Genomic DNA, 72,089 nt, shown 5'->3' on the forward strand with positions numbered 1-72,089 from the left:
CTCTTTGCCTGGTCTGTCTCTTTGCCCGGTCTGTCTCTTTGCCTGTCTGTCTCTTTGCTGGGCTGTCTCTTTCCAGGTCTGTCTTTTTGCCCAGCTGTCTCTTCGCCCGGTCTGTCTCTTTGCCCGGTCTGTCTCTTTGCCCGGGCTGTCTCTTTGCCCGGGCTGTCTCTTTGCCCGGGCTGTCTCTTTCCAGGGCTGTCTCTTTGCTGGGCTGTCTCTTTCCAGGGCTGTATCTTTCCAGGTCTGTCTTTTTGCCCAGCTGTCTCTTTCCAGGGCTGTCCCTTTGCCCTTTCTATCTCGTTGCCCGGTCTGTCTCTTTGCCCGTCTGTCTCTTTGCCGGGCTGTCTCTTTGCCGGGCTGTCTCTTTCCAGGGCTGTGTCTTTCCAGGGCCTTCTCTGTCTGTCTGTCTCTGTCTTTCTCTATCCGTCTCAACACTGACATCATATTACTTCACACATAAGCTTCTTATACTAACAGTTTATTTTGTTCCTATAGCAACCACTCACAGTTGCTATTAATGAGCTTTAGCTCCCACCTCCATTCAGTTAAATGAAGCCTTGTTTTTTTGAGTGTAACTGTAAAGCACAGGGTTAAATTTTCCTGTCAAAACATAGTCTATGACGTTCCCTGAGTCACATGGAGCATCTGTGCAAAATTTCGTGATTGTAAATGCGACGGTGCGAATTCCTTTAGCGGACATACATACATACACTGAGCTTTATATATTAGATATGTAAACACTAGTGATGAGCGAGCACTAAAATGCTTGAATACTCGGTGCTGAAATCGAGCAGGTCAGATGGTCGAGCTTGGATGGGCTTGATTTGAGTAACATGTATAATGGAAGTCTGTGGGGATCAGCAGACCCCACTACGGGGTCTAAGGGGGGCAGAAAATAGATGAAATGGATGGAAACAGCACTCAAAAGGAATGGTAACACTATGGGGAAGATGCCTGCATGCATCAGGTCACTGCTGAGAAGTTAAAAATGAAATAGTTAATAAAAGAAAAATATGGGGTTTCCCCATTTTTTTTTAAATTAATTTATTAAGTAACGGAAATATTCCAGGTATATAGTAAAGACAAATACAGTATAATGCACATTTACAGAGTTGTGATAGGATTTAATGTTGATGAAGCCCATGATCCACATACCTGGGGTGTAGAGACAGCTAAACAAAATACAAATAACAAAGGAACAAACATAACATAAGTACCACAGTGCCTGTTTTCACCTAGGACTCTAATCTACAAGTATTTAATAGAATTGAGTACCAGTCCCTAATATCCTTATTATAACAGTAGAAGATAAACTGCTCATAAAGCAATCACATTGAAGCTGGTAATGTCAAGAGGGAGGAATTCCACATTTCTCAGACCTTGTTATATTTCTCAGGACATCCCCTATGTTGATAGACCATCAGTTCATAGAGAAGCATTGCATTTACATGCACGTATGGTTGGGGGTAAGCTGCCCATCCACCGCAGAGCAATAAGCTTCCTGGCCATAAAGAGGGAGTCTGGCAGAAAATATTTTTGGTAATGAGACCAAGTTCCTTCATCCAGGACTCCAAACAGAGTAATGGATCAAAAGGCATAGGGAAAGAGGCCAGAGAGGATAGAAGCGCAACCACCTCATGCCTAAATGCAGCGATTACTAGGTACTCCCAAATGATGTGAACAAAGTCTGCGCCTTCCTTATAACACCGCATGTACGCTGATGTCTCCGCTGTCGCATATTGAATATCTCAGTGGGGTAACATACGCTTGGTGCACTTTGTAAATTTGGATCATTTTGTTGTTAATTGACGGGGAGACCTAAAGCCTGCTTTACATGCTGCAATTATTCGTGCGATCGCATTTGCAATCGCACCCGCCCCCATCGTTTTTGCGATATGGGCAATTTGTTGCCCCTATCGCACAATGTTGTAACCCCCCGTCACACATACTTACCTCCCGAACGACCTTGCTGTGCGCGGCGAACATCCACTTCCTGACGTCGGAGGGACATTCGGCATCACAGCGACGTCCCACAGCGGCCGGCCAATAGAAGTAGAGGGGCGGAGATGAGTGGAACATAAACAACATCCCGCCCATCTAGTTCCTTCCTCATTGCCGGCGGGACGCAGGTAAGCTGCAGTTCATCGTTACCGGGGTGTCACACGGAGTGATGTGTGCTGCCTCGGGAATGGTGAACAACCGGCGCACAGAAGGACGTTTGATATTTAGAAAATGAGCGACGTGTCAACGAGCAACGATAAGGTGAGTATTTTTGCTCGTTCACAGTCGCTTGTAGCTGTCACATGCTACGATATGTCAAATGATGCCGGATGTGCATCACTTACGACGTGACCCCGACGACATATCGTATGATATATCATGGTGTGTAAAGCCCGCTTTAGTAGATGATTCCAAAACCTCCCAATCCTGCCCTTGGAGATTCAGAATCAGCAGCTCCCACTTCTCTTTAACTGCCAAAGGTTGTGATTCGTTCCCCACAGACACCAGATATGTATAAAGAGAGGAAATCAGCCTTTTCGGGAAGTATTCATATTAGAGGAAAGGAGAATATTAGAATGGTTATGTCTCATGTGATGATGGAGCGCCATTATGAGCTGCAGATGTGTGCAAAAAGTGACATCTAGCATCATTAAACTGTGACTTGACCTGATCAAAGGATAACAAAACATTTTGTTAATAAATGTCACTGAGAGAGAAGACACCATGCGAACTGCAGAAGGTGGAAGATGGGTGGACCAACAGTGCGGAAAAATATACATTTTGCCATAGGGGCATTTTGCTATAATATCGGAAAAATGCATGACTCTTTTCGTATGTCTCACCACCTGCCGTGCTAGTCTGTGGATAGGTAGCAATTTCCACGATCCCAGCTCCTCTGTTTCAAGGAGGCCAAATAGACAGCTCGTCCCTACTGCATGAACTAGGTGACTCTCGGACTTAGGCAAGGGAGAGCCAGGCATCCATGAGGATATCGCCTTTAACTGACCTGTTTGATAATAATAGAAAAAATCTGGTAATGCTGCCCCTCCCATTTGTTTGGACCTATGCAGGGTAGTCAGTTTTAATGTTGGTCTTGCATTGCCCCACACAATCTCAATTATTAGCATATTTAGGGATGAAAAAAAAAAACCATTTAGGAACTATTACCGGACTATGTTGAAGAAAATAGCTACATTTAAAAAGTACTATCATCTCTATTAAATTAATTCGCTCCGGGACTGATAGGGGAAGCTTGCTCCATAGTCGAAATTTTTGTTTAGTCAGTTCTAAAAGAGGGTATATATTTTACGGGAGGTCTTGTCTGCTATCCCTTTCTATGATACCTCCCAAATATTTAAAGTTAGAGACTAGACGCAGAGGTGACAGAGTTTTCAAATGGGGATGGGGCCATGGGAGAGGGACATCAGATTAGATTTATCCAAATGTATACCTAATCCAGAGTATTTTGTAAAGTCTTCTATGAAATCAACAACCCGAGACAGTGACCACTCCACATCATCCATAAATATAATCATGTCTGCGTATAGGCCAATTGTGTCCACCCAGTCAGCAATCTGGTTGCCTTTAATCAGCCTGTCAGAACCTATTTTAATTGCTGAAGCTTCAAGGCTATGGAAAGAGAACCTGGGACAGGGGACACCCCTGGTGGGTCCCCCTTTCTAGTAAGAAAGGTTCAGAGGAGATCCGTTAATCACCATTCTGGCCTTGGGGGCCCATTATAGCATTCGGATCCAGGCACAAAATCGGGGACCAAATCTGAAGTTCTGAAGGAACTGAAGTTCATCAGGAAGTTCCACTCCAGAGAAAAGAATGCATTGGCCGTGTCCAGCAAGGCCAAGATCCATTCATTGTCTGTCACAGTAGTACTATATTGGACAACAGACTAAACCCTTCTAATACTAATGGAAGTATTCTTCCCCGGCATAAAGCCCATTTGATCTGGGTTAATAATTAGTGATGGGCGAACCCCCCCTGATGTTTAGGATCGGGAGCCTCTCCCGAACTTTTTGTAAAGTACGAGTTTGGGGCAGAAGATAACGCGAACTTGCGTCCGAACTCCGAGCTTGGACTTTACAGTTATGGGATGGAGGGGGGGGGCTGTAAAACAAAGAATATAGTTAATAATAAACATTGTCTTTATACTTACCAGTCCCGCAATGCGTCCCGCAGACCTGCAGTCCGGAAGACAGCGGCTGAGTGGGTCTGCAGGACACATCGCGGGACCAGTAAATGTAATCATACTGTTTTTAAATAATGTGCTTCTTTTACAGCTCAAGGATCTGATCTGGAGCCGAACTGTAACATGGGTTTACCAGGAAAACTCATGTTCAGAGCTGTGTGCACAAACACTATGTGTTCGGTACGGACCCCAAACTTTACAGTTCGGTTTCGCTCATCACTATTAATAATATCTACCAAATTCAGTCTAGATGCCAGTATCTTGGTAAAAGTTTTCTAGTTCACATTAACTAATGAGATGGGATAATAAGATCCACACTCTAGGGGATCCTTCATCTCTTTTACAAGAACTATAATATTGGCATCATAAAAGGATTCTGGGAGGGAAGTTCCCTGGGGGGTCTGGATGAGAACCTCTAGCAGGGGTGGTAACAGAAATTCCTGTGACCTCGCATATAATTCCTCGGGAAGTCCACATTGGCCAAATATGTCAAGCAGTTATCCATTGACGCCCCGCTCCTAGATTTTTACAAAGAGCCATAGAAATCATGAAAACATTAGAGAATATCCTCTGGGGAGATGACAAAACTACCGTTGAGCCTTCGAATCTGAAGTATGGTATTAGAAGAATTATTTTGTTGGACCATAAAAGCTAGGAGCTTACTCTTAATGGATTGGTTCCCCATGTAAAAATAAAGTAAGTAAATAATAATTTGAGCTTAGACTTTGCATTCAAGTGTTGCACATAGTGCCTATGCGATTGTACCCACCTCAGTCTGTTATCATTCGAGGGGTGGATAAACAGTTGTGCACAAAAGTATACATACCCCGGCAGATTTTTTGCTTTTTTGGCCTTTTTTCTGCGAATATGAGTGATAACACAAAATCTTTTTTTCCATTCATGGTTAGTGGTTGGGTGAAGCCGTTTATTGTCAAATTACTGTGTTTTTGTTTTATTTTTATTTATTTTTTTTAAATCATAATGACAACCAAAAACATCCAAATGACCCTGATCAAAAGTTCACATACCCCAGTTCTTACTACTGTGTGTTGCCCCCTCTAGCATCAAAGACAGCTTGAAGTCTTTTGAGGTAGCTATGGATATGGCTCTTTATTTTTTCAGATGATAAAGCTACCCATTCTTCTTGGCTAAAAAGCCTCCAGTTCCTGTAAATTCCTGGGTTTTCTTGCATGAACTACGCACATGAGTTCTCCCTAGAGTGGCTCAATGATAATGAGGACAGGAGACAGAGATGGCCACTCCAGAACCTTCACTTTGTTCTACTGTAGCCCATGACAGGTCATGTCAGGTTGTCATGTTGGAATGTCCAAGTACGTCCCATGCAAAGCTTCTAGGCTGATGTAAAAACATTAAAATTAATACATCTAGTTATCAAATATTTTATAGAAGGACATATAAGTTCACAGTTCTGTTTATGTTGGAGGGCATAGTTTATTAATTAAGTTTTTATAAGGGATAAGTATTAAAATATCTATATTGAGTATACTTGAGTACTGGCATGGAAGGATATTTATATATTCTTCCCGAAGCTTCCCGAAGCTTCCAGAAGGTTACGTAATATGGAACTATATTCAACTATGTTCCACTAGAACACCCTATATGGACTAAACAGCTGGTATATAATACACGATGGAGGGGGCTATTGGCTCGCTCCTCCACATTGCCTGCTGTCAGAAGACTCCTGTGCAAGATGAAGACACGTTGTCCGGCCTAAGAGATGACATTCCCTGCATTGCCATTCAGGACCCAAAGAAAGATGGGTAAAGACTTCCCATTGATCATTATGGACTAAATGAACTCTTTGTGTAAGCTATCAAAGTATATTATTTTTCCTTCCTGTAACTGAACCCTGGCAACCATTTTTAAATAGATAAAATACATTTATTTTTACATTTTTGAGGTCTTTTCATTCATGCGCCTTTACGTATTTGAAGAAAAATATATTTAAGAGTATATTTTTTAACATTTTGGCGAGCCAGGTCATTCGTGTTTTTTCTACATTTTTTGTGCTTCTTCCTTCACTTTGCATACGGGGGGAGAGACAGAGACATATATCTCCTGCAAAAGATCAGGAATCGACAATTTATAAAAATCACGCAGAACCTAGGAAATACGTATAAGTCAAGTTGCATGAATGTTTTTCTTTTAAATGAACTTTAAAGACTTTTTAAAGCCACAGAAGTTAACTTTTGACGTATTTTTGAGCAAGAAAGATAGAGTCAGTCCATAAGAAGTATTGGACGGGTTGAACAAGGTGAATCAAGTCTTACAGGATCATCCATCAGATCATCTGATCATTTCAGGTAAGAAAATGGATTTTATCTCTTCATATGTTAAGCAAAGTAAACTTCAGTTCACTTATTCAGATATTTCTAATGTGGAAGAGATTTGGTTACGCTTTTATGAGGAGTGTGACCTTGAGAATTCACGTGTAGAATGTGCAAGGTCTTTTAATAGAGAGAAACAGAAAATCAGAAATGTCTGTCATTTAGTCTATGATTTTCACAAGTTGATCGTAGAAAAATGTAAAAATGGTGGAAATAGACAACCTGAATTGTCAGGAGAGTCAGTGACAGAGAAATCCAAAGACTGCTTAGACCCTGGAATGTCAGTCAGTGATATTGTGAATTCTGACTTTAATGTTGGAAGTGATAAATCAGGTTTAGACTGTGATTTTTCAAATCAGAATTTTGATAATGGCGGCAGACATGTGCTACGTAATCAAGGTCATTTTCAGCATACTGGGAAAGAAGCAGGAAATGACGTAGAGAAGCCAGGAGGGGGAGGAGCCAGAGTGGGAGACGTGCAGAAAGGACACGTGGAGAGAGAAAATGGCGACGATCAGTTTCTAAAAATAGAACAGACAAATTTAGGAATTAGACTTAGAAAGAGTCTATTGGACATATGCAAATTAATTCCCGCATATAATCCTAAAATACATGTTTGCAGAAATTCAGAGATATTTGAAAGTTCCATTGAGAAGTTAAATTTAACCAATAGTGAGACGAATCAGTTATTCCGTATGTGGTTACCTCAGCATTTCTTTAGACAATTGGCATTAAAAAAGTCTTCTGACAATGAGACATTCGATTGTTCAAATGATAACGATATCATTCATAAGGCTGAAATATCTCATCTTCTGTGCAAGGAATGAATCTGATCCAAACTATGAGATGTTGAAGGAATTACAAATTGAACAGAATGAGAGTACGTTCTCATTTATGTCCGTTTTTGAACGTTTGTATAGGGCGGTCATTCCAAATGTCAGATTGGATGGAATGATACGTTTATTCATCAAGAAATTTAATTTCCTTGATAATGCAGCTTGTGCGGTGGCATTAAATAAAAAGTCCCTATTCGAATGTACGACATTTATCAATTTTGTTAGAAGTCGCCAAAGTCAATCAAGACAGAAATTAATTAATTCTGAAAAACCAACACGAAAAAGGGAGAGTTTCCGTGAAAAACCAACAGTGTCTCCCAGATCCAGATATTTCTGTGACAGGGTGTATGCAATTCGGAGGAAGATGCATACGTGTTATAAACCATACAATCCACCCCAATTTTTATCATCTAAAAGTCTTTTTTCACAGGAAAAACCCCTGTCACCAGTGAAGGGATTGGTCACTGGGATTGAAAATCCCAGACAAATGATGAGTAATAGCTTTGAAAGACAGAAACAGGTGTCTTGTGCAGACTCTTTCCCTGGGTTAGGGTTTGATAGTCCGCGACAGCTGGGTGGTTTTTCAGAGAGAGACATTCTCTCTCAAATAAGAGAAAACCTTGAATTACATAAGTTCAGAGATTCCTATAAGTTCAAAGGGAATCTAATAAATCGAATCTTTGAAGAAAAAATTAGGTATGGTCTTCAGTTAAATAAAGTGGATTTCTGGGTAAATTAATTGTATTGTTTGATAAATATGCTTATTCATATACAGTGAATCTATGCACATATATATATATATATATATATATATATATATATATATATATATATATATATATATATATATATATATTAAAGGTAGTGATAGTAAATCAAGGTCATATTTTCATTTAGTAAAATGATAGTTTAATGTTATAAATTAATAATTTGATCTCTGTATATGAATAATAATATTTAAAATAAAACAATAAGAGAAAGTAACAGATTTTAAGTGTTTCATTTTTATCATAAATATGATAATAATTTTATTCTTTTATTTCCCTCAGAATTTATCAGTAAAGCAGATTGATGAAGTATTAACTTTTCATTTATACATTTGTTCTTGTCCTCAATCAGGTAACATATATTTTATTGGGTAAGATTAATCGCGAAAGCACGAATAATAATAATAATTATTTTCTCAGGTACCAATTGCCAGAGAACTATTATTTTAATGTTTCTTTTATGAATATACATACATCTTCTTTAGAGTTATTAGAAATGTAATCTGAACTTTGGAGTGTAGTAAAACTGCTTGCTGTTTTGGAATGGTGTTCTTTGCACGTAACCAGACCATGTGTGGCTTGAATTACTAAAGCTAATAATAAATGTTTGTTCCATGGTCATATGTACAGCATGTAATACATTGGAATTTGTGTTTTTTTCGAGAAGTACTTCAAATTAGTAACATAATTTTTTTAAATGCGCATAGAATAATTGGAAAAAAAGGGATATGTGTTTGTCAGTTTCTATGTAGAAGTGTATGTTGGAAAAAACATGACAGTCTTGTGTGCATAGATGTGTCTTTGAATGATTGATTGTTTGAGCAGCTGCTAAAGTCAGAGTACTTGGATCCAGAAAAAAAAAAAAAGGGAATTTTTGTTTTAACTTCGAGGTTATAATATATGTATGTATACTATTAGATAATAAGTTATAGTACATAAGTATAAATGAAGGAATTTATACCGAATATATATATATATATTATTCTTAGACATATTTCTTTAGTATAGAGATATTAGGATTTTTTATTAAGGGTTTATTCTGAAGAGTTACATTCTAGAATAAGGTTATAACGTTTTGATTTTTTTTTATATCTTTTGTGTTAGTCACTTCTTTTATTGGTACATAGATTGGAAATCATTTTTCTTTTCAAATATGGAAGTGATATTTATAAATGGTCTTGAAGATTTACAACACAAATTTGAATTTAATTTAATCTAAACATATTCATTTTTATAATATCATATTTCATGATATTGAAAGGGAGAGGTTTGGTCTCAATCACACACATTTATATTTGATAATATATGATATGTGTTTACAGGATACTTTAATAATTAATATTTCAAGTACAAAGGAAGAATTGGGAATAAAAAAAATATATTTGAAGTATATCATAATGCATTTATATACTAAGAGAAGTGTATTATTTGCAAGGTTACATGACTTAATTATTTTTATTGGTTACTGATAGGTTTGGTAATCTTATAAGATACTGGTAATATTAAGGTTATCTGGTAACATTAAGGTTATGTATTATTAAAGACATAGGTGTTATATACATAGAAGGCTTTATTTTCATTTCAATTTTTTATTTTTATTCCGATTTTCATTTTTCCTTTTATTCCTATTTTTTTATATTAATTATTTTAATATTCACATTTTTAATCAAAATCTAAATTCTACAATTTTTATTTTTTCTTCAGATTTTAAATATCTCAATTGAGAAAACACTTCAATATTTAGTTCAGTAATATCTAATATAAGAATATTACTTTATTAAATATGAATCATATTAAAAGGGAAAAGTTCCACTTTTTTGGAAGAAAAGATACTTCCTTCATCATATATACAATTGTTTACTTTCTGGTAATACATTATTTTTATATTAGTATGTTAACACAATAAGGATGAAGTATTACTTATAGTTACACATTTCCTTATAGTAGGTTATTTAATAAATAATAGACAAATCAAATAAATTAAATTAGAGTAATAAAGATGGAAGATTAAGGTACATCTAGGTTTACCTTCCTATATTTACAAATAATATATATTATATTTTTAATCAATAATAATTTATAATGGGTATTATTGTGTTTTGATGATATCATCCAGTCTTTTTCAAAAGGTTATTTGCTTTGGTTTATAATTTTACAAATGATCTAACTAAAAAGCCACATTGTTGCCTTTCATATTTATAATATGATACATGTTATAGGTACACATTATATTGTTTCATATCTTATATTATATTTTGGTTACATTCAACACATTGCCACCTATGGGTTTGGAAGGGTAATACACCAATGAAAAAAAAAGGTCATTACAAGAGAATACTATTGTCTATACCATTATGCAGTATTTTATCATTCTGAGTATCAATTATATCAATACTTCTACGATAATAATAATGACATGGTATTATAGTATTAGAGTTATGGTACGCTGTGACATTTATTAGGGATAGTTATTGCCATATTTGGTATTTAGATTAGGGAATGAATCAGTCTTCAATCAAGATTATAGAAGATAAAAAGACTTTATAATTATCCTAAAGTTAAAAGGGATTCTGCAAAAAGGTCCAGAAGGTAACGTCTCAAATAAGACTGTGAAACATACAAAATACACTTACCGCGTTTGCACTTCAGAAACACAATAGTCCTATGATTCCAGGATGGACAATGACACATGGTCTGTGCATTAAGACCTCCCTAAAGTTACTAAGAAGAGCAATGACGTGTTAAAGTTAACCCCTGTCGTGCTGACCAAGAACGTCTTAACATCTGTTCCAGGATCTGACACCAGGCAGCATGAAGGAAATTACACTGCACAGACATCAAAGACTTTTGCTATTCTTCTACACTCATGAACTGTGGTTTATCAACATTGGCTATGGACTTTGTAATAAAGAATAAAGTTTATGGACTTTGATCTAACAATGATAAACGCAATATGGGACTGTATTAAATTGGTAACCATCCATTTTTATCAAAGGATTGATTTCTAAGAGACTGTGTTTATGCCGGATTACATCGGAGATAAGAAGACATCAACTCAGAGGACATCATATGGTGACCGGATTTATTTTTGCATTTCTTTTTAGGTCTAGCGAAGTATAGTTATATATTTTTATATGATTGATCAGTCATGGCCTATCATAACATGAATCCACATTATTATATTATTGAACTTACAACATGAATAATGCAAATTAATTATTATTCATCATTATTATTGATATTAATCAGTTATTGCCAAATAAGGAAAGAAGATTTGTTATTTTATTGATGTATTAATTAATTTTCGGGGTTATTCTACCCGCTTCAAGGGGGAATTGTAAAAACATTAAAATTAATACATCTAGTTATCAAATATTTTATAGAAGGACATATAAGTTCACAGTTCTGTTTATGTTGGAGGGCATAGTTTATTAATTAAGTTTTTATAAGGGATAAGTATTAAAATATCTATATTGAGTATACTTGAGTACTGGCATGGAAGGATATTTATATATTCTTCCCGAAGCTTCCCGAAGCTTCCAGAAGGTTACGTAATATGGAACTATATTCAACTATGTTCCACTAGAACACCCTATATGGACTAAACAGCTGGTATATAATACACGATGGAGGGGGCTATTGGCTCGCTCCTCCACATTGCCTGCTGTCAGAAGACTCCTGTGCAAGATGAAGACACGTTGTCCGGCCTAAGAGATGACATTTCCTGCATTGCCATTCAGGACCCAAAGAAAGATGGGTAAAGACTTCCCATTGATCATTATGGACTAAATGAACTCTTTGTGTAAGCTATCAAAGTATATTATTTTTCCTTCCTGTAACTGAACCCTGGCAACCATTTTTAAATAGATAAAATACATTTATTTTTACATTTTTGAGGTCTTTTCATTCATGCGCTTTTTTGTATTTGAAGAAAAATATATTTAAGAGTATATTTTTTAACAGCTGATAAGAGCAATTTTGCCTCCAGTATTTTCTAATAATGTGCTGCATTCATCTTTCCTTTAACTTTGACCAAGTTTCCTTGCCTGTGCCTTTGTAGTTCACACATCCCCACATCATTAGCAATCCATCTCCATGCTTTACAGTAGGAATTGTGTTCCTTTCATCATAGGCCTTGTTGACACCTCTCCAAATGTAATGATTATGGTTGTTGCCAAAAAGTTTGATTTTGGTTTCATCACTCTAAATGTTTGGAAGCTTGTCTCTGTGCTGTTTGGCATATTGTAGGTGAGATTCTTTGTGACATTTGTGCAGTAATGGATTTCTTCTGGCTACTCAACCATGCAGCCCAATTTTCTTCAAGTGCCTCCTTATTGTGCATCTTGAATAAAGCCACACCTCTAGTTTTCAGTGAGTCCTGTATTTCAGCTAATGTTATTTTTGGGTTTTTCTTTTCATCCCAAACAATTTTCCTGGCAGTTGTTGCCAAAATATTTGTTGGTTTACCTGATTGTGGTTTTGTTGTTACAGAGCCCCTGATTTTCCATTTGTTAATCACAGTTTGAACCCTGCTTACTGGCATTTTCAATTCCTTGGATATCTTTTTGTATCCCTTTCCTGTTTTATACAGTTCAACTATCTTTTCCTGTATATCCATTCACAATTCTTTTGCTTTCCCTATGATTCACAATCCAGAAATGTCAGTGGCTGGATGGAAGATGCAAGAGTCTGTCTGGATCCTAGAAACTCATTCAGCTTTTATGAACACACACTGATTACAAGCAAACAGGTTTAAAGGAATACTAACCTAGAAATAACTGTTTAAAGGGAATCTGTCTTGCCCGATGTTAGTATTACCCTGCAAATATTGGGTTAATCTGCAGATTAATAGCCTTCTAAAGCTTTCTGGCCAATGTACTGAAGTAGCAGCAGCTGGGAAAAAAAATAACATTTTTCTTCTTTCAGTTACACAGTGACTGCTGCATCTTCAGTCACTGCTTACAGCACTAAGAACAATGACTGTACATACATCCTAGCACTTTGATTGTCAGTCAGCTCAGTAGTGCATCAATGAAAAGCTAACTATAAGTTTGGTGTAACAAATAGATTTTTACGAACATCGTAATATAGTGGTAAAAGGTTCTGTGAAGACTACAGATTCTGGCTTTCTGCCTGCTAACTTCTCTGATGTCTGTAATCATAGCAGGTAGAATTAGGAGTCAACCAACAGACTTGTAATTTAAAGGCAGGCTAGCAGGAGTTAATCTCTGTTGGGCTGCTTGTTAGTCTTCTTTGATCATATGCTGTGGGTTAGCCAGTCACATTTGTTTCCCTCCTATATTTGTCAGCTGCACAATTTCATTAATTAGAGCTATAGATTCTCTGTATTGGTCTGGTGAGGTGTTCTGATCATAACTTACTAGTGGTTGTAGTACCTCATTGCTTTGAGCAGTTGTGATGTTAACACTTGTTATCATTTTGTTGCTGCCTTACTTCTCTTGCTTTTCTCCTTAGTTTTTTAATATTTGTTCCTTTTGAGTTTGCAGTGTTATGAGTTTTGTTTTTTCCTGTCTGTCTTTAATTGTGTTGCCATCATACTCCTGTCCCTTCCTTCCCTAAGGGGAAGAGAACAGATTAGTTTTGGTTAGGTGAATAATAAGGCATGGAACTCTAGTATCAGGGATAATCCAGAGGTTAGGAGTAGCCTAGGCACAGTATAGGAGCCCCCTATCCCTCGCTATCCTGCAGTCACATTGTGACGCATGCTTACAGCCTTTACTTACTGTACATTAAGTAGCGACTGAAGTCACACCGGTATTCCTGTAAAGTTGTTGGCTCTTAGGAGAAATAAAGTTAATTTTCTTCTGGGTGCCACACTATCAGCACAGCAGTCAGGCACACTCACAATGCTATTAACCTGCAGATTAGCCCTATATCTGCATTTTAGTAGCATTATCACACATGACAGATTCCCAGTGACAGCGCTATTATAATGGCATCAGCGGTAAACATTTACTTACCAGCCGATACCAGAAGTCACGTGACGTGATCACGTGACTTCCGGTGGTTGTCATGGTAGCACAGGGTCATGTGATGACTCCTGTAGCTCACATGACTCATTTTCAGTTTCACCTGGCCGAGAGCTGGGTGAGAAATGAAATGAGCATATCTGCTATTCACAGCTGTTAGCTGTGATCAGCAGATATGGCAGAGCGATAAGATTGCTGATCCATATAGTCCCCTAGGGGGACTAGTAGAATAAAAAAAAAAGTAAAAATAAAAGTTTTAAAACTATAAAAAAAAAAACAACTAAAAGTTCAAATCACCCCCCTTTTGCCCCATTGAAAATTAAAGGGTTAAAAAAATAAAAAATATACACATATTTGGTATCGCCGCATTCAGAAATTCCCGATCTATCAAAATATAAAATCAAGTAATGTTATTGGTAAACAGTGTAGCGGTAAAAAAAAATCCAAATGCCAAAATTATGTTTTTTGGTCGCAACAAATTGTGCGTTAAATGCAATAACAGGTGATCAAAACGTAGCATCTGTGCAAAAAATGGTATCACTAAAGATGTCAGCCTGAGATGCAAAAAATAAGTTCTCACTGAGCCATAAATAACGAAAAATGAGACCACTATGAGTCATAGAATATGGCGTAAAATGTGCGCCACTTTTTTCGGACAAACGTCTGATTTTTTTAACCCCTTAGATAAAAGTAAACCTATACATGTTTGGTGTCTACGAACTTGCACCAACCTCAGGCATCACACCCAAACATCAGTTTTACCATATATTGAACACAGTGAATAAAATATCTCAAAAACAATAGTGCAATTGCATTTTTTTTGCAATTATTCCGCATTTGGATTTTTTTCCCTTTTCCAGTACACTATATGGTAAAACTTATGGTTTAATTTAGACATACAGCTTGTTCCGCAACAAATAAGCCCTCACATGACCATATTGAAGGAAAAATAAAAAAGTTAAATGTCTCGGAAGAAGAATGGCGAAAAAAATACCCGGAAAGCGAAAAATCGGCCGTCATGAAGGGGTTAAAGTTTTGCTGATACATTATCGGACAGAATGTGACCAGCCACTTTCGCCAAGAGGGTGTAGCAAAGGATAATTTATTTTATTGTCACTCCTACTCCATCCCATTGTTTTACAGCCACAATGCAGTGAGGAGATAAAGGGGAGACATGGCTAAGCTCTTGAGACAAAATGAGAAAAGTGCACATATTTTCCAGTATTAATGGCAATGTAAATCAAAAATAGAATCAAAGAAAATCAATAGATTGAGGGATGAAATGCAGGGATATTTTGTAATTTTGTATTCCTTTTCTGGTTTTATAGTAAGTACTTACAAAAGATTTCTATCTTTTTATCTTGCGCTAAAACAGCCTTAAAAGCATACTTGTGGTAACATGATTTAGACTTTATTTAGTTTAATTTCTTTTACCCCAGCCACAGATTGCAGCTCGATATAATACAGAGTATGAAAAATCTACAGCAGTTTTAAGATTCTGTTGTCTTCATTCTGATTAAATTACCAAAGCGGGCTTTGAGTTATATATCTTTCATACTGTGATATGAATTGGCTGTAAAAATAAAACTAAAACAAACAGAGCAAAAACATATGGAACTTTACTTTCCAACACCAATCTAAATGTCAGGCTTTGTACTTTAGAAATATAAATGGGAAGCTTTACGAGGTGACATCTGTGGAATGGGCGCTATTAAACCGTGAATGAAGATTTTCAGGTAATATATGCAAATTTTGTACAACAATAAATTTTACAATAACACTTTGTAACCATAGGTACTTACTACTCAAGATCACAAATCCAGCTTACATAACAATAAATTAAATTTTTACTGTAATACCAATATGTGTATTCACGAACAGCAGTTGTCATTTATTTTAACCACATTGTACAATATAGATGTCAACCTGCACAGAATGTCATACCACATAATTATGGTTTACCCAGGATGATTATAGAAAAGACAAATTGGCCTCGCATCCAAAAATTATTCAATTATCTCCTGATAAGCAAACTTATTAGCAACATCCCATCCCCCTCACTGCCAAACAAAAACCCTTTGTTCTGAGCTAAGCTATTTCAATGCCTCACATCAAACTAAAGGCCCAGTCACACACAACAACTTACCAGCGATCCCGAAAACGATGCGACCTGATAGGGATTGCTGGTAAGTCGCTGGGAGGTCGCTGGTGAGATGTCACACAGTAAGATCTTACCAACGACGCAGTAAGGATACAGGTAGCAGTAGCGACCTGTATAAAGATCTCAGCAGTCACGGTGACCCTGTCACACTGTCAAACACAGCGATGTGTCCTGCCCAGCAGGACATTGCCTTTGAAGAAAATGGCCTGGACCATTCTGCAATGACTAGAGATCTCACAGCAGGGGCCTGATCGCTGGTAGATGTCACACATAACAAGATCGCTAACAGGATCGCAACTGCGTCACGGAAACCATGACTCAGCTGCGCTCTCGCTAGCGATCTCGTTATGTGTGACGGTACCTTAACCTTTCAATGTTGTCTCCATCAACAATTTGAGAGCAAATGAATGGGAAACTTTTTGCAGTCTCCTTCTCAACTAAAAATTGACTTGGTGTTGGGCTTGTTAGGAGGCTAACCTAGCTGTGGTGCTATACCTATGGAATAGTCCAGCCAAGAGCCCAGAGGAATTTAATTGGCTGTGCTTGGTACCTATGATATATCATGTATATGTACATTATATGTTGTGTTGACATAAATTATATAAGTTCAGGAGCTAAGCTACTGTTTTAGAAAGCTAAATTACCACAAATTGCTGCTGATAATCCACTTAAAGGGGACCAACCACCAGGATTGTATATATAAACTAAAGCCAGTGATATACTGGTGCTATCATGCTGATTCTAAAATACCTTTAGTTGTGAGATCATATGTATAGTTTCTGAAATATAGGCAAGTAAAGTTTGTGAAATACACGGCTACTTGATTGATAGGTGCTGTCTGCTTGTCCTTCGTGCACCTGTCCTTCCTCCCTCCTTTTTCCCCCTGTAATATTTGATACACTGATGATTTTGCAAGTTTTCCCATCTACAAAGAATGGAGAGGTCTGTAATTTTTATCGTAGATACTCTTCAACTGTGACAGAGAGAATACCCCCCCAAAAAAACAGAAAATAACATTGTATGTTTTCTAAATAATTAATTTGCATTTTATTTCATGAAATAAGTATGTGATAGAATAGAAAAACAGAACTTAATATTTGGTACAGAAACATTTGTTTGCAATTACAGAGGTCAGACGTTTCCTCTAGTTCTTGACCAAGTTTGCACACAGTGCAGCAGGCATGTTGGCCCACTCATCCATACAGATCTTCTCCAGATCTTTCAGGTTTTGTGGCTGTCACTGGGCAGCATTGAGTTTCAGCTCCCTCCAAAGATTTTCTATTTGGTTCAGGTCTGAAGGCTGGATTGGCCTCCAGGACATTGAATGCTTCTTACGGAGCCACTCCTTAGTTGCCCTAGTTGTGTGTTTTGGGTTACTGTCATGCTGGAAGAGCCAACCAAGAATCATCGTAAGTGCTCTTACTGATGGAAGGAGGTTGTTGGTCAAAATCTCATAATACATGACCCTATCCATCCTACCTTCAATACAGTGCAGTAGCCTTGTCTCCTTTTAGAAAAGTACCATCAAAGTATGTTTCCACCCTTATTCCACCCCTATGCTTTACGGTTTGGATGGTGTTCTTGAGGTTGTACTCATCCTTCTTTCTCCAAACACGGTGAGTGAAGTTGATACCAAAAAGTTCTATTTTAGTCTAATTTGACCACATGCCTCCTCTTGATCATCCAAATGATCATGGGCAAACTTGAAACAGACCTGGACAATTGCTGGCATGAGCACGGGTACCCTGTGTGCCCTGCAGGATTTTAATCCATGACCGTGTAGTGTGTAACTAATGGTAATCTTTGAGACTGTGGTCCCAGCTCTCTTCAGGTCATGGACCATGTCCTCTCATGCAGTTCTGGGCTAATTTCTGATTTTTCTCTGAGTCATCCTCACCCTACGAGGTAAGATCTTCTATAAAATCCGAGACCAAGTAAGATTGACAGTCCTCTTGTGTTTCTTTCATTTTCTAATAATGTTGCCAACAGTTATTGTCTTCTCACCAAGCTCCTTGTCTATTGTCCTGTAGCTCATCCAAGCTTGTGCAGGTCTACAATTTTGTCCTCAGTGTCATTACATAGCTCCTTGGTCTTGACCATGTTGGAGAGGTTTCAGTCTGATTGATTGAATGTGTGGAAAAGTGTCTTTTATAAAGGTAAAAGGTCAAACAGGTGCAAATCATACAGGTAATGAATAGAGATGAGCGAACCAGTCCTGGTTCGGCTCGAATTCGGTTCGCCGAACGGAGGTCTCGTTCGAGTTCGGTTCGTCGAACGTTCGACGAACCGAACTCGAACCGCATAGAAAACAATGGCAGGCAATCACAAACACAGAAAAACACCTAGAAAACACCCTCAAAGGTGTCTAAAAGGTGACAAACAACTCACAACACAACACAAACACATGGGAAAGTGACAAGGACATATACTCATGCGAAAACAAAAGAACAGGACAAGGAAAAAGAGGAGGAGACACAGATATAGGCATGGCACGCCCTTCTAAAATCATGTAAAACACCGCAAGGTGACTCCAAGCGGAGTCTCCCTTTTTTCCAAAAAGTGGGCCACACACACACCCACCACTTCAGTGGCAGCACTTGTGCCCATGTTGTACACTTCACAGCTAGATTTGCATCAAGCACATTCAAAAATACGCCATACTTAACCGTCCCCAGGATGACCCCGGGGTAGGTAGCAAAGTCTTTTCTAATCCCAGCTCTGTTCATCTTGGATCATTTTTAAAAACAATGTAAGCAAGGGTTACTCCAAGCAGAGTCTCCCTTTTTTCCAAAAATTGGGCCACACAGACACTAACCCCTTCAGTGGCAGCACTTGTGCCCTAGTTGTACACTTCACAGCTAGATTTGCATCAAGCACATTCAAAAATACGCCATACTAAACCGTCCCCAGGATGACCCCGGGTTAGGTAGCAAAGTCTTTGCTGAACCATGACTTGTTCATCTTGGCTCCTTTTAAAAAACACAGCAAGCAAGGGTTACTCCAAGCGGAGTCTCCCTTTTTTTCCAAAAACTGGGCCCCACACACACCCACCCACCCATTCAGTGGCAGCACTTGTGCCCCAGTTGTACACTTCACAGCTAGATTTGCATCAAGCACATTCAAAAATACGCCATACTTAACTGTCCCCAGAATGACCCCGGGGTAGGTAGCAAAGTCTTTCCTGATCCCAGCTCTGTTCATCTTGGATCATTTTTAAAAACAATGTAAGCAAGGGTTACTCCAAGCGTAGTCTCCCTTTTTTCCAAAAATTGGGCCACACAGACACTAACCCCTTCAGTGGCAGCACTTGTGCCCTAGTTGCAAACAGGATGTTTTGATTTGCATCAAGCACATTCCAAATCTACAAGCATTTACTCTCCCCAGGATGACACAGGGGTAGTAAATTCCTTGTGAATCCATGACTTGTTCATTTTGATGAACGTTAGTCTGTCCACATTGTCACTGGACAGACGCGTGCGCTTATCTGTCAGCACACACCCAGCAGCACTGAAGACACGTTCAGAGACAACGCTGGCAGCTGGACACGACAAAATCTCCAAGGCGTAACTGGAGAGCTCTGGCCATTTTTCAAGATTTGAAGCCCAAAATGAGCAAGGCTCCATTTGCAAAGTAATGGCATCGATGTTCATTTGGAGATACTCCTGTATCATCCTCTCCAGCCGTTGACTATGTGTCAGACTTGTTGTCTCTGGTGGCCTTGCAAAGGAAGGTCTAAAAAATTATGAAAAGATTCAATAAAATTGCTGTTACCAGCACCAGATACGGTGCTACTGGTACGGGTAGACTGTTGGAGATGACGAGACCGTCCCATGTTTGTCAAGTTACAACTGGGAGATTCACTCCCTGCACCTGCACGGTTGTTTGGTGGAAAAGCCAAGCTAAGATCGAGTAACAGCTTCTGCTGATACTCCTGCATACGTGCGTCCCTTTCTATGGCTGGAATTATGTCACAAAATTTGGACTTGTACCGGGGATCTGATAGTGTGGCAAGCCAGTAGTCATCATCACTGTTAATTTTGACAATACGAGGGTCATGTTGGAGGTAGTGCAGCAAGAAGGCGCTCATGTGTCTTGCGCAGCCATGCGGACCAAGTCCACGCTGTGTTTGTGGCATAGAGGTGCTAACCGTTCTTTCTTCCTCTGACATCTCCCCCCAACCTCTTTCAACTGAAATTTGACCGAGGTCTCCCTCATCCGCTGAGTCTTCCATGTCCATGGACAGTTTGTCCTCCATTTCTTCATGTTCTCCTGCACCTTCCTCAACATGCGCCCTTGTTGATCCCTGTCCCCCATGCTCCCATGCCTGCCGCGTTGGTGATGATGAACGTCTGGACCTTGGTGATGTTGTTGTGTCTTGCGCATATGAATCCTCCTGTAGTTCCTCCCCTTCCTGTTGTCCCACCCCCTGACTCCGAATAGTGTTTAGCGTGTGCTCAAGCATGTAAATGACTGGAATTTTCATGCTGATAATGGCATTGTCAGCGCTAAACATATTCGTTGCCATGTCAAAACTGTGCAGAAGGGTGCATAGGTCCTTGATCTGAGACCACTCCATCAGGGTGATCTTCCCCACCTCTGCATCTAGTTGGCCCAGGCTATACGTCATGACGTATTGCACCAGGGGTCGGCGGTGCTGCCACAGTCGCTGTAACATGTGGAGAATCGAATTCCAGCATGTCGCCACATCGCATTTCAGGCGATGAACCGGCAGGCTGAAAGACTTTTGGAGCGATGCAAGTTGCTCAGCTGCGGCGGTTGAACGGCGGAAGTGAGCAGACAGTTTTCGTGCCCTGGTCAGAAGGCCATCTAGGCCGGGATAGTGTGTTAAAAATTGCTGGACAACAAGGTTCAACACGTGAGCCATACAAGGCACGTGTGTTACCTTGCCCAGGCGAAGGGCCGCACCCAGGTTTGCAGCATTGTCGCACACGGCCTTACCAGGCTGCAGGTTGAGTGGAGACAACCATTTATTAAACTCAGTCCCCAGAGCTGCCCACAACTCAGTCGCTGTGTGACTCTTATTTCCAAGACATGTCAAGCTAAACACCGCCTGATGCCATTGCGCTCTGCTGCCAGCATAGAAATGAGGGGTGCATGGTTCCTTCTTCGCAGTGAGAACGCTGGTGGCCTGACCAGACAGGCTTGGGGCGGAGGTGGAGGACACAGATGAGGTGGAGGAGGCAGAAGCAGTGGCGGAACTTGGACAGATAGAGGATTGACACACAAGTCGTGGGGACGGCAAGACTTGTGCAGCAGACCCTTCACCATCTATCACCATAGTTACCCAGTGCCCAGTCAGCGACATGTAACGTCCCTGTCCATGCTTACTGGTTCAAGTATCGGTGGTGAAATGCACCCGTTCACACACAGAGTTTCTTAAGGAAGCGGTGATGTTGTGCGCGACATGCTGGTGTAGCACAGGCACACCTTTCTTAGAGAAGTAGTGGCGACTGGGCATCTGGTACTGGGGCACAGCGACAGACATAAGGTCTCTAAAATCCTGTGTGTCCACCAGGCGGAAAGGCAGCATTTCGGTAGCCAAGAGCTTACAGAGGGATAAAGTCAACCTCTTAAGGCCCCGTCACACTAAGCAACATCGCTAGCAACATCGCTGCTAACTAACAACTTTTGTGACGTTGCTAGCGATGTTGCTGTGTGTGACATCCAGCAACAACCTGGCCCCTGCTGTGAGGTCGTTGGTTGTTGCTGAATGTCCTGGGCCATTTTTTAGTTGTTGCTGTCCCGCTGTGAAGCACACATCGCTGTGTGTGACAGCGAGACAGCAACAACTAAATGTGCAGGCAGCAGGAGCCGGCTTCTGCGGAGGCTGGTAACCACAGTAAACATCGGGTAACCAAGAAGCCCTGTCCTTGGTTACCCGATATTTACCTTTGTTAACAGCCTCCGCCGCTCTCACTAATTACTAATCACTCTCAGTTAATTAACCCGATGTGTGCTGTAGCTAGGAGAGCAGGGAGCCAGCGCTAAGCATTGTGCGCTGCTCCCTGCTCTGTGCACATTTAGCTGCAGCACACATCGGGTAATTAACCCGATGTGTGCTGTAACTGGGAGAGCAAGGAGCCAGCGCTAAGCAGTGTGCTCTGGCTCCCTGCTCTGTGCACATGTAGCTGCAGCACACATCGGGTAATTAACCCGATGTGTGCTGTAACTAGGAGAGCAGGGAGCCATCGCTCAGTGTGCGCTGCTCCCTGTTCTCTGCACGTGTAGCTCCGTGCGCTGGTAACCAAGGTAAATATCGGGTTGGTTACCCGATATTTACCTTAGTTACCAAGCGCAGCATCTTCCACGCGGCGCTGGGGGCTGGTCACTGGTTGCTGGTGAGCTCACCAGCAACTCGTGTAGCCACGCTCCAGCGATCCCTGCCAGGTCAGGTTGCTGGTGGGATCGCTGGAGCGTTGCAGTGTGACATCTCACCAGCAACCTCCTAGCAACTTACCAGCGATCCCTATCGTTGTTGGGATCGCTGGTAAGTTGCTTAGTGTGACTGGACCTTTAGCTTTGCAATGGGTCGCAGGAAATGGCCTTTTATTTGTCCACATCTGAGGGACAGGGATCTGGCTGCTGTGTGTAGACGGTGTTGAGTAGGGTGTCCCTGGAAAAATGCAGGTTTGTGAGGAAAGTGCAGGCAGAGACATGATGTTGCCTTCATCCAACGTTGGTGCTATCGATGTCTGAGAGAGCTGTACACATACAATTGTTTCCCCTTCCAAACCAACTGACGACCTACCAAGCAAACTGCCTGTTGCGGTTACAGTGGTGGAAGTTGTGCGTTGAAAACCAGGTGTGACAGCTGTCCCCACAGTCCTAGAAGATGAAAAGCGCGCGGATGCACTGGAAGGGGCAGGCGGTGGATGGTTCGCTCCGCTAGGCCGCATTGCAGCATGGTGAGCTTCCCACTGGGACATATGATATTTATTCATGTGACGATTCATGGAAGAAGTTGTCAAACTGCTGAGATTTTGCCTTCTACTAACAGAATCAAGTCAAATTTTACAGATCACATAATTTGGCCGATCTTTTGCTATGTCAAAAAAGGACCAGGCTAGGCAAGGCTTAGAGGGTATGCGACCTGTTGAGCCCCCCCGACTAGTGCTCAGAGGCAGAGTGGTGGCTGAGGATGCAGTTGGAGATGTACTAACAGTGCTCCGACTCTGTCCAGGAAGGCGCAAGGTAACTTCGTCGTCGGTTGCATCCTCCTCCACCGCCTCTGTTGACCTCCTCGAGTGCCTGACTGTGGGTTGACAGTAAGTGTGATCTAGAACTTCCTCATCAATTGTTGTGTTTGCACTCCCCTCACCCTCAGACCGAGCCTCTTCTTGCCCTGACCGAATATTTAAGTTGTCATCCCAATCTGGTATCTGCGTCTCATCGTCATCAGTATGTTCCTCATTGTCTATAACAACAGGTGTTAAAGTTTGTAAAAAAGGGTCAACATTATGCTCCGAAACTTGGTCCTCACGGCCTGAATCAGAGTCACAAAGGTTCTGGGCATCACTGCAGACCATTTCCTGGTCTGTACTCACTGTAGCTTGGGAGCAGACCTCTGATTCCCAGGCTATAGTGTGACTGAACAGCTCTGCAGACTCACCCATCTCAGTTCCACCATACTGTGCAGGGCGGATGGAGACTTCAGAGCTGGGAGAAAGCAAGTTTGATTGGGATGACAACTCAGAGGACTGGTGTTTTTTGGATGCGGTAGTTGAGGTGGCGGAGAGGGCGCTTGTTGGACCACTTGAGATCCATTCAAGCATTTTCCTTTTTTGGCCATCATCTACCTTTGTTCCAGTTGTTCGTGTCCGTAAAAAAAGGAGCACATCGGATTGTCCACGGTAAGTAGTAGACATCTTACTTTTGCTGGAAGATGGTCTATCTTCAGCAGATGTTAATGGAGCTTTGCCACCTTCCCCACGGACAAACCCTTTTTTTCCTTTTCCAACACGCCTCTTCCCCTTTCCACCAGCATCATTTTGCCACTCATGTTGATTGCGACAAGATTGTGCACTTAAAATGAGGTAGTAAAAATTGAGAGGTGGTGTAGATTGCAGCGGTGGTCTAGCCTTATTAACAGCAGAATAATAAAGAATAAATATCCCTGACAATGCAACTACGGCCCTTAAACTGGCAGCATAAATTGCTAGTATAATGGCATAGTAACAATAAGTTTGAGTGTGCAATGCAGGCAGACGTGCTGCAAATATCTTTGCACTAGTGGGACAATACAGAAGTCCAACAGCCACGTTTAGGATGCCACTAAGTTCACTCAGTGTTTGCTAGTATAATGGCTGAGTAACAATGATTTTGAGTGTGCAAAGCAGGCAGAGGTGCTGCAAATATCTTTGCACTAGTGGGACAATACAGAAGTCCAACAGCCACGTTTAGGATGCCACTAAGTTCACTCAGTGTTTGCTAGTATAATGGCTTAGTAACAATGAGTTTGAGTGTGCAAAGCAGGCAGACATGCTGCAAATATCTTTGCACTAGTGGGACAATACAGAAGTCCAACAGCCACGTTTAGGATGCCACTAAGTTCACTCAGTGCTTGCTAGTATAATGGCTTAGTAACAATGAGTTTGAGTGTGCAATGCAGGCAGACGTGCTGCAAATATCTTTGCACTAGTGGGACAATACAGAAGTCCAACAGCCACATTTAGGATGCCACTAAGTTCACTCAGTGTTTGCTAGTATAATGGCTTAGTAACAATGAGTTCGAGTGTGCAATGCAAGCAGTTGTGCTGCAAATATCTTTGCACTAGTGGGACAATACAGAAGTCCAACAGCCACGTTTAGGATGCCACTAAGTTCACTCAGTGTTTGCTAGTATAATGGCTTAGTAACAATGAGTTTGAGTGTGCAATGCAGGCAGACGTGCTGCAAATGTCTTTGCACTAATGGGACAATACAGAAGTCCAACAGCCACGTTTAGGATGCCACTAAGTTCACTCAGTGTTTGCTAGTATAATGGCTTAGTAACAATGAGTTTGAGTGTGCAATGCAGGCAGACGTGCTGCAAATATCTTTGCACTAGTGGGACAATACAGAAGCCTAACAGCCACGTTTAGGATGCCACTAAGTTCACTCAGTGTTTGCTAGTATAATGGCTTAGTAACAATGAGTTTGAGTGTGCAATGCAGGAAGACATGCTGCAAATATCTTTGCACTAGTGGGACAATACAGAAGTCCAACAGCCACGTTTAGGATGCCACTAAGTTCACTCAGTTTTTGCTAGTATAATGGCTTAGTAACAATGAGTTTGAGTGTGCAATGCAGGCAGACGTGCTGCAAATATCTTTGCACTAGTGGGACAATACAGAAGTCCAACAGCCACGTTTAGGATGCCACTAAGTTCACTCAGTGTTTGCTAGTATAATGGCTTAGTAACAATGAGTTTGAGTGTGCAATGCAGGCAGACGTGCTGCAAATATCTTTGCACTAGTGGGACAATACAGAAGTCCAACAGCCACGTTTAGGATGCCACTAAGTTCAATCAGTGTTTGCTAGTATAATGGCTTAGTAACAATGAGTTTGAGTGTGCAATGCAGGCAGACGTGCTGCAAATATCTTTGCACTAGTGGGACAATACAGAAGTCCAACAGCCACGTTTAGGATGCCACTAAGTTCACTCAGTGTTTGCTAGTATAATGGCTTAGTAACAATGAGTTTGAGTGTGCAATGCAGGCAGACATGCTGCAAATATCTTTGCACTAGTGGGACAATACAGAAGTCCAACAGCCACGTTTAGGATGCCACTAAGTTCACTCAGTGTTTGCTAGTATAATGGCTTAGTAACAATGAGTTTGAGTGTGCAATGCAGGCAGACGTGCTGCAAATATATTTGCACTAGTGGGACAATACAGAAGTCCAACAGCCACGTTTAGGATGCCTCTAAGTTCACTCAGTGTTTGCTAGTATAATGGCTTAGTAACAATGAGTTTGAGTGTGCAATGCAGGCAGACGTGCTGCAAATATCTTTGCACTAGTGGGACAATACAGAAGTCCAACAGACACTTTTAGGATGCCACTAAGTTCACTCAGTGTTTGCTAGTATATTGGCTTAGTAACAATGATTTTGAGTGTGCAATGCAGGCAGACGTGCTGCAAATATCTTTGCACTAGTGGGACAATACAGAAGTCCAACAGCCACGTTTAGGATGCCACTAAGTTCACTCAGTGTTTGCTAGTATAATGGCTTAGTAACAATGAGTTTGAGTGTGCAATGCAGGCAGACGTGCTGCAAATATCTTTGCACTAGTGGGACAATACAGAAGTCCAACAGCCACGTTTAGAATGCCACTAAGTTCACTCAGTGTTTGCTAGTATAATGGCTTAGTAACAATGAGTTTGAGTGTGCAATGCAGGCAGACGTGCTGCAAATATATTTGCACTAGTGGGACAATACAGAAGTCCAACAGCCACGTTTAGGATGCCTCTAAGTTCACTCAGTGTTTGCTAGTATAATGGCTTAGTAACAATGAGTTTGAGTGTGCAATGCAGGCAGACGTGCTGCAAATATCTTTGCACTAGTGGGACAATACAGAAGTCTAACAGCCACGTTTAGGATGCCACTAAGTTCACTCAGTGTTTGCTAGTATAATGGCTTAGTAACAATGAGTTTGAGTGTGCAATGCAGGCAGACGTGCTGCAAATATCTTTGCACTAGTGGGACAATACAGAAGTCTAACAGCCACGTTTAGGATGCCACTAAGTTCACTCAGTGTTTGCTAGTATAATGGCTTAGTAACAATGAGTTTGAGTATGCAATGCAGGCAGACATGCTGCAAATATCTTTGCACTAGTGGGACAATACAGAAGTCCAACAGCCACGTTTAGGATGCCACTAAGTTCACTCAGTGTTTGCTAGTATAATGGCTTAGTAACAATGAGTTTGAGTGTGCAATGCAGGCAGACGTGCTGCAAATATATTTGCACTAGTGGGACAATACAGAAGTCCAACAGCCACGTTTAGGATGCCACTAAGTTCACTCAGTGTTTGCTAGTATAATGGCTTAGTAACAATGAGTTTGAGTGTGCAATGCAGGCAGATGTGCTGCAAATATCTTTGCACTAGTGGGACAATACAGAAGTCCAACAGCCACTTTTAGTATGCCACTAAGTTCACTCAGTGTTTGCTGGTATAATGGCTTAGTAACAATGAGCTTGAGTGTGCAAAGAGCAGGAGGGTACAGTGGCAGGGTTGTGTGTCTTGGTAGAGGAAAGGAAGCCTGCCTTTCTATCCCTCCTAATGGGGAAATGCAGTGAGGAAATCCCTGACCTTAGCTACACAGACGCTGACATCTTGTGTAGCTGTTAAACTCTGTTTTCACAGCCCTGACTGTCACCTATGGATCTGACCTTGCCGGTATTAGCCCTTAAAAGGACTAATAGAAACTTCTATCCCTATTCTGTACAGCGCTGTGTATAGAGCGTACACAGCAGTATCGGAGATAGGAGCTGCGCCAGCGGTGACTGACACCAAGGACGCAGAAGGCAGATAATGGCGTGCTGGAGGAAAATGTCCGTTTTTATAATGCAGGGAAATGTGACATGGACATCCTATCACACATGCCGTTGCTTCTCTGGCTAAAAGTCCACTTAGCTGTGTGTGTGTCTGGGATTGGCTGACATGCTGGCCCACCCCATTACACGCGCGCGCTTAGGGAAGGAAGACAAGGAAAAAAAAAAATGGCGATCGCCATTATCCATACAGCAGTGATCTGAATGCGCTGTTCCCGCACACTATACACTGAAATTTCATAATAGTGTGAGTCACAGAGTGACTTACACTATTACAGCGGAAAGCCAGCTAGTAATTATCTGGTCTTTTTGCTGCTAGAACCATTCTCGAACGTATCTAGAACTATCGAGCTTTAGCAAAAAGCTCGAGCTCGATCTAGAACAGACCCCAAAATCACTCGAGCCGCGAACTGGAGAACCTCGAACCGCGAACCGCGCTCAACTCTAGTAATGAATGCAAAGTAGGAGGGCATCTTACAGAAAACAAAAAAAAAAAAAAACAGGGCCCTGAGAGCTGGTTGGTAGGTGATCAAATACTTATTTTATGCAATAAAATACAAATTAATTATTTAAAAACCATAGAATGTGAATTTTTAGATTTTGAGGGGGTAGGCGGATTTTGTCTGTCACAGTTAAAATGTACCTACGATAAAAATTACAGACCTCTCCATTCTTTGTAGTTGTAGAAGCTTGCAAAATTGTCAGTGTATCAAATACTTAGGCCTGCGTCACACGGTACGATCTATCGTGCGATCGCACGAGCGACCGTACCCGCCCACGTCGTTTGTGCATCACGGGCAATTAGTTGTCCGTGGCACACAAAGTCGTTAACCTCCTGTCACACGCACTTACCTCCCGGACGACGTCTCTGGGACATTAAAACAGGAGTAAAAATGAAAATGGGCTGTGAATAGAATGGATGAAAGATATCACTGTAACAAGGCAATAGGCTTATACAGTCCAATTGAAATATTAAAGGGGTTGTCCACAATTAGGAAAACCGCTTCTGGCTTTCTAGGTAAAATATTAGACTAAACTCACCTCCATATCGGCGCCATTCTAGTGGTGCTGAAACTCGCAGTGCCGGGGCTCACGTGGGGTTGTGATGTCATGCACGCCCCATGTCTTGAACGTTATGAGGAATCAAAAGGGGTTGTCCTAGCAGTGGAAAACCCCTTTAAGAATTTCAGTATTGTTAGATCATTGCCTTTACGCAGAATGATGCGCAGAGCAGCTTGACCTGGAGGAATCTCCAATGTGACTTAATTCAGAAGAGGAGAAAAATGGCGCTGGACACCGGAGAGTGCTTACACACTCACACTACATTACATGTACATACACACACATTTAACCAACAGAAACGTTAGTGGGGGTGCTACTTTTAACACCAAACTCCGCTTTTCTACTCCTGAGGGAACATTTGTTTCTCAAAGGCTAGGAAAACAAAGTAAAAATCTCTATACTACCAGAAAAAGATTGTTACAGCTAAATTGTTTAGTTTTATATGGATACTTAACCTGTTTTTTTATTTTTATTTTTTTTATTAATTCAGAACAAGAACAAAGTAATTTACTTACAAACGTTTAGATCATATTTTATTTGTAAGTCTGTTGAGCGTTAAAGTAGAATAAATTATCACTTTAAAATGTGATAATGATAATATCCAGAAGAGTATCGTTACTTCATCATGGTGACCAAAAATATATAAAAGAAAGAAAAACATCAATTTATTTGTCTCCTTTGAATTGTGTCTGTTTCCGTAGGGTGCATTCCAGAAAAAAACAATTATAGGGGTGTTTCCAGCAAAATTATTCTTAATTGCTAAGAGCAAATTATAAATGATTGCCTGCTGCCTGCAAATGTACTTGTACAGCAAAAACATGTCATTCTATTCTCCTCGTACAGTGACAAACAGAACATATAGCATTAAATTCCTTATAAATGATTTTCCAACGTTTGTACAAAAGAATTCCTCTAATCTGAGAGGCGTAGCTAAGGGTTCAGCTCAGAGGGGGAAAAAGCATCTGAGTGGCCCCTAACCAGGAAACCTTTATTACACCTTTATTGTGGGTAAAGGGGATCGCAGCAGATCACCATTACGTTACTGAAAATAGATCTCTATACAAAGACCAACACCAATATTACCGCCATTCGGTGACTGCACAATGGTAGAAACCAGTCCTTCAGAACATGTATAGATAGGGACTTAAGGAGATGTTCTTTTTGATAAAGTCATTCATTGTTATTTTCTTTCCCATCTGACCCAGACCACCATGACAACTACTTTCAGCCACAATTCGTAAATAGAGTTGACAACAAAGACTTAATTGAATTCTCACATTTCCAGCACAGTTCCCACCTATTCTTATCCTGCACAAACTCTGCATCCCACTGTCACTCCAATGCTGAGCATTCTGCTCCCATACTTGTTGCTATTTCTGCACTTAAGTGACACAGAACATTACTCCTCTTGGTGCCCTGCATAATAATGCCCACTACTATCCACTTTATAAAGTAAAAGCTTCATTTGTCATCTTTAGATGGTGAAATTGTCCCGTAGAAAGTTAATGCCCTATGCAAATGCTGTAAAAAACAATATCCATATTTTGCCTTCTAGGTATTACTAATGATTGCGGAAGTTACTAGGGTATCATATTATGTATAAGAGAGCAGTGGGATCATCATACAATGTATAGGGAGGTGTGAGCCTATCATATTGTCTACAGGAGAGTCATGGGCACATCATAATTTCTACTTTGTACAAGGGAACTGTTGAGGTATCCCCTGATGTGCCGAAATAGCAGAGATCCCCACAAGTGACCCCATTTTGGAAACTAGACTACTCAAGAAATTTATCTAGATGTTTAGTGACCCTTTTAACCCTCAGATACTTTGCAGAATTTTATAATATTGAAAATATGAAAATATACATTTTTAACCTCAAAAAATTTGCTTTAACCCCAAATTTTTCAAATTCACAAAGATAGCAGGAGATAATGGACCATACAATTTGTTGTGCAATTTCTCCTGAGTTTGCCAATACCCCATATGTGGCCACTTTTAGGCACAGTGCAATGCAAAGTGAAAAAGGGAGGGAGCGCTATAATTGAATTCTGATTTAGTTGCAATAGTGTGGTGGTGCCATATCACATTAGTAGAGACACTAAGGCGGGCTTTGCATGTTGCGACATCGCAGGCCGATGCTGCGATGTCGCACGCGCTAGTCCCCGCCCCCGTTGCAGGTACGATATCGTGTGATAGCTGGCGTAGCGAAAATTATCGCTACGCCAGCTACACATGCACTCACCTGCCCTGCGACCGTCGCTCTGGCCAGCGACCCGCCTCCTTCCTAAGGGGGCGGGTCGTGCGGCATCATAGTGACGTCACACGGCAGGCGGCCAATAGCGGCGGAGGGGCGGAGATGAGCAGGATGTAAACATCCCGCCCACTTCCTTCCTTCCGCATATCCTACGGAAGCCGCGGTGACGCCGGTAGGAGATGTTCCTCGCTCCTGCGACTTCACACACAGCGATGTGTGCTGCCGCAGGAGCGAGGAACAACATCGGACCGTCGCGTCAGCGTAATTATGGATTATGCCGACGCTGCACCGATGATACGATTGCGATGATTTTGCGCTCGTTAATCGTATCATCTAGGCTTTACACACTACGATCTCGCATGCGATGCCGGATGTGCGTCACTTTCAATTTGACCCCACCGACATCGCACCTGCGATGTCGTAGTGTGCAAAGCCCGCCTAAGATGCCAGAACAACAGAAAAAAACCCGTTTTAAAAAAAACTGCACCCCTCAATGAATTGATCCAGGGGTGCTGTGAAAATTTTGACACCACAGGTTACATAAAATGTTATACTATTGGGCGGAGAAAAACAAATAATTACATTTTTTACCACTAAAATGTTGTTTTAACCCTAGATTTCCAATTTTCACAAGAGGAATAGGTAAAAAGGCCTCATAATGGGTTAAATCATTTCTCCTAAATGTGGCAATATACCACAAGTGTCAATACACTCAGTACTGTTGGTCACACCACAGGGCTCGGGAGGAAGGAACGCCATTTGATTTTTAGGGCACAGATTTTCCTAGAATAGTTTGTGGGCTCAATTTGCAGAGCCTCTAAGTGACAGAATAGAAAGCCCCTCAACTGACCACATTTTGGAAATTACGCCCCTTTGGGAATTCATCTATGGGTGTAGTGATGAGTTAGTCTCTGGAAAACACTGATAATTTCAAATGCAGTGAATGTTGCAGAATTAAAAATTTCAAATAAACCCTTGTTGTGCCCAGTACATTGTAGTGCCTGTACATTTTGCCCAGATTCAAACCACAAAAAGAGTGATAATCCATGCACTGCACAGACCCAAGCCACACTGATAAGGTAGGTTTAACCCTTTAATTGCACAGAGACAGACAGTAGTTGACACTTTCCAGGCCTTTGAAGTGATCTATATTTGAATAGAGGGAACTTACATCCAATGCATCCATCTCACCATTGTGCATTGTGATCTTCAATAAAAAATGGTATGTGGAGGAAGGGGAAAGGATGCAAGGAGATTCTAATTATTATTTAAAATTGGAGTAAATCCCTCCAAGGAGTACCATCTGCAATACAAAACCTTAATTCAACAAGCAGTAAGCCTGAAATTACTGAATAAGAAAGAGAAACATTTTTGGGATATAAAACATCATCAAACGCCCCATTTCTGCTTCCTTCCAAAGATGCACAAAAGCCGGACGCATCCCCCTGGCTGACTTAATATCTCAGGGATCAGGTCACTTATATCCAATTTATCTCATTACGTAGACCTTTTCCTTCAAAAATATGTTATGAATCTCGAATCAAATTTACGGAATTCCCCCCATCTGATCAGTTTATTAAAAACACTACCTCCCCTCCCCGATCATATCCTACTAACATTGGATGTAAGTTCCCTCTATTCAAATATAGATCACTTCAGAGGCCTGGAAAGTGTCAACTATTATCTGTCTCTGTGCAATTAAAGGGTTAAACCTCCTCATCAGTGTGGCTTGGGTCTGTGTAGCGCCCGTGTCGCGGGCGGAGGAGGGGACGCTGCGCTCTCCCACTGCTCGGGTCTGGCCGCGGCTGCTGCGGCTGCTGCTGCTCGGTGGTGGCTCGAGCGGTGGGCCGGATCCCGGGGACTCGAGCGGCGTTCCTCGCCCTTGAGTGAAAAGGGGATTTGATTGTGGGGATTTGGTTATTGTCCGTGACGCCACCCACGGTTCTGGTGATATTGGTGACACCACCGCTGCTATAGACGGGGATCCCGGGAGCGCTGACAGAGAGCAGCTTTGTTGTTAGTTCTCCCCTCCGTGGGTAGGGGGTTGGTTGTCCCGGGGCCCGGTGATGGGGTAGGGATGGATGACAGGCAGGTTACAGGGCCTGGTGAGGTGCAGGGTCGCGGGGGCAGCGCTGTGCCGCACGGCACGGTGGTACTCACTCAGCCAATGATGAGGACACAGTTCTCGGTAAAACACATGGCTGGATGGACGGGTCCCACAGATGGCTGCGGTGTTGTTTCTCCCGGCAGGTTGATGGTGACTGCCTTTCCCTGCACCTATGTACTGTAAACAGTTCCAATGGGTTCCCAATGGTAACCCGCTCCTCGGCTTGGATGTGGGCCGGAGGAGCCCCTTTTGCCCGCAGGCTCTGGCCCAGGGAACGGTAGCCTTGGCGGTGGCTGTGTTTCCCTCTCACGGTTGGACTGTTGCCTTCTGTCGGGACTTGGCTGCTGGGAAACCCAGGAGGTTCCCTTCGCTGATGGATTTGGCAAATTCACGGCGACTCCTAGCCTTGCCGGGGTCCGTAGGCCCCTGCCAGATGGTGCTGACTTCTCTTTGTGTACCGGTCCGGTACCGCCGGGCCACCGCCCGTTCACGGTCCTTACGGTAGACTCTGATAGGCCACTCCTGCAGACGGTCACCACCGTCTGCCAACCTTGCTGATCCGTCCGGGCCACACACCCGGACCAACTTCAGTCTGCTCACTTGCCCCTTTCCTTCCTTCCACTTTCCACTCTCAAACTCAACTGAACTGTCTACTTTTCCTGCCTCCAGGACTGTGAACTCCTCGGTGGGCGAGGCCAACCGCCTGGACCACCCCCCTGGTGTGGACATCAGCCCCTGGAAGAAGGCAACAAGGGTTTGTGTCTGACTCTGATGTGCCTGACCGGGAGTGTGGGGTGTGGTGGTGTTGTTCTCTGTGGCCCCTGGCTTGTCCAGGGCGCCACATTCCCCCTTAGTAAAATGCAGACCATCCGCGGGCTGCCCGTCCATCACCGGTTTTATTTTCACAACTGAAAAGGTAAACGGTAAAACAGGGATTACAATTAAAATAACATCTTCCCACATCGGGAGGTACTCTTACTTAAAACGTTGCGTAACGGTTACGGCTTCCGCTCTCCCACCCAAGCAACATGGCCCTGATGCTGCCCCTAAGCTAACAGGCAGCACCCCTTGACCCCAGTCCAGCACAAGTTGCCCGAGCGGGTTCTGTCCTTTTCAGGGGACCCACGTCCATAGGGAACCCCTGAAACCCCCAGAGGATTGCCACCGGTTGCGGTAGTGGCGGGCCTGGGCCATCACTTCCCTCCAGGCCCATCCTCCAAATCAGCCTCTCCGGAGGCGGTAACAGTGAAAGCCATAAAACATTATTATTTACATGCCAAAAGTTTGTGGTTTCCTTGCAAGTTCTCGGGCCTGTTCGTAGTAGTTTCTACGCATATTTTGAAAAGGGGGTCCCAACGGGGACCAGTTGCCGGCAACGACCGGTTCTAATCAAGCTGACAATCAGGTGAACAACAGTGCTTCATAGCCAACGGGCTACCACAAACAAAACTGTAGGATCGCAACGGAGACTTGCCGTAGGGTCCCGACGTGGACCGTCAGCTGGGTCCCAGGGGCCATCCACAGCATCTGGCTCCGGTACAACTTCCTCCGCAGATTTCCCACAGTCCACCACCGAACAGCACGAGCCCCCAACGCCACACACACACAGGGGTGACACTGTTCCACAAGACTCCATTTTCAGCTGCCGATGATGCGGGTACGACTGCACCTCCAACCGGACTCCTTAGCCTTGAGGGCCATCTGGAACGTCAGCAGGGTCCCAATGGGGACCGACAGCAAGGTAACCGGGAACTGCTATCATGCTTGAACTTTTCTTACTTCAAGGCTGGCCATTTGCAGGGCACTGACCTGCAAAATGCCCCCACTGCCGACTGTACCTGCAGCGCGCCATCCATGAGTCTCCGAAGGCGCGGATGACGAGCGGGGCCTCACCTCCCGACAGGGACTCCGTATCTTCCCCTGAGCTACTTCCATCTGTCGTCTCCTATCCCGAGCTTGCTCCACCTGGGTCTTCTGCGCCGCCTGCCATTCCAGCCACGGTCGGGCGGGTTGCCGGGGCAGACACCCTCCCCGCGGCAGGCGGGCCACTGTCAGCTGCCGCGCGGGGAATTACTGCCGCATTCTTGGGGTCCGCGGCTCCTGCGACCGGAGCAGGGGCTGCAGCCATCTCACCATCCTTTGCCCCCACGGGCGCAGCCGCTCCATCAGGCAGTTCGGGGCTAGCATCAGACCCGGGAGCCGACATCTTCCATCCCGTTCCCCCTTAGTCTCTTTCCGGCTCCTCCTCTACAGGGGCGGGGTTTTGGCCTTCGCGCCTCCACTACTCGAGGAGACGCTTGAGCGGGAATTCTTCGCGCCCAAGATGGCGGCTTCACAAATTTTTCGGCCGGACACCTCCGGCGGTCACACAAGGCGCACTTCCACCAGTTGGTAGAACGGTAGGATCCTGTTCGTGACGCTAAGTTGTCGCGGGCGGAGGAGGGGACGCTGCGCTCTCCCACTGCTTGGGTCTGGCCGTGGCTGCTGCGGCTGTTGCTGCTCGATGGTGGCTCGAGCGGTGGGCATGATCCCGGGGACTCAAGCAGCGTTCCTCGCCCGTGAGTGAAAAGGGGATTTGATTCTGGGGATTTGGTTATTGTCCGTAATGCCACCCACGGTTGTGGTGATATTGGTGACACCACCGCTGCTCTAGACAAGGATCCCGGGAGCGTTGACAGGGAGCAACTTTGTTGTTAGTTCTCCCCTCCGTGGGTAGGGGGTTGGTTGTGCCGGGGCCCAGTGATGGGGTAGGGATGGATGACAGGCGGGTTACATGGCCTAATGAGGTGCAGGGTCGTGGGGGCAGCACTGTGCCGCAACGCACGGTGGTACTCACTTAGCCAATGATGAGGACACAGTTCTCGGTAAAACACACGGCTGGATGGACGGATGCAACAGACAGCTGCGGTGTTATTTCTCCCGGCAGGTTGATGGTGACTGCCTTTCCCTGCACCTATGTACTGTAAATGGTCCCAATGGGTTCCCACCGGTAACCCGCTCCCCGGCTTGGATGTGGGCCGGAGGAGCCGCTTTTGCCCACAGGCTCTGGCCCAGGGAACGGTAGCCTTGGCGGTGGCTGTGTTTCCCTCTCACGGTTGGACTGTTGCCTTCTGTCGGGACTTGGCTGCTGGGAAACCCAGGAGGTTCCCTTCGCTGACGGATTTGGCAAATTCACGGCGACTCCTAGCCTTGCCGGGGTCCGTAGGCTCCTGCCAGATGGTGCTGACTTCTCTTTGTGTACCGGTCCGGTACCGCCGGGCCACCGCCCGTCCACGGTCCTTACGGTAGACTCCGATAGGCCACTCCTGCAGACGGTCACCACCGTCTGCCAACCTTGCTGATCCGTCCGGGCCACACACCCGGACCAACTTCAGTCTGCTCACTTGCCACTTTCCTTCCTTTCACTTTCCACTCTCAAACTCAACTGAACTGTCTACTTTTCCCGCCTCCAGGACTGTGAACTCCTCGGTGGGCGGGGTCAACCACCTGGCCCACCCCCCTGGTGTGGACATCAGCCCCTGGAGGAAGGCAACAAGGGTTTGTGTCTGACTCTGATGTGCCTGACCGGGAGTGTGGGGTGTGGTGTTGTTCTCTGTGGCCCCTGGCTTGTCCAGGGCTCCACACCTGGATTACCGCCCTTTTTGTGGTTTGAATCTGGTCTTTCCAGCTCTCACCAGGGAGCGGGCGGCTAGTGCAGCAGTGCAATCAAAGGACCAAGTTGCCAAAGGAGGCTCTGCTAATCAATCCAGCAGAACAAATGGCTGCGGTGGCGTGGACTCTTGCCTGGATTAATCCAGCGGTGGATCGTAGGTAAGGGGAACACATATACACGCTGCTTCAGAGTTGTGCCTGTCAGCACAACGGTAGAGGTGAGTGCAACTCAGGGCTGCACTTATATATTCAGTACAGGATCGGCCATAAGTATGGATACACCCTGATGGAAGTAGTTGATAATATCACCTGGCATATTAGTTTGTGGCATATTAGTACATGGAAGGGGAAAACATTTTCCCGCGCATGGCAACCATCTGCAAAGCGCCATTTTGAATACAACTTTACTTTTTTCAATGGGAAGGGGGTCATGTGACACATCAAACACATAGAGAATTGCACAAGAGAACCAGTGCTGCCCATTGTGTTAAATTGTCAACTAGATTCTCTTCTCCCACTCTTGACACACCAAGAGCAATACTGCAAATCCAGGATCCAGGATGAGGGGCACCTGAAACAATGGATACAGGAGGCCTGTGGTAGCATTTCTTCTGCGGTATTGCTCTCGGTGTGCCAAGAGAGGGAGAAGAGAATCGCGTTGACAATTTAACACAATGGGCAGCACTTTGAGCACATCCTTTAGTGGGTTACTGTTGTTTCATGTCACAAACTTGTCAATAACTCGATAAGGAATAAAGCTATGTTAAAAATGAGCACACCTTTATTTTTCTTGTGCAATTCTCTGTGTTTGATGTGTCACATGACCTCTTTCTCATTGAGAAAAGTAAAGTTGAATTCAAAATGGCGGCTTTGCAGATGGCCGCCATGGTTATCACTCGGCCTCAAATGTTTTGCCTCTCCCATGCTCTAATATGCCACAAACGGTAAGGTGATATTAGCAACCACTTCCATTTTATCAGGGTGTATCGATACTTATGGCCCACTCTGTAGTTAGTTTCACACAGGGGCATCCTTCCTGCCTCTATTTTCTTACACATACATTTTGCCCAGCTCGTGCTTCTGGAAAACTGCACAAGTAAATTAATTACTGGCTTTCCTCACTATAATAATGCCCAACATGTGGATGCTAACTGTGGTTTAGGCACATTGTGGGACTCAGAAGGGAGGAAAGCATTTTCATTTGGGAAAGCAGATTTTGTTGGATTTCTTTTTTGGGGGAGTCATAGCATATTTCGAGAGCCTTTGTGTTACCAATAGCGTGGAAGCCACACCAAAGGCAGACAGGTGATCAAAGTGACCCCATCTGCCTCATTACAGTGAATTTTCCATTGAGAACTATGTCTGAATGACATTTTTCAGAGATTTACACATAATTCCCAGTGTAAGCTCTCAGCATAGAGTGCAGGATAAATATGAGCCACATCATTCTGCAATCTTTTTGAGGCAGAATGAGCAAATCAACAGCAGTTGAAGAATTAGCTTAATTTATTTTTTATGCCTTTCACCTTGAGGGTATAAGTGATAATGCAGCTTTTTTCCTCAGATCAGTACAATTACAGCAACACCAGATTTGTTTCTGAGGTAGAAATGAGCGAGTGCCTTCATATTCATAATTGATATACTCATAACGAGTACTTTGTAATATTCGTGTATTCGTTCCGAATAGTGAGTACAATGCAAGTCAAAGGGAAATGTGGATAATTTTCTGCTGGACCCAACAAAGAGGTCTGGGGGAAGACTGAAATGGATAGGAAAGGGATGAAACTGAATAGGCAGAGCCTGGAGAATATGCCTGCATGCTTTTCTGACTCAAATATGGTTTCTGGGCTCCCCTGAAGCCACACGGAAGAACTTTTGTGTGGCTTTAGTCTATGTCGCACTGCCTGGCCAGCCCTGCAGTGACTCACACAGCAGTGCGAGCAGCTGAGGGATGATGTGCGTCTACATCAGGAGGTTAGCTCAGATAATTATCAGCTGTGATGATCTCTGCTGAACTTATTACATCAGCGCTCGACATCAGCACTCTTCACTGACTTCCAAGACACCTCGTTCTCACATTAAGTCTCGCAGACGGCGCGTTACTGTGACTAGCGGTAACATTATGGGCTCTTGGGACATTTAGTGTGAGAAAGCGGCAGCCATAGAACTCAGTGACAATCGAAGATCTCAAGAGTTCATGATGTCGACACTCGTTATGCCCTGCAGTGACCTGGCCTGACCTAATGATGTTAGCTGAGGTCACTGCACTGCTCTCCCAGACGATGGGAGATTATTCATTTCCTGGGACAGTGAGTATGGTATGCATCGTCGTGGGACCCCTTATTGGGTCACGCTGGACCCGGATTTGTTTTTCTTTTCAATAAACTGGTGAAAGAGGAAATGGTTTTAGGAGTGTTTTTTCAAATACATTTTTTTGCTGTCTATTTTTTTTATTACTTACTGGGTTACTGATGTCAGGTAACTGATAGATGCCGTGACATCCCTAATGCCAGGGCTTGATGCCAGGTGACATTACACAGCTGGTATCAACCCCATATATTACCTCATTTGCTACCTCACCAGGGCAATGAGATGAGCTGTGTGAAGCGCCAGAATTAGCGCATCTAATGGATGTGCCAATTCTGGGGCAGCTGCAGCCTGCTATTTTTAGGCCAGAGAGCGTCCAATAACCATGAACCTCCCTAGTCTGAGAATAGCAGCCACAGCTGTCCGATTTACCTTGTCTGGTGATCCAATTTGGTGGGGACCCCACAATTTCTGTTTTAAATTAATTATTTACTTTAAAATAACAGCGTAGGGTGCCCTCTGTTTTAGATTACCAGCCAAGGTAAAGCTCTCAGCTGTGGTCTGCAGGCTGCAGCCATTCGGTTTAGCCTAGCTGGCTACAAAAAATAGGGGGGACTCCATGTCATTTTTTTAATTATTTATTTATTTTTTGGCTAAATACAAAGCTAAGCACCCTTTAGTGCCACATGAAAAAGCACTAAAGGGTGCAAGATTACAAAATGCAGAGGAGTGGGACTATCTATCTATCTATCTATCCAGCTTTCTATCTTTCTAGCTTTTGACTGTATGTAACCCTCCTTCCCACTTTTTTTGCAGTCCACAAAAAAAAAACAACGAAAGGCACATGGATGTAAAATGGACTGTATACAGAATGGAAAGGATGCGGCTGTCACACAGATGTGCATTATTTAAAAAAATTAGCCATATGGCCTGAGTCATGGTTGATACAGCAAGTCCCCATCACAAGGGCATCCAATGACAAATAGTAGTTAGGCTGCAGTAGGAGTGCTGTCCTGGTTTGTCCATCACTGCACAATGTGCAAAGTGTTTACAAAAATTAGCCTGAATCATGTTTGACGAAGGAAAGAAATGGCTTTATATGGCAAGGGGTGGACATTAAGAGCAGTAGCCAAAATTAACAATTTGGTGGAATTTAGTTTGGCTTGCTCTCATCTGAAGGGATTGCAAACTGTGGAGATATCCAGTCCTTGTTGAATTTAATCAGAGTAAGTCTGTCTGCATTTTCTGTGGAGACTTGTGAGCGCCTATCAGTGATGATTGTCTCAGCAGAACTGAAAACACGCTCTGACATCACATTAGCAGTCGGGCAGGCCAGCACCTCCAAAGCGTATAAGGAGAGGTCGGGCCAAGTGTTCACCTTGGAGACCCAATAATGAAAGGGAACTGAAGCATCAGAAAGGATGCAGGTATGGTCACTTAAATACCCCTTGATCATGTTGTGCAACTTCTCCCTCCTTGGCATTGTTACAGGCACAGATAGCCCTTGCTGATGTCCTGCTTTATTGAAAATGGTCCAGTTTGCGCACATTTTCCCCCCACCTCTGTTGGACTTGGTTTTAGTTTCTCTCCCCATTAATCCCTGGTGTTGAAAAGAGCCGGTAACTCTGCCGTCCGCAATGTCTGAGGATGATGTTTTCATCAACTGATCTATAACAAACTTCTTGAAGGATTCCATTGTGTAAACCTTTGGGGACTCAAAAAGGAGAGAGGGAAATTTCTCCTTTTACCGTTGGTCCAGAAAGTTGGCAAACCAGTAAAGGTTGTTGGATAAAATGTGTATCACTCAAGGGTTTTGCCACAGACACTTACACATGAACTGTGCCATGTGGGCCAAGCTGCAAACAGGCAAAGGTTATGTATACCCACCAGGAGGATCAATACCCATCCTCTCCGCACGCTGACTCGCCTTCTCCTCCTCCACTCCTCCTCTCCAGCTCATCTATGCTGGACAGACATGAAGCTGGGGTTGAGAGTCCTCTCTGTAGCATTGGGAGTTCCCTGGGTAGTACAGAAAAAAAGTCTTCTTCCTCCTCACTCTCCCCATCCTCCTCATCATCACTGAATATTGCCTCAGAATATTGGCTGGGCTGGGTAGTATCATTCATGGGGAAATCTGGCTCCATAGTCACATGCTGGGCACTCAAAGCTTCCTCTTTGAGATTATGCAGTGATTGTTTCAACAGACACAGCAGTGAGATGGTTAAGCTGATAATAGCCTGATCACAGCTCATGAACTTGATGCAGTACTCAAAGTTCTCAAGAACCTCACATATGTTAGTGATCCACACCCACGCAACAGTTGTTATGTGTGGTAGCTGACTCTCAGTATGACGGGCATGTTGAAGCTGGTAGTCAGCTACTGCCCTCTGCTGCTCCGTAATCCTCGCCAACATATAGAATGTAGAGTTCCACTGCGTGGGCAGGTCACACATAAGTCATGACTTGGCAAATTAAAGCGCTTTTGCAGTGCTGTAAGCCCAGCAAAAGCGGTAGAGGAATGGCAGAAATGTGAACTAATATGGTGCACCTCCTTTAGAAGGTATGGCAAGTCAGGGTATGTTTTCATAAATATCTGAAAAACTAGGTTCAACACGTGAGCCTGGCATGTGTACCACCTTGTCGACCTTAAAAGCCACCACCAGGTTATGCCCATTGTCGCAAACGATCAGGCCAGGTTTGAGGTGCAACGGGAAGAGCCACTGATTGATCTGCTTGTTTATACCTTGCCATAGTTCTGCTACAGTGTGTGATTTCTGAACTAAGCAGATCAGATTCAGAAGAGCATGTTGCCGCTTTCTTTATGTGCTGCTGCACAGCTCATAGCTTGGCAATGATGGAAGGGTAATTCAGCAGAGGATGAGGAGCAGGAGGAGGAGGAGGGGAGACAGCAAGTGGCATATTATGAGTGCTGCTAAAAGTTGGGCCCGCTATTCTTGGTTTGGGTAGGATGTGTGGTTACAGTTTTGGAGTTTGTCCCAGCCTCTACCAGGTTCACCCAGTGGCCGTGACAGATATGTATCTGCCCTGTCCATAACAACTTGTCCACATGTCTATTGTTAGGTGGACCTTCCCGGCTACAGAGTTGGTAAGAGCACGGTTGAGATTGTTTAACACATGCTTGTGTAATGCAGGGACAGCACAACGGGCAAAATAGTGGTGGCTGGGAACACTATCATGGGGCAGCCACAGCCAAGAGATCACAGAAACACTGTGTTCCCACAAGCCTTAACGGCAACATCTTAACGGCTAGCAATTTGGAAATGTGAGAGTTTCGATTTTATGCCTGTGGGTGCATGGCTGGGTATTTATGCTACCTTTCCAAGATCTCAAGCATGGAAAACTGGACGCTTCCATGGGACAAGTAAGTTGATGTGGTTGATTTTTGCTTTGTCTGTGCCATTGCATCTTCTGGGCAGGATGTATGAACGGTAGCTTCCTGGACAGCAGATTGTGAATAAAATAGCACAGGCAACATGGCAGTGGTTTGACCTGCAGACACAAATTTGGTACCCTGGTTTTCTGCCTACATACTGGGGTGCTTGTCTGTCATGTGGTGGTGCTCAGGTTGCCTTTGCCCTGGCCTCTGCTCAACTTGGCATGGCAGATGCTACAGATTACAATGTTTTTCTCTGAAGGACTTTCAGAAAAATTTCCAGACAGCGGCTGAATGCCCCCTTGCCCTTACTTGGGCCACAGTGGGGGTTGTCTTGGAAACAGTTGACCCAGTTCTCCTTCTGGGCAAACCACTATCCCTGGTGCCTGTGTTGGTGCTACATATCTATCTTCCTCTGTGTTGCTGTGCTGGCTATGCATGTCAGTCCAGGTCAGATCAGTGGACTCATCATCGACCACCTCGTCTTCCATCTCATCCTCCTTCCCACTTGAGATTGTAGGCTGACCTGATGGCAATTGTGTCTCATCATCATCAGCCTCCACCTTAGGAGAAAGTAAATTAGGTTCTTAAAAATGGCTTTCTTCTGGCCGTAGGTCCTAAAATACTTGCACATCAATGCATGCCACCTCCTCATGTCTCTCTTCCATGCTGCACAGTGAGAGGTCAGAGCCAACCAATGCGTACGTACAAAACAGATCCTCAGAGTGGCCAAGATTGGGGTCATATGTCTCCTGTGACTGATGTAGGGGGAGGAAGGAGGACCAGGTTGAGGATTGTATGGGCCAGCCTTCTGTGTATCTACAGTAGACTGTGTGGACGTGGAAGATTGGTTGCTGCTTGAAAAAATGCAAAGAGGCCTTGTCTGCCATTCAAGACACAGAAATTGCTCTCTCTCTTCTGTCCTTCACACATGTCTATGTTCTAGACCAGGAAATTTGGCAAGAAAACATAGTGGATGCATTAAGCTTCTTCTGACCTGACACAGATTCAGTGCCTTGTCACCCACCACTGAGAACACCACGCCCATGTCCACGTCTCTGTCGTCACTTAACAACTGCCTTTTTTGTCATTTTGGGTTTTGCTGACATATTTGCAGATATTCAGTGTGTTCACCCATATCCTGCCCACCACCATTAACTTGAGAACGGCGGCAGCTATAGGCATAGAAGTGGTGTCTAGGTATGGTATAGTAAAGTAGCCATGCGCTAAGCAATGAAACCACCTATTGCGCCACCTGGTGAACAACAACGGAGTTAGCATTTTTATCTTGAAAACGGAACGAGATAGAGAAAAAAAGTGAATTTAAAAATTGTAGGGCATCATCAATTCAATACGAATCGATATAGGGAAATGCTATGATTAGAATGTGTAAAACTCACAAGGCTGCGGATGTCAAGCTATACCTCATGGAGACTTTCCTAAAAGTTATTGGGTATGGTGGCTGCGTGGAGTGGCCTCCACGCTCACTTGACCTGACTCCATTGGACGTCTTTCTGTGAGGTCACATCAAATAGCAGGTGTATGCGACCCCTCCACCAACATTGCAGGACCTACGACGATGTATCATACATGCTTGTGCAAACGTGTCACCTACCATATTGCACAACGTGCAGCAAGATACAGTATGCTGTCCAGAGTCCAGATGTGCATTGCAGCTGACGGTGGCCACTTTGAGCATCAAAGTTAAATGAGCACCATATGTGTGACCAGCATTTAATGTTTTGGGGGGGTCATGGGTTTCATATTATAGCATTTCTGTATGCAAGATGTCAATTCATTTTGAATTGATGATGCCCTACAATTTTTTAATTCACTTTTTTCTCTATCTCATTCCATTTTCAAGATAAAAATGCTAACTCCGTTGTTTTCCACCAGGTGGCACAATAGGGGGTTTAATTGCATAGCGCATGGCTTCTTTACTATACCTAGACACCACTTCTATGCCTATAGTTGCCGCCGTTCTCAAGTTAATGGCAGTCGACTGGTTAAGGGTAGACACACTGTTGATAGCCCTAGCCAAGAAAACTTTGACCCAAAAAATATTGTTTAGAAAGTACAAGTGAGTACTTTGTACCAGGCAGCACAAAATAGTAGAGTCCTGCTTTGTACAGAGGAGCCTCGCTTAACGAGTAACCCAGTTAGCGAGTATTTCACTTAACGAGCAAAGCTTGCTGTAAATTTGTAACTCAGTTTATGAGCAAGCTTTGCCGTACGAGCAAAATATTCCCCGCCCACACTTCCGGTTCCGTACATCCTACATCCACCGCGCTCTAACCCGCTTTTGCAGTCCGCACAAACACACACAAGCATGCACACACACACATATTATGCTCACCTTACCTTCCATTCCATTGCCGGCCTCATTGTTCTTGTAGTCCGCCAGTATAGGATGTGTATCGGTTAACCATCGCGACAAGGGAGGAACTTCCACTGTCAGACGCTACTCAAAGGCAGCGCACTGGCCAATCAGAGGCAAGCGGCTCCTGTCTTTACCATCAGCGCTCTGGCAGTGAAAGTTCCTCCCTTGTCACGATTGTTACCCGAAACACATCTTGCACTGGCGAACTGCAAGATCCAGGAGGCCGGCGATGGAACAGAAGGTAAGGTGAGAATAATATGTGTGTGTGTGCGTGTTTGTGTGTGTTTGTGCGTGTTTGTGTGTGTTTGTACACGTGTGGAATGGCACAATAGGGGACCAGGATGGGACATTTAACAAGTTGTGGAACGAATTGTATGTATTGCAATGATTTCCTGCTTCTTGCTTTGCAGAACAAGTAATGTGGTTAACAAGTACACTCCCAGAACTGATTGTTCTCATTAACCAAGGTTCCACTGTATTTGCAAAGGCCACTAACAACGTATGAATGTGGCTGACATGGACGGACAGCACAAGTCAGGCTGGGAAAACCTAAGTATTGTGGAAACAGGAACGGTCCTTTACTGTGTTTTTGGCAGCCATAATACTGGAGTTCTGCTTTGTAACTACTTGCAAAAGCCAACAGCAATCTAAGAATATGACTGACGTGGACGGACAGCACAAGTCAGGCTGTGAAACATTAAATATTGTTGAAACAGGAATGGTGCTTTATTGTATCAAGCAGCAATAAATATTAGAGTACTGCTTTATAACTATTTTCAAAAGCCAATAGCAACGTATGAATGTGGCTGACGTGGACGGACAGCACAAGTCAGGCTGTGAAACCCTAAATATTGTGGGAACAGGAATGGTGCTTTACTGAATCAGGCTGCAGTAAATACTAGAGTACTGCTTTGTAACTATTTACAAAAGCCAATAGCAATATAAGAATGTGGTTGACGTGGACGTGGAAACCCTAAATATTATGGAAAACGGAACAGTGCTTTACTGTATCAGGCAACACAAAATAGTAGAGTCCTGCTTTGTATTTGCAAAGACCACTAGCAACGTATGAATGTGGTTGACGTGGACGGACGGCGCAAGTCAGGTAGTGAACCCCTAAATAGTGTGGAAACAGGTCCCGGTTCCCTACCTAATGCACAATCTCTCCATCCCTGCTGTGACATTGTTTAGTGCTATGAGCTCTTAAAAGACCTATTGTATTCTGGTTTCTGGATGGTATGATGGAGGTAGTGACACACACACACACCCTGCTTTAAACACTCTCCCTACTCGGAAATCTGTCCATCTGAATGCAACACTGACTTATGCTGCAGGCAGCCTTAAAAAAAAAGGGCTTTTTGTGTTATTTAGAGGCCTACACTCTCTCTAGCAGCTGTTCACTGTATCCCTATGCTGATACAAAGCAGGCTCCAGACGCAGTATGCACCAAATGGCGGCAGAAGGTCTTTTATAGACCCTATGACACTGACTGGCCAGCCAATCACAGTAATGCCACAACCAAGATGGCTGAGGCATTACTGTGATTGATTGAAGCCCAGCATGTTTATTGGCTGCAAATCAGGCGCCAAAACGGCTGGGCAAGACATCTGAATATAGCGAGGCGAATACACCATTACTCGCTATATAAGGAATAGCCCGAGTACCGTACTATTCTGCGAATAGTAACAAATACACTTGCTCATCACTAATCTGAGATTTTTAGGATTGGCTGCTATAACACTAAAAAATGCTTTTTTACAAAATAAAGATTTTTGCATCACAGAATTTTGAAGGCTACAATTTTTTTTATTCTTCTGTGAACAGAATCAAGTGAGGGCTTGTTTTTGCAGGATGGGTAGTTCTTATTGGTACCATTTTAGGCCACATCATATTTTTTGATTGCTTTTCATTCTGCTTTTTGTGAGGCAAAAACATGAAGAAACAGCAATTGAAGAATAGGTTTTTTTTGTTTGTTTTCTTTTACGTAGGTTCTCCGTGCCGTAAAAGTGATAAGACTGCTTTATTCTTCAGTTCAGTTCAGCTACAGAGATACCACATACATATGTATAGTTTTGTTTTTATTTTGGGTGGCATGGTCGCTCAGTGGTTAGCATTGCTGTCTTGTAGTGCTGGAGTCCTGGGCTCAAATCCCACCAAGGACAACATCTGCAAGGAGTTTGTATGTTCTCCCCGTGTTTGCGTGGGTTTCCTCCGGGTTCTCCGGTTTCCTCCCACACTCCAAAGACATACAGATAGGGAATTTAGATTGTGAGCCCCAATGGCAACAGTGTTTCTGATGTATGTAAAGCACTACGGAATATGTTGGCGCTATATAAAAATATAGATTTTTTTTTTATTTTTTGTTTTTTCAAGACTTCATATGGAAGCCCCAACATAGCCACTGATGTGAGAAAAATGTGATATGAACATAGCCTAATAGAATTAGTCATGTTATGTGTATTTTTAAAAATGTGTTGGGGACATTGCATTAGCGCATCTCTTCTTTTGTGAAGCTCCACCTCTTGTTAGCGCAGTCTTCCACAAAGACTACACAGTGTTTCTGTTTGAAAAATTGGAGATAAAAGAATGGTATGTGAACATATTTGTTCCTCAGCCTTCTCAAAGGGAAAGACACTTTTTCCTTTTTAACTTTAATAGCATATTGATGGGTAGATGTGGTCTAAATTTACTTAAATCTGGCAGATTTATGTGCTGAAAATTTAGACAGAAAGAGATTTCCAAAATATGCCAATTCATGGTAATTGGAAAAGATCAAAATCAATTAAATATAAAAAAGACACAAAAGTAGAATAAGAAACTTTTAGATTGAACAAAATAGAGAACTCTGCAGTAGGAAGACACTTTTCTGAAAATTGCCACAGCGCCAATCTATTTAGAAGGCTTTTACTGAAGAATTCTTGTTATAGCGGGAGATTGTTAAAAATTGTGGCTGCAGAGAATACGTATTTGGGTGCAGAAATGAACATGCATCTTGAAAGTTTATATGTGTTTGGTTCAAGTCTTAAAAGTTTAGTTCTTGGCAGACTTCCATACAAAAGCTAAAAAAGTAAAGAAACTGAAGTATATGAAATACAATATGCAGTTACTGATTACAATAAAATCTCAATGAGTTTGAACAAAGCTAAACATAGCAACTCATTAAAATATATGGCTCTTGTCAGGTTTAATTCAGCTCAGGTTCAATAAAAATAGATTTAGTAGAGCGTTTTCTGCATTATTCAATTAGAGTATTCCAACAGAACTGCAGATTGTTTCAAACTAAAAATATGAAAACTTTTAGAATAAAATTAAATATTGTTATTGTGTATAAAGTGAAGACATCACGATAATAGTAAACAATATTAATGAGTGAGGACTAAATGCTTGAGCGCTTGTTACTCAGATCAAGCAGATCGGATGTTCTGACGGGTTTGACTTGAGGGACGAGTATAATGGAAGTCCATGGAAAACTCTACAATTTTTCATGCAGACCCCCAGGAGGTCTGAGGGGCAGTAAAATCCCGGAAATGTGAGCAAATTAAATGGGAACAGCATGGGGAAGACATCTGAACAATAAAACATATCAACTGAAGATAAAATTTATTTCATAACAGAAAATGTTAGGAAGCATTCCACCTCCTTCACCCCTCAGGCTATGTTCACAAGTAGTGCTTTTCTTGTATGTTTCCCACCTTCTCATTGCTTTCAAAGTTTTTTTAAAAAAATGCTGCAAAAACACAGAAAGAATTGATATGCTGCTTCTTTCAAAAATGCAAGTTTTCCATTTCAGTCAGGAAAAAACAAAAACTGTCTGCATTAGATTTATGAAATGTCTTAGCTTTTGCTGGTACTTTAAAAATCAGCTTTTAGTTTGCACAAAATTCATGAAAAAATGATGCAAAAAAGCAGTAAAAATGCAACGTGTGAACATTGCCTTAATAGACAGGCTATCGCTCTCTGTATTTCACAGTATTCATTTAAAGGAGGGACCACAATATACCCTGGAAGACACGTTGAGGAAGCCCTCAGAATATTTTTTTTTTACAAATAGTGTGATCTTAAACAGGTAGAGACTATGCACTAAGTGCAAGGAATAGCAAACAAGTAAAGGAGAGATTGCAATACACCCTGGAAGACCTATATAGGAGGGCATTAGCATATTTGTTTTTTCCAATTTTAAAAAGAATGAGACTCCTATATTGGAAAAGCCTATGCCCTAAGTGCAAGGCCTAGCAAAATTTTAAACAAAGAATACCAATATACATTGGATGATACATAGAGGAGGGCTTCAGAATACATTTTGTACAATTTTAAAAATAGTGGGTCTCCTACACTTGTAAAGCAAATTAACTAAGTGCAAGTGTTTAGTGTCTGAGTATGTGGGTGGTTGGCTGTTTATTTCCACTTGTGTTCCAAGGCCTGAGGTAGTGGCAAGTGAATTTTGCACTATGACAAGGAAGTGGATGTGGTTGCTGATGGTGGTTGTGAATGTGCAATGACAGCTGCAGGGCATTAGGCATCCATGTCTGCATCCTGAACAGAGGATTGACAAGGACGTAGCACAGGGGGAGATGTTGTAGTGTCACCCACAGATGCTGATTGTTGTGCACCCAGTTGTTCTGCCCACCTAGTAAGGTGCTTTAATAGCATGTGCCTGAGCATGTTGGTGGTAGTTAGGCTGGTAGTGGTATAGCACATGTTGCAAATGACCATTTTTTGTCATCAGCACTTTCTTTAAGGCCTCTGCCACACTCACGTGAAATTCACGCACGTGCCGAGAGACACGTATTTTCCCTGCGTGTTGCGTGCAGGTAAGTACGTGTCTCTGGTACGTGCGTGACACGTGTGTTCTAATGTGTTCTAATTATTATACTCACCTGGTCCTTCCTGATGTCCGCGCTGCTGTCCGTGGTGCTGATCCTCGGTCTCCAGCCCTCCCGTCTCCCCGCTGCTGCTGCTGCCAGGCAGTGAAGTGAATATTCAATGAGAATAATGAGCGGCGGTCGGCAGCAAGAGGCAGCAGCGGCAGAGACAGGAGGGCTGGAGAAGGTGAGTTAATGTTTTGTTTTTTTTTCAATGACATGTGTGTTTTCTCCGGCGCGTGTCACACGGGACCGCATCCACACTACACCCGTGTGGTGCGGGTGCGGACCGTGTGACACCCGTGCTGCCGGTGAAAAAACGGACATGTCATCGCTTTCAAAAACGCACACACGTACAAACGCACACGGACACACGTTCCGTGTGGTTTTACGTGTGTGTGCCTGCTACAATAGGGTAGCATTGGTTAAAGTGTCTCCGTGCCGCCGGTACGTGTAAAAAATGACAAACACGTGCCGGAGGCACGGATGTGTGGCAGAGGCCTAAAATAGTACCAGTGACTGGGGAACACCTAACTTTTCACCTGAGAACTTGCCACTTGTGTGTGCTATGAAGAACAGTGTACGCCTACTTCCTCTGGCCACCTCATTGCCTCTTCCTGCCTGTTGCAGCACTACAGATCCCTCTCCCTCTGCACTGCTGTACTCATTCTACATGCCATCTTCCCAGGTTGGGTCAGTGACTTCATTGTCCACCACCTCATCCTCCACTTCCACAATCTGGTTCTCCACCTGACTTGTTGACTTAGCAACACGACTTCTTGGCAACTGTGTCTCATCTTCATCCACCTCTTGAGATACTAATTGCAGTTCCCCACTGTCAGCTTCTTGTGATTCTGGCTGCTGAAATATTTAGGAATCAATGCACTCGATCTCCTCTTGAAATGTGCAGAGTGAGAGGCCAGAAACAATACATGTAAATGTAAACAGCTCCTGGGACTCACCATGATGGGAGGAAGGAGGATCAGGATTATGTGGTCCACACTCTTTGCTAGTGAGACTGGACCTTGTAGAAGAAAGGATGGGGCTGGAAAACATACTGAAAGCGTTATCTGCAATCCAACAGACAACCTGTTTGCAATGTTCTGCATTTAACAGTGGTGTCCCCCACCCCTCTGCAAAGTAAAAGAGGAATATAGGTCTCATGGATGAGCATGTTTCTTGTGCTCCCGCAGCCAGCAGTTTCATCTGGCCTCAGCCTCTGCATGTACCATCAGCAACATGTCCATTTCACTGTCCCATACTGCGCTCCCTGAACGTATTAAATTAGGTATCTTTTGGTTTTATGCTGCAGCAGCAAGGACAGTAACATAATAATCCCTGCCTATGTACCTTTAATGCCAAACTAAAACACTATCCCTTCTCCAGCAACTCTCCCGGCACTAAATGCAGTTAAGAGCAGTATTAATAGAGACTAGAATAGAATAGCAGTAGGACTGAAAAGGACTTTTGGTTTTATGTTGCAACAGCAAGGACTATAAGGCAACAATCACTGCCTAAATGTCTTTAAAGCCAAACTAATACCTAATAACTTTTCCCGAGGAACTCTCCTTTCACTAAGAGCAGTATTAATAGAGACTAGAATAGAACATATGTAGAGGAGAAAAGGACTTATAGTTCTATGGTGCAGTAGCAAGGACGGACTGTACAGAAATAATCCCTGTCTATACAAATTTAATGCTAAACTAATAAACTATTCATTCTCCAGTAGCTCTCCCTATTCTGTTTCCAAGGTACAGTGTGCCAATCGTCGCGTCACCGGGTCTTATATAGAGCTGATGACACAATGCTGCCGGCCAGTCAAGTAATGCCAGTAGCCAACATGGCTGTAGTATTACCAAAATTGGCAGGCAATCCCCGCATGTTTATTGGCTAAAAAAAAGCATAGAAACATATGAGGGAAAGAATAGAGCATGGCACTCAAGAACACGCGATACTCAGTTAACGAACATACTCTCAGGCATAGAAGGACGGACCATTCATGAAATGCATAGCTAATAAAAGTTTTTTACATCTGGACCCAGCTTACCACGTGTCTCCTGCCTGCAGTGCCCAGACGATACCGCTCTCCTTATTTTCTCTCTCTATTTCTACAACTCAGTGCCCTGGTGTGAGACTGCAGTCGGTGCAGCAGCAGTCCGGTCGATTACATACACCTAGCCCAGTGTTGTGCTTGCTTGAGCACAACTCACTTAGGTAAGCAACTTTGACATCTTTACCACTTTCAGCCTGATCAACACACACATAGAGTGCTTTTCTTGGGGTTTTTTTAGATGACAAATTAGGGACTTTGTCATCACAAAATGACTGTTCAAACCAAGTAGAGTCGCTCAGTGCATCATTGCGGGGCCAAATATGTAAGTGCACTTGGTTTTAACAGTCATTGTGTGCTGACAGATTTCCTTTAACTCTATTCATTACTTAAGAATAGTGGTTCTCAAACCCTGAAGTAACCCTCACCGGAGAGGTGCCCAATAGTTGTCAGTAAATAATTTTTTTTTGCTTTCAGAAATCTCCGGTTTAATAACATATTTGCTTCAAGAAGCAGAGCCAGCTTCATCAGCAGTGAAAGTTAGCTGTATACAGTGTGTTCACCCATATCCTGTCCACCGCCATTAACTTGAGAACGGCGACAGCTATAGGCATAGAAGTGGTGTCTAGGTATAGTAAAGTAGCCATGCACTACGCAATGAAACCACCTATAGCGCCACCTGGTGGAAAACAACGGAGTTAGCATTTTTATCTCGAAAACAGAACGAGATAGAGAAAAAAAGGGAATTACAAAGTTGTAGGGCATCATCAATTCAATACGAATTGACACCTTGCATACAGAAATGCTATTATAAGAATGTGTAAAACTCACAAGGCTGTGGACGTGAAGAAATACCTCATGGAGACCTTCCTACAAGTCATTGGGTATGGTGGCTGCATGGAGTGGCCTCCACGCTCACCTGACCTTACCCCATTGGACTTATTTCTGTGAGGTCACATCAAACAGCAGGTGTATGCGACCCCTCCACAAACATTGCAGGACCTATGACGTATCACAGATGCTTGTGCAAACGTGTCACCTACCATATTGCACAACGTGCAGCAAGATACAGTATGCTGTCCAGAGTCCAGATGAGCATTGCAGCTGATGGTGGCACTTTGAGCATCAAAATTAAATGAGCGCCATATGAGTGACCAGCATTGAATGTTTTGGGGGGGGGTCATGGGTTTCATATCATAGCATTTCTGTATGCAAGGTGTCAATTCGTATTGAATTGATGATGCCCTACATATTTGAAATTCACTTTTTTTCTCTATCTCGTTCCGTTTTTGAGATAAAAATGCTAACTCCGTTCTTTTCCACCAGGTGGCGCTATAGGTGGCTTCATTGTGTAGCGCATGGCTTCTTTATTATAACTCTCAAGTTATCGGCGGTGAACAGGATATGGGTGGACACACTGTATACAGTATATGATGCTACAATAGCTGTAATTAGTGCTAGCGTTTAACCCTTCACATGCCGATGTCATTAGCAACTACAGTATATAGATGGTTTACCTTCATTGCTTCCCCCCATGCCAGGTAAAAAATTGATATTACTAAAAATGTTATGTCTTTCCACACAAATCGAACCATCATAAGGCTCTGTCAATAAAAAATAAAAAAATTGTAGCTGTTAGAATATCGCTTAAAGAGTTATTCTCATCTCCAAAATCCTATTCTAATGTGTAGTGAGGTTTAAAATTAGTGATACCAGCATATACAGTACCTACAATAAGAAACATAGTATAGTTCTCCTGATATAGCCATGTCTCTCACCTCATATGCAGGGCATTGTAGCTTGGGTATCCTTGGTTATGTGGTTACGTCCATTCATATAGTGACCATTAGTTCGTTAGTTGTTTGTGGTCATGATCACATGACCATAGATACCATTGCTGCAATGCCCTGCACATGAGGTAAGAGACATGACAATATAAGGAGAACTATACTACATTTCTAATTGGAGGTATTTCCTATTACTATTATTATTATTATTAGTAGTAGTAGTAGTAGATATATTGGGATAGGATCTTAGAGATGGGAATACCTCTTAAAGTTAGACTGTAAGGGGTACTTTGCCCACTACGATATCGCAGGTGCGATGTCGGTGGGGTCAAATCGTTAGTGACACACATCCGGCGTCGCTGTCGATATCGTAGTGTGTAAATCCTTTATGATACAATTAACGAGTGCAAAAGCATCGTAATCGTATCATCGGTGTAGTGTCCGACATTTCTATAATTACACTGCAGCGACGGTACGATGTTGTTCCTCGTTCCCCTGCGGCAGCACACATCACTGTGTGAGAAGCCGCAGGAGCGAGGAACATCTCCTACCTGCGTCACCGCGGCTCACGCCGGCTATGCGGAAAAGACATTTCCTGCCTTTTATTTATTCAGTCTATCTTCTAAATAGCAAACAAAAAATGTTATATACTTTCAAATGTAAGAGGTACAAAATTAAAACTTCAACTCATCCTACAAACAAAAGAAGCCGCCACACAGATCATCCGTCAGATCAGGTCATCTGTGCCCCAACCAAAGTTAACTTCAACATATAATGACCATTTTAAAAGGTTCTCCAGGACTTATGGATTGATAACCTATCTGTTGAAAATAACCTTCATTCCCTTCCAAGTCCTGCTGTGTGTCCAAACAGTAGTTTCCAATAACATACCAGGTTTTGGCATACTGTATAGAAATTGCTTTACAAATTGTTGAGTCACCTTACTCCTTTTACTTTTTGGACTTTTTGTGAAAATGAAATATTTTGGTACCTCAAATCACCTCAGATTTAAAGTAGTCCTTAAAAAAATATAATTTAAAAATTCTCTTGAAAATTTAAAAATTGCTGTTGTCCCTTCTAACATCTTAACAAAATAAAAGAACATACGAAAAATGATGCTAATGTAAAGTTGACATTTGGTAAATGCTATGTGTTAAGTGTTAACAATAAAATGTAGCGTGGCTTTTTTATTGCATAAAATTAAAACTTTAACATTTTCGAAAAAATGAAAAAATGACCAATTTTCAGATATTTTCATAAATGAATGTAAACCATATTGACTCCCATTTAACACTAACATAGAGAACAATGTGGAACAAACGGTCTCAAAATCACAGGGATCATAAAAAACATTCCAGAGTTAGTACCACATAAAGGGACACATACCGTTTTTTTGGACTATAAGACGCACTTTTTTCCCCCCAAATGTTGGGGAAAAGTGGGGGGTGCATCTTATAGTCTGAATGTGGCTGTGGGGAATGAGGGTGCTGCGATGGAGTGGGTCATCAGTGGCATGAGCAGGCTGGAGCAGCCTGCCGTGACCACGTGGCCCGCTCATTTCATATGCACGCCCATCCTCCCACCCATTATCCCTCAGCGCTGAAGCCGGCGCTGACAGGTGGGCGGGATGATGGGAGGAGGGTGCGGGTATAGTAAAGATCCAGCCCGCATGATCACCCCTGGCAACTACAGCCTGGAGTGATCATGTGCGGATGTATTCATGCGGATGTATAGCAGGATTGATGGGGAATATATAGCAGGATGTATGTGGGTATATAGCAGGATGGATGGGGGTATATAGCAGGATTGATGAGGGTATATAGCAGGATGGATGGGGGTATATAGCAGGATGGATGGGGTTATATAGCAGGATGGATGGGGGTATATAGCAGGATGGGGGTATATAGCAAAATGGGGGTATATAGCAGGATAAAGGCATGTATAAAGATGGCGATATGTAGCAGGATGGGAATATATACCATGATAAAGGTATATAGCAGGATGGGAATATATATCAGAATGGGGTACATATATACAAGGCAGGCGGATCATTACCAAGATTGGGTACCTTAGTAGAGAATTTGGGGACATTACCCCCATAACAGTGTTAGCAGCAGATCCTCGACCCATAAGTGTGTGATGACCACATTTTTTGGTTAAAAGTTTATTTTCCTCCTCTAAAACCAGGGTACGTCTTATGGTCTGATGCATCTTATAGTCCGAAAATACAGTAATAAGGGCTAGAGAAGCTGGTGTTAGTAAGGGTTAGAGAAGCTGGTATTAGTAAGAGATAGGGAAGCTGATGTTAGTAAGGGTAGGGGGGCTGGTGTTAGAAAGGGCTAGCATCCCCCAGCCTTGTGATTATCTTGACCCTGTATAAAAATATGACGGACCCCATGCGGCTTTTTTTACAATTATCTAAATAACATTTTAAAAAGTCAGCATGCAGTCCTCTTCAATTTTGATACCTAATCAAGATAAAACAAACAACTGGACTCAGTTATTCTCAGGCCAGAGAGGCCCTTGGTTATTGCTCCCCCAGCTTAAAAATAGAAGCCCTCAGTTACCCAGAATTGTTGCATCCATTAGATGCAACAATCCCGGCACTTTATCATGCTCTTCCCGATTTCCCTGAGTCGGTGGCAATCGAGTATTATAATGGGTTAAGGACAGCTCATAGCTACCACTAAGCCCTAGATTAGTAATGGGAGGTGTCTTTGAGAACTACCATTGCTTATCTGTAAGTGAAAATAAACACAAACACCCAAATAATACGTTAATTGAAATAAAATACAAAAAATACCCATTTGACCCCTTTATTAACCCCCCAAAACACTCAGGTCCGTACGTAATCCACACAAGGTCCCATCGCTCTGATCAGTGGAAATGTCATGTTCCTGTGAGTGCCAGCGCTGTACCAGAATTCACAGGAAGTTAGTCATAATGAGAGTTGAGCGCGATTCGCGGTTCGAGGTTCTCCAGTTCTAAGCTCGAGTGATTTTTGGGGCTGTTCGAGTTTGAACTAGAACTCAAACTTTTTGCAAAAGCTCGATAGTTCTAGATACGTTCGAGAACGGTTCTAGCAGCAAAAAGCAGGGCTTTTTACAGCTACAGTGAGCAGAAGCCATCGCTGGCAGCCTGCCAGAAGCTGGTAACCAAGATAAACATCGGGTATCCAAGCAAAGCGCTTTGGTTAGTAACCCGATGTTTATCTTAGTTACGTGCAGGAAGCCCACACTTCCCCGCTCAGCTCGCTCCGCCCCCTCCTGCCTGCGGCATGTACACACACATACATACACACACACACACACACACACACACACACACACACACACCCCCGCTCGGCTTACCTGCGGTGATGAAGTCCCGCCATCCCGACCTCAGCGCTGTCACTGTCCTCCATGGCCGCCGCTTGTCACATCACCTCTCGCTTCCGACCCGAGACTGACTAGCGGTGATGTCACGGACCTCTCGCGATACTTGAGGGGAAGGCGCCGGTCATTGAACTCAGTGACAGGGGCTGTCAGTGTGCTGGAGATCAGCGCAGGTAATGTACCTCGCTGACAGCAGCACTTGTCATCCCCTGCAGTGACCTGGGCTGACCCATTGATGTTAGCTCAGGTCACTGCACTGCTCTCCCAGCCAATGGGGAACATCCTGCTCTTCATTGACTGGGACAGTGTGGATCGTCATGGCAACCCCTTGGATTACACCAGACCTGGATTTGTTTTTCATTCTAATAAATTGGTTAAAGAGGGAATGTTTTGGGGAGTGTTTTTTCAAATAAAAATGTGTTTGTCGTCTATTTTTTTTATTACTGACTGGGTTGGTGATGTCGGGTATCTGATAGACGCCTGACCTCACCAGCCCCAGGGCTTGATGCCAGGTGACATTACACATCTGGTATTAACCCCATATATTACCCCGTTTGCCACCGCACCAGGGCGCGGGATGAGCTGGGGCGAAGCACCAGGATTGGCGCATCTAATGGATGCGCCACTTCTGGTGCGGCTGCGGCCTGCTACTTTTAGGCTGGGGAGAGTCCAATAACCATGGACCTCCCTAGTCTGAGAATATCAGGCCCCAGCTGTCTGCTTTACCTTGGCTGGTGATCTAATTTTGGGGGGCCCCTACGTGTTTTTTTTTTAAATTATTTATTTAATTTAAAATAACAGCGTGGGGTGCCCTCAGTTTTGGATTACCAGCCAAGGTGAGGTTTCCAGCTGTGGTCTGCAGGCTGCAGCCGTCTGCTTTACCCTAGCTGGCTACAAAACTAGGGGGAACCCTACGTCATTTTTTTTTCATTTTTTTGGCTAAATACAAAGCTAAGCACCCCTTAGTGCTACATGAAAGGCACCAAAGGGTGCTCCACTTTTTCTCCATTTTTTCTCCACTTTTTCTACATTTTTTCTCCACTTTTTCTACATTTTTTTCTCCACTTTTTCTCCACTTATTCTCCACTTATTCTCCACTTATTCTCCACTTTTTGTCCACTTATTCTCCACTTTTTTTCCATAAGTGGAGAAAAAGTGGAGAAAAAGTGGAGAAAAAGTGGAGAAAAAAATGGAGAAAAAGTGGAGAAAAAGTGGAGAAAAAGTGGAGAAAAAGTGGAGAAAAAAATGGAGAAAAAGTGGAGAAAAAGTGGAGAAAAAGTGGAGAAAAAATGGAGAAAAAGTGGAGCAAAAGTGGAGAAAAAATGTAGAAAAAATGTAGAAAAAGTGGAGAAAAAAATGGAGAAAAAGTGGAGAAAAAGTGGAGAAAAAAATGTAGAAAAAGTGGAGAATTTTTTTCTCCACTTTTTCTCCACTTATTCTCCATTTTTTCTCCACTTTTTCTCCAGTTATTCTCCAGTTATTCTCCAGTTATTCTCCACTTTTTCTACACTTTTTCTACACTTTTTCTACACTTTTTTCTCCACTTTTTCTCCAGTTATTCTCCACTTTTTCTCCACTTTTTCTCCACTTTTTCTCCACTTTTTCTCCACTTTTTTCCATTTTTTTCTCCACTTTTTCTCCACTTTTGCTCCACTTTTTCTCCATTTTTTCTCCACTTTTTCTCCACTTTTTCTCCACTTTTTTTCCATTTTTTTCTTCACTTTTTCTCCACTTTTTCTCCACTTTTTCTCCATTTTTTTCTCCACTTTTTCTCCACTTTTTCTCCACTTATGGAGAAAAAGTGGAGAAAAAGTGGAGAAAAAGTGGAGAAAAAAATTGAGAAAAAGTGGAGAAAAAGTGGGGAAAAAGTGGAGAAAAAGTGGAGAAAAAAATGGAGAAAAAGTGGAGAAAAAGTGGAGAAAAAGTGGAGAAAAAAATGGAGAAAAAGTGGAGAATTTTTTTCTCCACTTTTTCTCCACTTATTCTCCACTTTTTCTCCACTTTTTCTCCACTTTTTCTCCACTTTTTCTCCATTTTTTTCTCCACTTTTTCTCCACTTTTTCTCCACTTTTTCTCCACTTTTTCTCCACTTTTTTTCCATTTTTTTCTCCACTTTTTCTCCACTTTTGCTCCACTTTTTCTCCATTTTTTCTCCACTTTTTCTCCACTTTTTCTCCACTTTTTTTCCATTTTTTTCTCCACTTTTTCTCCACTTTTTCTCCACTTTTTCTCCACTTTTTCTCCATTTTTTTCTCCATTTTTTTCTCCACTTATTTTCCACTTTTTCTCCACTTTTTCTACACTTTTTCTACACTTTTTCTACACTTTTTTCTCCACTTTTTCTCCAGTTATTCTCCACTTTTTCTCCACTTTTTCTCCACTTTTTCTCCACTTTTTCTCCACTTTTTTTCCATTTTTTTCTCCACTTTTTCTCCACTTTTGCTCCACTTTTTCTCCATTTTTTCTCCACTTTTTCTCCACTTTTTCTCCACTTTTTTTCCATTTTTTTCTTCACTTTTTCTCCACTTTTTCTCCACTTTTTCTCCATTTTTTTCTCCATTTTTTTCTCCACTTTTTCTCCACTTTTTCTCCACTTATGGAGAAAAAGTGGAGAAAAAGTGGAGAAAAAGTGGAGAAAAAAATTGAGAAAAAGTGGAGAAAAAGTGGAGAAAAAGTGGAGAAAAAGTGGAGAAAAAGTGGAGAAAAAAATGGAGAAAAAGTGGAGAAAAAGTGGAGAAAAAGTGGAGAAAAAAATGGAGAAAAAGTGGAGAATTTTTTTCTCCACTTTTTCTCCACTTATTCTCCACTTTTTCTCCACTTTTTCTCCACTTTTTCTCCACTTTTTCTCCATTTTTTTCTCCACTTTTTCTCCACTTTTTCTCCACTTTTTCTCCACTTTTTCTCCACTTTTTTTCCATTTTTTTCTCCACTTTTTCTCCACTTTTGCTCCACTTTTTCTCCATTTTTTCTCCACTTTTTCTCCACTTTTTCTCCACTTTTTTTCCATTTTTTTCTCCACTTTTTCTCCACTTTTTCTCCACTTTTTCTCCATTTTTTTCTCCATTTTTTTCTCCACTTATTCTCCACTTTTTCTCCACTTATTCTCCACTTTTTCTCCACTTTTTCTCCACTTTTTCTCCACTTTTTCTCCACTTTTTCTCCACTTTTTCTCCATTTTTTTTCTCCACTTTTTCTCCACTTTTTCTCCATTTTTTTCTCCACTTTTTTTCCACTTTTTCTCCACTTTTTCTCCACTTATGGAGAAAAAGTGGAGAAAAAGTGGAGAAAAAAATGGAGAAAAAGTGGAGAAAAAGTGGAGAAAAAATGTAGAAAAAGTGGAGAAAAAAATGGAGAAAAAGTGGAGAAAAAGTGGAGAAAAATTGGAGAAAAAAATGTAGAAAAAGTGGAGAATTTTTTTCTCCACTTTTTCTCCACTTATTCTCCATTTTTTTCTCCACTTTTTCTCCAGTTATTCTCCAGTTATTCTCCACTTTTTCTACACTTTTTCTACACTATTTCTCCATTTTTTTCTCCACTTTTTCTCCACTTTTTTTCCATTTTTTTCTCCACTTTTTCTCCACTTTTGCTCCACTTTTTCTCCATTTTTTCTCCACTTTTTCTCCACTTTTTCTCCACTTTTTTCCATTTTTTTCTCCACTTTTTCTCCACTTTTTCTCCACTTTTTCTCCATTTTTTTCTCCATTTTTTTCTCCACTTTTTCTCCACTTTTTCTCCATTTATGGAGAAAAAGTGGAGAAAAAGTGGAGAAAAAGTGGAGAAAAAGTGGAGAAAAAAATGGAGAAAAAGTGGAGAAAAAGTGGAGAAAAAGTGGTGAAAAAAATGGAGAAAAAGTGGAGAATTTTTTTCTCCACTTTTTCTCCATTTTTTTCTCCACTTTTTCTCCACTTATTCTCCACTTTTTCTCCACTTTTTCTCCACTTTTTCTCCACTTTTTCTCCAGTTATTCTCCACTTTTTCTCCACTTTTTCTCCACTTTTTCTACACTTTTTCTACACTTTTTCTCCATTTTTTTCTCCACTTTTTCTCCAGTTATTCTCCACTTTTTCTCCACTTATTCTCCACTTTTTCTCCACTTTTTCTACATTTTTTCCTCCACTTTTTCTCCAGTTATTCTCCACTTTTTCTCCACTTTTTCTCCACTTTTTCTCCACTTATTCTCCTTTTTTTCTCCACTTTTTCTCCATTTTTTTCTCCATTTTTTCTCCACTTTTTCTCCACTTTTTCTCCATTCTTTTTCTATGGTCGGTCTACCCATTAGCTCTGCCATGCACACTGTAGCTCTACACCTACTGCACATGTTACTTTATGATTGACATCTCTTTCGTACCAGAGCTGTCTAAGTCTACTCTGACCCCATATTTGTCATTACTATATTGTCCTTGTACTGTATTATGACATTTGTATCATGTGTTTCATTTCTTGCTGTGTTGCAATTTTTTTGCTGCATCCCAATTGTACCTCTACATTGTTCGAGTTTATGTTATTGTTCTCTCACTCTTATGTGATACTGATTATTGTCATTTTTCAGGATTACATGCAGATAAGTCCAATCTGACGAAGGCTCAGGCCGAAACGTCATTTGTAACTTGTTTTGGACAAAAACATATATGCTTATGAAATTTTTTTTTTTCTTAATACGGACCAATAAAGAGTGATTTTACATTACTATCCGTTGTGACTTACTGACTTAGTCTGGGAGATTTGGAGTGCCGAGGTTACGCACTAATTTTATCTATTATTACCTCTGAGCACCTATATACCAGTGAGCAGAGCTTCCTCTACAGTAGTTCTCCTGATTAGGCATGCCCTTACCTCATGAGCAGGGCATTGCAGCTTTGGTAGCAACCATTACGACATGGACTCTGCTGCTGTGGACCCGAGAAGAGTGAGTGCAGATTCATTGCACCCATACTCCTCACATGAAGGGTCCGCACTCCTAGAAAATGGGGGATACGTTCCCTGAGTGTCTCCCCCCCATATTCTAGACGGTCCAGAGTCGTCGTGGGACCCCTTTATTTTTTTTCTTACAATAAATTGGTGAAAGAGGAAATGTTTTGGGGACTGTTTTTTCAAATAAATTTCTTTAGTCGATTTTTTTTTTTTGTTAGTACTGACAGTTTATGATGTTGAGTATCTAATAGACGCCATGACATCACAAACTGCTGGGCTTGATCTCAGGTTACTTTACAGCTAGTATCAACCCGATTTATTACCCCGTTTGCCACTGCACCAGGGCACGGGATGAGCTGGGGTAAAGCGCCAGGATTGGCGCATCTAGTGGATGCGCCACGTCTGGGGTGCCTGCGGCCTGCTATTTTTAGGCTGTGAAGGCCCAATAACTATGGACCTTCCCACCCTGAGAATACCAGACCACAGCTGTCCGCTTTACCTTGGCTGGTGATCCAATTTGGGGGGGACCCTACTTTTATTGTGTAATTATTAATATTTATAAAATAATTATAAAAAAGAGCCTGAGGGGACCTCCACATTGGATCCCCAACCACGGTAAAGCTGCCAGCTGTGGTTTTCAGGCTACAGCCGTCTGCTTTACCCTAGCTGGCTATCAAAAATGGGGGGACCCAACGTCATTTTTTTTTTTAACTATTTTTTAAATAGAAAAAATTAATGGGCTTCCCTGTATTTTGATTGCCAACCAAGGTAACGGCAGGCAGATGGGGGTGGCAACCCATAGCTGTCTGCTTTATCTGCGCTGAGAATCAAAAATACCGCGGAGCGCTACGTCATTTTTTTAAAGATTTATTTTTACAGCACTGTGATGTCCAGCAATCAAAATACAGGGAAGCCCATTTTATTTTTAGTTATTTAAATAAATAATTAAAAAAAATATATATGGGCTCCCGCTGCATTTTTTGTATTGCTAGCTAAGGGTAATCCAAGCAGCTACTGGCTGCTAACCCCCACTGCTTGGTGTTACCTTCACTGGCAATGGAAAATCCAGGGAAGCATTTTTTATTTTTTTTGCCAAAAAACTACAAAAAAAGGACGTGAGCTTCGCCATATTTTTGTATGCTAGCCAGGTATAGCAGGCAGGTGCTGGAAGAGTTGGATACAGCGCCAGAATATGGCGCTTCTATGAAAATGCCATTTTCTGAGGCGGCTGCAGACTGCAATTCGCAGCAGTGGGGCCCAGAAAGCTCAGGCCAACCTGTGCTGCGGATTCCAATCCCCAGCTGCCTAGTTGTACCTGGCTGGACACAAGAATGGGGCGAAGCCTACGTCATTCGTTTTCTAATTATTTCATGAAATTCATGAAATAATAAAAAAAGCGCTTCCCTTTATTTTTGGTTCCCAGCCGGGTACAAATAGGCAACTGGGGGTTGGGGGCAGCCGTACCTGCCTGCTGTACCTGGCTAGCATACAAAAATATGGCGAAGCCCACATAATTTTTTCAGGGGGCAAAAAACTTCTGCATACAGTCCTGGATGGAGTATGCTGAGCCTTGTAGTTCTGCAGCTGCTGTCTATCTGTATGGAGAAGAGCAGACAGCAGCTGCAGAACTACAAGGCTCAGCATACTCCATCCAGGACTGTATGCAGAATTTTTTTGCCCACCAAAAAAATGACGTGGGCTTCGCCATATTTTTATATGCTAGCCAGGTACAGCAGGCAGCCACGGGCTGCCTCCAACCCCCAGTTGCCTATTTGTACCCGGCTGGGAACCAAAAATATAGGGAAGCCCGTTTTTTTTAATTATTTCACTTATTTCATGAAATAATTAAAAAACAAATGACGTGGGCTTCGCCCCATTTTTGTGTCCAGCCGGGTACAACTAGGCAGCTGGGGATTGGAATCCGCAGCACAGGTTAGCCCGAGGTTTCTGGGCGCCTCTGCTGCGGATTTCAGTCCGCAGCCGTCCCAGAAAATGGCGATCTCATAGAAGCGCCATCATCTGGCGCTGTATCCAACTCTTCCAACAGCCCTGGAGCCGGGTGGCTTGTTGGGTAATCATGAGTTAATACTGGCTTTGTTTTACTAGCCAGTATTAAGCCAGAGATTCTTAATGTCAGGCACGTTTGACCCGGCCATTAAGAATCTCCAATAAGGGTTTAAAAAAAACACCACACAGAGAAAAAATACTTTAATAGAAATAAATACACAGACACATTAGAGACTCCATCTTTATTACCCCCTGTCAGCCCTCCACGATCCTGCTCTTCTGTCTTCTTTCTTTCTAGTGTAGTAGTAGTGACGATTGTAGTGAGGATGAGGTTCCCCAGCCCATCATGGGCTGAGGCATCTCATCCTCACTACAATCCTCACTAGTGTAGTACTAGTGACGATTGTAGTGAGGATGAGGTTCACCAGCCCATCATGGGCTGGGGAACCTCATCCTCAGTACAATCCTCACTACAATCGGGAAGCAGCGTGCAGCCTTCACTCCGTGAGTGATCAGTGCTGGCTGTCAGCGGTAACAGCGGTAATGCTGACAGACGCGTTACCATAGCAACGGTGCTCTCGGAGCCGCGGTTAGTGGTGACGTCACCGCTAACTGCGTTGCTATGGCAACGGTGATCTCCGTTAATGACCAGCTGTGTCAGCCGGTCCCTAACGGAACGGGGAGTCGACCGTGTGCTAGAGCATGTCGCCGGTACACGGCGATACACATATGTGCACCGTGTACCGGAGAGATGCACTCGCAGGTCCTACATGACGTGTCATAGTCATGTGACCAGTCTGTAGCCAATAAGATAATAGCCACGTGACTGGTCACATGGCTATTTTGACGTCACGATAGGTCCTGCATCTCTGCTGGCAGTGCAGGTCACCGGGAGGATTCAGCGATCATCGGATGGAATAGCGGCAGGAGACAGAGTGCAGAAGGGATCGCGAGGACCGGTAAGTGTTATGGCAATGTTTATTAACTGTTTGTGTACATTTATAATGCATTTTTATGTGTTTGTGATTGCCTCCCATTATAGCCTATACGTTCGAGTTTGGTTCGTCAAACCCCATTGAAACCAATGGCAGGCATACACAAACACATAGAAAACACCTTCTAAGGTGTCCAAAAGGTGAAAAACAACTCACAAGACACCACATGGAAAAGTGACAAGCACATATACTCATGCGAAACGAAAGAGCTGGACAAGTAAAAAGAGGAGAAGACACAGATGTAGGCATGTCATGCCCTTCTAAAATCATGTAAAACACAGCAAGGTGACTCCTAGCAGAATCTACCTTTTTTCCAAAAATTGGGCCACACACACCACTTAAGTGGCATCACTTGTCCCGCAGTTGTAAACTTGACAAGTTGATTTGCATGAACCACATTCAAAAATCCACAAGCATTTACTCTCCCCAGGATGACACAGGGGTAGCAAAGTTCTTGCTGAACCATTACGTGTTCATCTTGGAACATTTTTAAAAAAACAGCAAGGGGACTACAAGCAGAGTCTCCCTGGTTTCCAAAAATTGGGCCACACACACCACTTCAGTGGCATCACTTGTCCCCCAGTTGCAAACTAGACAGGTTGATTTGCATCAAGCACATTCAAAAATATGCCAGCCTTTGCTCTCCCCAGGATGACACAGCGGTAGAAAAGTCCTTGCGGATCTATGACTTGTTCATCTTGATGAACGTTAGTCTGTCCACATTCTCACTGGACAGACGCGTGCGCTTATCTGTCAGCACACACCCAGCAGCACTGAAGACACGTTCCAAGAGAACGCTGGCTGCGGGACACGACAAGATCTCCAAGGCGTAAGTGGCGAGCTCAGGCCATTTTTCAAGATTGGAAGCCCAAAATGAGCAAGGCTCCAGTTGCAGAGTCATGGCATCTATATTCACTTGGAGATACCCCTGTATCATCCTCTCCAGCCATTGACTATGTGTCTGACTTCTTGTCTCTTGTGGCCTTGCTAAGGATGATCTAAAAAAATCATGAAACGATTCCATAAAATTGCTGTTACCACCACATACGGTTTTGCAGGTATGGTTTGATTGATGACAACTCGACAGTCCCATGTTTGGCAAGTTACAACTGTGAGATTCACTCTGTGCACCACTGGTGTTTAGTGGAAAAGCCAAGCTAAGATTGCATAACAGCTTTTGCTGATACTCCTGCATACGTGCATCCCTTTCTATGGCTGGAATTACTTAGCCAAATTTTGACTTGTACCGGGGATCTAAAGCAGGCTTTTGACGCTGCGACATCGCTAGCATTTGCTGGCAATGTTGAGCCCCATAGCACCCGCCCCCGTCGTACAGCCGATATGTGGTGATCGCTGCTGTAGCGAACATTATGACTACGGCAGGGTCACACGCACATACCTGCTCTGCGAAGTCGACCTGGCCGGCGAACCGCCTCCTTTCTAAAAGGGCGGTTTGTTCGGCGTCATAGCGACGTCACATGGCAGGCGTCCAATAGAAGCGGAGGGGCAGAGATGAGTGGGACGTAACATCCCGCCAACCTCCTTCCTTCCGCATTGCTGGTGGAGGCAGGAAAGGAGATGTTCGTCGCTCCTGTGGTGTCATACATAGCAATGTGTGGTGCCGCAGGAACGAGGAACAACATCGCTAATGAGCAGAAAACGATTTTTTTGTTTCAAGATGACCTCTCCGCGTCAAACGATTTTGAAAGCTTTTGCGATCGTTTAAGGTTGCTCATAAGTGTCACACACTGCGATCTCGTTAATGAAGCCGGATGTGCGTCACAAACACCGTGACCCCGACGATAATTCATTAACAATATCGTAGCGTGAAAAGCCCGCTATAGAGTGTGGCAACCCAGTAGTCAGCATTACTTCTAATTCGGACAATCCGAGGGTCATGTTGTACGTAGTGCAGCAAGAAGGCGCTCATATGTCTTGCGCATCCATGCGGACCAAGTCCTTGCTGTGTTTGTGTCGGTGAGGTGATAACTGTGCTTCCTTCCTCTTACCTCTCCCCCCAACCTAAAACAACCAAAATTTGATCAAGGTCTCCCTCATCTGCTGAGTCTTCCATGCCCATCGCCAGTTCATCCTCCATTTCTTCGTTTATATTGTATATTAGGAATTACTGTATATACTTTCTTTAATTTTGATTATATGTTTGTATTTTCACTCTAGCGACTTGATAAAGACCCAGTGGGTCAAAACGTCGTTGGATTTTTTGCTTTTCCACGTTTCATTAAAAATTATTTTACATTTAATAACGAGTGCAGTGAATTCATTCATATATACAAGGCACGTGTGTCACCTTGCCCCGGCGAAGGGCCGCAACCAGGTTTGCAGAATTATTGCACACGGCTTTCCCTGGCTGCAGGTTGAGTGAAGACAACCATTTACGAAACTCGCTCTCCAGAGCTGACCACAACTCCTCAGCTGTGTGACTCTTATTTCCCAGACATTTCAACGTAAAGACCGCCTGATGCCATTGAGCTCTGCTGCCAGCATAGTAACGAGGTTTGCGGGATTCCTTGTGCGCAGTTACAACGCAGGTAGCCTGACCACACAGGCTTTGGGCGGAGGTGAAGGACCCAGACGAGGTTGAGGATGCAGAAGCAGTGGAGGAACTTGTACATACAGGGGATTTATGCACAACTTGTGGGGACACAAGACTTGTACAGCAGACCCTTCTCCATCTCTCACCATAGTTACCCAGTGCCCAGTCAGCGACATGTAACGCCCCTGTCCATGCTTACTGGTGCAAGTATTAGTGGTATAATGCACCGTGTCACACAGAATTTCTCAAGGAAGCGGTGATGTTGTGTCCGACATGCTGGTGTAGCGCAGGCACACCTTTCTTGGAGAAGTAGTGCTGACTGGGCATCTGGTACTGGGGCACTGCGACAGTCACAAGGTCTCGAAAATCCTGTGTGTCCACCAGCATTTCTGTAGCCAACAGCTTGCAGAGGGTGAAAGTCAACCTCTTAGCTTTGTCATGGCTAGGAGGAAATGGCCTTTTACTTGTCCACATCTGAGGGACCGACGGCTGGCTGCTGTGCTGAGATGGCGTTGAGTAGGGTGTCCCATGAAAACTGCTCATCTGTGAGGAGAGTGCAGGCAGAAACATAATGTTGCCTTCATCCAAAGGTGATGCTCTCGATGTCTGAGAGAGCTGTACACCAGCAGCTGTTTCCCCTTCCAAAACAACTGTCAACCTGCAAATCACACAGACTGTTGCGGTTAAAGAGGTGGAAGGTCTGCGTCGCAAAGCATGGTGGAATGCTGTCCCCACAGTCATAGAGGATTAAGAGCGCGCGTATGCACTTGAAGGGCAGATGGTGGTTGGCTTGCTCCGCTTGGCCGCATTGAAGCACAGTGAGCTTCCTACTGGGACTTATGCTTGTTATTCATGTGACGGTTCATGGACGAAGTAGATAAACTAGTGAGTTTTTGGCCTCTACTTAGAGATTGGCGACAAAATGTACAGATGACATGATTTGGTAGATCCTTTGAGATGTCAAAAAAGGACCAGGCTAGGCAAGGCTTTGAGCCCATGCAACCTGCAGAGCCACCACGAGTTGTGCTCAGAGGCAGAGTTGTGGCTGAGGATGCAGTTGTTGATGTGCTTCCAGTACTTCGTTTCTGTCTAGGAAGGCGTAAGCTAACCTCGTTGTCAGTCGCATCCTCCTCCACCGCCTCTGCTGACCTCCTCGAGTGCCTGACTGTGGGCTGACAGTAAGTGGGATCTACAACCTCATCATCAACCTGTGTGTTTGCACTCGTCCTCAGACCTAACCTCTTCCGGCCCTGACTGAATAGTTAAGTTGTCATTCCAATCAGGTATCTGAGTTTCAACATCATCAGTATGTTCCTCATTGTCTCCACCAAGAGGAGTTACAGTTTAAGAATAAGGGTCTACATTATGATCAGAAACTTCTTCATCAGGGTCTGAATCTGACTCACAAAGCTTCTGGGCATCACTGCAGATCATTTCCTAGTCTGAACTCACTGTAGCTTATGAGCAGATTTCTGATTCCCAGCCTATAGTGTGACTGAACAGCTCTGCAGATTCACCCATCTCTGTTACCCCATACTCTGCAGAGCGGGTGGAGACTTGAGAGCTGGTAGAAAGCAAGTGTGGTTGGGGTGACAACTCAGAGGACTGGAGTTTTTTGGATGTTAAAGTTGAGTTGGAGGAGAGGCCACTTGATGGAGCACTTGAGATCCATTCAAGCATGTGCTTTTTTTGTGCATCATCTACCTTTGGTAGAGTTGGTCGGTTCCGTAAAAAAGGGATCTCATCAGATTGTCAACGGAAAGTAGTAGACATCTTACTTTTGCTGAAAGAGGGCCTTTCTTCAGCAGATGTTACTGCAGCTTTACCACCTACCCCACGGACACAAACCTTTTTCCCTTTCCAACACGCCTGTTCCCCTTTCCACCAGCATCTGTATTTTTGCCACTCATTTTGTTTGTGACCAAATTGGACATTTAAAATAGTGTAGCAAGATTGAGAGGTGGTGTACAATCCAGAGGTGGTCTAGCTTTATTGACAGCTGAAGAACCAACACTAACTATCCCTGACAATGAAAGTATGGCCCTAACAATGGCAGCATTTTTTGCAATTAAAATTGCGTAGCAAAAATTGACAGGTGTGTAGAATGCACAGGTGCTGTAGCTAGCTTGACAGGAGAGGAACCCTATGTTAGTATCCCAGACAATTTTAGTATGCCCCTAAAAGTGTCAACACTTTTGGAAATTAAAATTGTGTAGCAAAAATGGAGAGGTGTCTGGAATGCACATGTGGTGTACCTTGCTTGACAGGAGAGGAACCCTAATTTAGTATCCCAGACAATTTTAGTATGCCCCTAAAAGTGTCAGCACTGTTTGCAATTAAAATTGCGTAGCATAAATGGATAGGTGTGTAGAATGCACAGGTGCTGTAGCTAGCTTGACAGGAGAGGAAGTTTCACTTTCTATCCCTGCCAATGAACTAATGCCCCAAGAAATTGCCTGAGCTAATTTAGCCAGACACTGTGATATAAACCCCTGTACAGCGCTAGCACAGACCTGCCTAGCAAAAATGGCTATGAACGGCTGTAATATAGCCCTGAAAAGGGCTGAAATTACAAGTAGTCCCTAATCCTTAAAGCTCTGTGTAGATTGCACTGTATCTCTATAGCGCACACAGCAGCAACAGCAACGGGAGCGGGAGCGGTGACTGTCACCCACCCGCAGCAGAGAGATAATGGCGGCGATGGGGAAAATGGCCAGGTCTTATAGAGCAAAGACATGTGACTTGCACAGCCTATGACACTAGCCCTTGCTTGTCTGGCAAAAATCCACTTTGCTGTGTGTGTGTCTGTGATTGGCTGAAAGCCTGGCCTGCCCTACTGTACGCACGGTTAGGAAAAAAAAAATATGGCGATCGCCATTCTTTCAGCACTCAGCAGCAGCACTGATCTAAAAACCCCGCCCCCCCCCGCACACTATACGCTGAATTTTGATAATATCATGATTCACAGTGACTCACACTATTAAAGTGAAAAGCCAGCTAGTAACTAGGTACGCTTTCTGGTGATCGAGCCCTTATCGAACGGTAACTCGAACTGCCGAACTTGAAGCAAATTGTTCAAGTTCGTCGAATGACTCGAACACTGCCCAAAATCACTCGAATTTGAAATTGGTGAATCGTTTGAATCGAACATCGCTCAACTCTACTCATAACAAGCAGTCAGATGCTTGGACCAGCTTGACTCGTGTATTGAGTATAATGGGAGTCAGTGGGAAACTCAAGCACTTTTCTGGAAGATCTTCCGGAAAAATGCTTGAGTTTCTCATTGACTCCAATTATACTTGGTAGATGAGTCGAGTCTATCTTAGCATCTGACTGCTCATTATGAGCACCAAGGACCTGAGCATGATAGGCTTATCATTACTACTAACTGTACAAATAAATAATACTCATCGGAGCTATATCTACGAAGTTTTGCGACCCAGTAAATCTTCAAATTCAAGTTTTGTCCAAGCTTGGTAAGGTGTCTTCTAATTTATGAGGAAACTATCAAAATGCACAAGCAAAATACATTTTATATCTGCTGTTTAAAAAAATGGTTATAGAGGGAAAATTCATTGTCACATGCAGTAGAATAAAATCTTCAGTGCTTGATAGGACTTCATTTTACTAGGTCAGTGCAAAATGTTTGTTTCAGAAAAGACCTAATAGACAGACGTTCAGAATGCTGAAATAAACTCTTCCATATGAACATTATTCTGCTCAGAGGGGATAAAACTAGAGTTGAGCGCGGTTCGAGGTTCTCCAGTTCTAGGCTCGAGTGATTTTGGGGGCTGTTCGAGATCGAACTAGAACTCGAGCTTTTTGCAAAAGCTCGATAGTTCTAGATACGTTCGAGAACGGTTCTAGCAGCAAAAAGCAGGGCTTTTTACAGCTACAGTGTGCAGGAGCCATCGCTGGCAGCCTGCCAGAAGCTGGTAACCAAGATAAACATCGGGTATCCAACCAAAGTGCTTTGGTTAGTAACCCGATGTTTATCCTAGTTACGTGCAGGAAACCCACACTTTCCCGCTCAGCTCGCTCCGCCCCCTCCTGCCCGCGGCATGTACACACGTACACACACACACACACATGGTCCCGCTCGGCTTACCTGCGGTGATGAAGTACCACCATCCCGACCTCAGCGCTGTCACTGTCCTCCATGGCCGCCGCTTGTCAAATCACCTTCTCTCGCTTCCGACCCGAGACTGACTAGCGGTGACGTCACGGGCCTCTCGCGATACTTGGTGTGAAGGCGCCGGTCATTGAACTCAGTGACAGGGGCTGTCAGTGTGCTGGAGATCAGCGCAGGTAATGTACCTTGCTGACAGCAGCACTTGTCATGCCCTGCAGTGACCTGGGCTGACCCATTGATGTTAGCTCAGGTCACTGCATTGCTCTCCCAGCCAATGGGGAACATCCTGCGCTTCATTGACTGGGACAGTGTGGATCGTCATGGCAACCCCTTGGATTACACCAGACCTGGATTTGTTTTTCATTCTAATAAATTGGTTAAAGAGGGAATGTATTGGGGAGTG

Source organism: Anomaloglossus baeobatrachus, chromosome 5 (assembly GCF_048569485.1).
Source record: "Anomaloglossus baeobatrachus isolate aAnoBae1 chromosome 5, aAnoBae1.hap1, whole genome shotgun sequence".
In the NCBI taxonomy this organism is placed as follows: domain Eukaryota; kingdom Metazoa; phylum Chordata; class Amphibia; order Anura; family Aromobatidae; genus Anomaloglossus; species Anomaloglossus baeobatrachus.